General features: G+C 45.3%; 2 protein-coding genes and 1 non-coding gene across 3 annotated transcripts; 2 read left to right on the forward strand and 1 right to left on the reverse strand.

Moving 5' to 3' along the window:
- Positions 1–1,736: 1,736 nt before the first annotated feature.
- Positions 1,737–44,357, reverse strand: Il31ra (interleukin 31 receptor A). Its single transcript, XM_045139059.1, has 14 exons — positions 44,300–44,357; positions 40,241–40,358; positions 37,846–38,012; positions 34,171–34,319; positions 27,991–28,144; positions 22,574–22,653; positions 19,613–19,829; positions 13,236–13,418; positions 12,040–12,141; positions 11,203–11,349; positions 9,175–9,315; positions 5,736–5,829; positions 3,447–3,528; positions 1,737–2,186 (listed from the first exon to the last, which is right to left on the reverse strand). Exons 1-14 carry the CDS (start codon positions 44,352–44,354, stop codon positions 1,737–1,739), a joined length of 2,139 nt encoding a protein of 712 aa, XP_044994994.1. The 5' UTR covers positions 44,355–44,357.
- A 12,180-nt stretch (positions 44,358–56,537) lies between these two features.
- On the forward strand, positions 56,538–56,641 carry LOC123456332. Its single transcript, XR_006634468.1, has one exon. It is a non-coding gene; the product is annotated as a U6 spliceosomal RNA (small nuclear RNA).
- A 3,400-nt stretch (positions 56,642–60,041) lies between these two features.
- LOC101598211 (transcription initiation factor TFIID subunit 12-like) lies at positions 60,042–60,527 on the forward strand. The gene has a single exon (XM_045139104.1). The coding sequence runs from the start codon at positions 60,042–60,044 to the stop codon at positions 60,525–60,527; it is 486 nt and encodes a 161-aa protein (XP_044995039.1).
- The last annotated feature ends 10,948 nt before the right edge of the window (positions 60,528–71,475 follow it).

The raw sequence follows: 71,475 nt of genomic DNA on the forward strand, positions 1-71,475 counted from the left end.
AGGCCATCAGGCTTCCAGGGACCCTCCCCCCATGCCAGCCTGTGAGCCCGGTGCTCGCCACAGTTTCCCAGGCCTGGGCAAATGAAGCTGTGCCCAGAACTTCTGCCTAAGGCTCCCAGCTCCGTGCTCAGCTGGAGTAGCTCTCGTGATGGAGCACAAAGTTGCTAAGTCTGCATGTCTGCGGGCCCTGCTCAGCTCCAGCTGGTAAGAGGCCTTTTAAGGATCTGTTCACGAAGCTTTCCTGGGCTCCACGCCACTGTCGTGGTCGGTGTCCCTGAACATTGAAATGTTTGGTACCTTCTTTTCTGTTTTTGTATTATTTATTTATTGGAGAGAGAAAGAGGGAAAGAGGGAAGGGAAGAAAGAGGCAGATAGAATGGGCACACCAGGGTCTCCAGCCACTGCAAATAATTCCAGATGCATGAGCCACCTTGTGCATCTGGCTTATGTGGGTCCCAGGGAATCGAACCTGGGTCCTTAGGCTTCACAGGCAAGTGCCTTAACTTCTGAGCCATCTCCCCAGTCTGCCTTCTTTTTCTTAAAAAAAAAAAAGTATTTATTTGAAAGCAGTGAGAGAGATAGAAAGAAAAGAGAAAGAGAAAGGAAGGGAGGAGGGTACTTAATAGGTTGATATTGTATATATGTAAGTACAGTGATTGAGATGGGGAGGTAATATGATGGAGAATGGAATTTCAAAGGGGAAAGTGGGGGGGGGACTACCATGGGATTTTTTTATAATCATGGAAAATACTAATAAAAATTTAAAAAAATGAAAGAAATAAAAGAGACAGAGAGAATGGGCACACCAAGGCCTTCAAACACTGCAAACGAACTCCAAACACATGTGCCGCCTTTTGTAACTGGCTTTATGTGGCTTACTGGGGTTGTTGAGCTTTGCAGACAAGTAACTTTTGTGGAGCAATCTCTCCAGCCCACGTTTGGTGCCTTCTACTCCCCGGCACAGGTACAAGATAGAAGGGCAGTAAGAGCTTGCTTATAGACCTCAGGCAGGGACAGACCTGCTGCCGCCCAGCCCAGAGTCCATCCCTGCATCCTTACTGGAACCTCCTCTCAGTTCTTGAATTACTGGCAGTCAACATCAACTCAGGGTAAGGGATGAAGATGTAGCTCTGTGGCAGAACACTTGCCCAGCATGAGCAAGACCCTGGGTTCAATCCCTAGTACTGGAAAAGAAAAAGAACAATAAAAGTAAAAGGAGGGGCAAAGAGCCTTGGGCCCAATGTTGCTGCCCACTCCCAAGAGTTGGCATCCAGGACTGAGGAGTCTCGGGCCCGCCATCAGGAATTCCACTGCACTTCCCGGCCTCGGTGTTGAGAGATACTTGTGGGCAGAACCCAGGTTTCCACCAGACAGACAAGTATCCACCTGACAGCTGTTCTCCTGGGACTCTGAGGGTGACCCCAGCAAAGGCCGCATCTAGGAATCAATTCCAGAGGAAGGTCTGACATGTCCACCTCAGGGGTTCTTCAAGCTCAGAACCTGGGTCAGTGTGTCAAGTGGTCTTCCTCTGAGCTTGTTCTCCCATCAAAAGAAAATAAATTTGTTTTCCCCTATGAAGCACCCAGGCTTATCCCAGCACAGGCCAGCTCAGTGAGCAGCTCAGGAAAGGGGGCCTTCTCTAACATGGCAGAGTAGGGAAGAGAGAATCTTCTGTAGGCAAGGAGCCCACTTAGTCATGGCAGGGAGGACGGGGGAGGTCTCACACCAGGGTGGTATTAGACTTCTCTTTTGGTGTGGTCTTCATGCACAAGAAATAACCTGGTGGTCAGTGAATTTTTCAAGTATGGTTTTAGAACTCCTTCCTCACAGAGATGTTTTGGTCCTGAACCTTCACCAGAGTCTTCAGCTTCTGAGCAGGTCTGGTCTGGCATTCCAAAACACTGGTGATAGGGCTCTCCTGAGGAAATTTCAGTTAAAACCAAGGGCTCCTCAAAATTCTCTGGGTGGGGACAGCCAGGCCTGGAGGGAGACATCACGTACTCATTGGCTTCTCCTCCCAAAATGTTTCCTTGACCCTTTCTGGCTTCCTCTATGGAGACCTCTTCCAGAAAATTCTCAAAGGTCACCACTAGCTTGTCGATGAGGTCGGCAGAGACGGAACACGGTTTTAGGATGGAGTCTTCCGTGTTCCCAGAATCATCAGACTCCTTCATCCTGGACTTATCCTAGAAAAGAAAACGGACATCCCGGTGGTCTATTAAGGCCAAAATCCTTAGGCTTGGGACACCAACCCCCCCCCACACCCCTCACCACTCACTGCTGAGTACATAACACTTAACTCCAGCCACCACCATGTGAGACAGACAGTCGTGACCAGCCTTGGAATTGCCATGCCCCGCCCCCAGCATCTCTCGGGGTCTCGAGGTGAATTTGCACAGGGTTGCCTTTTAAAGGGTCTCTGAGTCCGTTGCTAAGCCTTCTCTCTCCTTGATCAGTCAGTCAGGTCAGCCTCGCGACTGTGACATCCGTCACAGGAACTGTTCCATGCTACCAGAGCCCTTCCCTTTGGCCCAGAGTACAAGGTCAGAATCTCTTGGGGGATGCTCACTCTTTGGACTTTCCTTTTTCTTGCTTGTGCCTGAGGTCCGGTGCCCTCACCTGCCCGCCCGCGGTGGCACCGCCTCTCATACTTCTGAGTCTGGCTAATCTCACGTGTCTGCTCCCCACAGGACTGGGTTATAAAGCTGTGAGGGCATGCCCGGCTGGTTATGTGGGTTCCAGGGATGTTGGGCACTGCCAGGCACAGGCTGAAGCCTTCAGGAGATGGGCCCAAGCTCCCAGGCACCTGGGCTATAGGAAGCCAAGCCCTCTCCAAGCCTGGCACACCTGAACTTAGGGCTTCGCCCAGAGCCCTGTGACCTTTGGCCAGTTGCCTAGGAAACTCCTTATCAGCCAGCTCCTTCACACAGCTCACCCCCTGCGACCCTCTTCCCGCCACTACGGAGATCCCCTGACTCTCTCCCCACGTGCTGGAATGACCGTCCCTAGGCATCAGCCAGCAACCTTTGAGCCCACCCATCCCCTTAGGACCCTCTTCCCGCTCTCAACTGCTTATAAACCCATTTCCCTATGGAATAAACAGAACTACTCTCTGAAGTCCTGTCTGAGTGTACATCCCTTGGCACAGGGCCACCCAAGACCCTGCCCTCCACGGTTGCCTGGATGCCCTAAGGGAACTGTGGCCCTGAGGACCCAGGGACTCACACAGGGATGGAAGCCAAGGGGGTCTCTCAGGCCTCCTCGGCCCTCATGCCTGCACAGGAAGGTCTCTTCCCTGCTGAGCCATTTCTCCAGCACTCCACGGGACTTTTGGACTCTCAGCTCCATGTGACCCCTGAGAAAGGCTCTGGCAATCACCACCCACAGATCCACCCTCACCACCAGCCCACCCGAGGACTCTGGCACCCAAACCCCATGGTGTGTACCTTGAAGTCCTCTCTGCGCCACGTGGCTATGCTACTTTCGGCAGGATTGGGGACAGTGGGGCAACACAGGTGAGTCAACTGGCTAATAAGAGAGAAGATTTTAAAACAGGAGGTGAATTGAGGGCATGTGTCACATGAACTATGTCGCTGAGCAAAAAAAAAAAAAAAAAAAAAAAGGGTGAGGTTTCCTCGAGGGACCTGCGTGCCTCCCCATCTGATAAGAACGAGAATGAGATCTTGGCCTCCCGACAGAGACAGGGCGAGTGAAGCAGCGATCTGTGGAATACTGTGGAAAGAGACCTCTCCCTGTAGAATTCTGTCCCACCTTCCTCCCCCCACACCCCTTCTCTTGCCTTCTTCCCTCCTTCCTTCTTTTCCTTCCCTCACCCTCTTCTCTCCTCTCTTTCTCCCTACCCCCTCTCTCTCTTGCATCTCTGCTCTTAATCCTCTTGTTGGAAACTGCACAACCACAGTCACTGCTTTGAAATTTGTTCCTGGAACGAGGGCGGTGCTGACTCACACGTCAGTGCCCTGGTGTCCAACGCGGGCTCCCGATTCTGCAACACCAGCCTCAGCCGAATCTTGGCGAAAACTCAGAGTCCTGGACTTTATTTCAGAACTCTGAGTCAGAAGCCCCAATGGGGTCGAGTCAGATCCTGACATATGCTAGAGATTAGATTACAGGGCACTGAACGGACAAGAATCTGTGCTGTGACTTGGACACAACCTACTATGGATAATTGAGGCCGACATGAGTTCACCCCCTAACCAAACACAGCTGCTTGGTAGAAAAGGCCCACGGAGTCTAGCGTGGAGAAAGAGCTCTACCCTTTTGTAAAAAGGCAGTGTGCAAGAGGCTAAAAACACTTCTTCCAACACTGCCGTACAAACAAGGAGCAGGTACGTGCTGTTGGACGCCCGGCTGTGATGACTCACAGTGACTGTCAACTTGACAGGACCTAGAATCACCTGGGAGGGATTATCTTGATGAGGCTAATGGATGGGGGAGGAGCCATTCCACGGGCCAGGGTTCTGAACTGTATGCGGAGAGAACTGTCTGGGCTCCAGCACTGTAACTCTCTCCTTCCTGCCTGCCGATGTGATGTGACACCAGCTTCTGGCTCCCGCCGTGCCCTTCTCCATCATGGACTCGACCTTCTGGAACTGCAAACTGAAATAAGCCCTCCCTCCCTTAAACTGATTCTCGTCGGGTACCTTGTCTCAGCTACAGATGACTGCACGGGCCACCAGCCTAATTCCAGTGCCGCCAGATGCCGCTTCTAAGTTACTGAAAGAAAGGGCTTCCTCTCCCCTAGAGTCACAGATGGCTGATGCAGCAGACAGAGCCTGTGGGACAGCAGGGAACCCCTGGCCTCCACGGGGCTCACACAGTGTGTGGAGTTAAGTCAAAGTCCTTTTGCTTTTCAGAATTCACATGAACCATGGGGTGCAGACTTCAATGCTCAATAAACGTGTGGACACAATTAATTACAGAACACCCCTTCCAGTACCAAGTGCCCATGATGGTTTCCATACCTTCCTGTCCCTAATTTTTTTTTTTATTTATTTTTTTTTTTTTTTATTTTTTTTGAGGCAGTATCTCGCTCTAGTCCAGGCTGAACTGGAATTCACTATGTATTCTCAGGGTGGCCTCGAACTCATGGAAATCCTCCTCTGCCTGCCTCCCAAGTACCGGGCATGTACCACCACACTCAGCCTGTCCTTGATTTTTTTTAAATTAATTTATGTACTTATTAGTAATTTGATACATATATGATGATTTCAATCACCATTCCCCGTCATTGCCTTTGTCTCACTCCCACTCAGCCAAATCCCTTCTTCCCAACTAGACCCCCTCCAACTTTTAAAAACTTTAAAAAATTTATTTTTGTGATCCACGAGTTTACTTAGGGTTGCTTACATGACCATGGGTGGGAGGGGAGTGGTATTTACCAGAGCATGGACAATTTGCAAATGGCTATTCCACTGAAGAAAATGTCTCCCTCTTTCTCAGCAACCACTAGCTGTCAATAGCTCCCAGAGTAGGAGTGAGGCCTTGTGATTCCCTCCCCCATCCATGACAGAGTATTGACAGGCAAGTCTTGTGCAGATACCACAACTGGCTGTGACCTCATGAGTACCAGGTCAGGCCATGAGCATGGGGCAGTGTCTCACAGCACTTACATTCTCTCCACACCCCCTTCCACATCGTTCCCTAAGCCTTGGAGAGGGTGAGAGACACTCTGTCCCCAATTATTAAGGCACTTATAGTATTGCCTAAAAACTCACTTTGGTTTTTTGAGACCATAGGTTACTGTCAGAATGGTAAGCAGAAACAGCCCTCCTCCAACCAGAGAAGTTATGAGGATAATCTCAAAGATACCTTTGGGGAGAAGAGAAGAGAAGTTTGTCATAAGTTGGAGTTACTCACCTTCCTGACCAAAAAAAAAAAAAAAAAAACCAATCAAAGAGTAACATTTTCTGGTGGTAGCTATAGTAGCATTTCTTATTTTCTTTATTAAATTCTTATAATTAACAGTAAACCACTGGGATTGTAGTTCTCCATCTAATTGTTTTCTCCCAGCCAAATATGATAGACACAGTAGACATTTATCTTTTTTCTTTATTTGTGCATATTAATGATACCGTATAAAGGAGTATATTATGAACTTTCCAAATTTGAACATCATGCACTGATAGATGCTGTGTTCACCAAGGCTAAATATCAACTTCACTCATTTAGTGAGTATTTTCTGAGCACTTACCAAACATCATTCTGGGAAATAAACAGGTGAGAAATATAAGATGCATGTTCGCATCTTATATTGGGTTAGAAGGATTTAGATAATAAGTAACTGTGATTGTTAAACTTAATTAGCCTGGATTGAGATATGCTCCGGGTTTTTTTGTTTTGAGAGAGAGAGAGAGCGAGGGAGGGAGAATGGGTATGTCAGGGCCTCCAGCCACTGCAAATGAACTCCAGATGCACGTGATGCGTCCCTTGTATATTTGGCTTACATGGGTCCTGGAGAATTGAACCGGGATTGTTTGGCTTTGCAGGCAAACGCCTTAACCATTAAGCAATCTCTCTAGCCCTTTATTTTATTTATTTATTTTTTTTTTTTTTTTGAGGTAAGGTCTCACTCTAGCCCAGGCTGACCTGGAATTCACTATGGAGTCTCAGGGTGGCCTTGAACTCATGGCAATCCTCCTACCTCTGCCTCCCGAGTGCTGGAATTAAAAGCGTAGTCTCAGGCTGGCCTCAAACTCATCCTGTGACCTGTGCCTCCCAAATACTGGGATGAAAGGTGTGTGCTACTACACCTGGCAAGATATGCTCAGGAGATTAGTAAAATTCACTTCTCTGTGTGTCTGTGTGTTTTCAGAGAGCACTGATATAATAGGAGGGCAACTGATAGGGAAGAACCACCGTGAATATGAACAGCACCCTCCAATAGAGACTGGATCAGAAGCGACAAGAGAGAAGGGCGGCCAGTCGCGGAAGCTCCTGTCCTCTGAGGAGCACACACAGACTGCTGTGCATCATCAGTAGATGTCAGACTCCAGCGTGGGCAGCCTTCTGACCACTCTCCAGCTTTATCTCAGACTGCATCATCCCCCCCCCCACCACATTCTAAGGACTTCAGCTTCTTAGACTGGGCAGTTACTGGGCTGGCTCCAAAGCTCTGTAGCATGGGATGACCACTGTTGGACAATGCAGCCCCCACCCACAGTAAGCCATACATAGGGTTCTCTTCTTCCAGAGAACCCTAACTAATGCAATGGCAGAAGATCACCTGAGATATAACAGAGTAAGACATTGAAGACTGGAGAGATGGGTCAGTGGTTAAGACACTAGCTTGCAAAGCCTAATGACCTCGGTTCAATTCCCAAGTGCCTATGTAAAGCCAGACGCACAAGATGACACATGTGTCTGGAGTTTGTTTGCAGTGGCTGGAGGCCCTGGTGCACCCATTCTCTTCTCTCTCTCTCTCCTTGCAAATAAATAAATAAAAATGTAAAAGAAAGAATAAGAGAGTGACTAATATGACATTGATGGAGGTTAACAATTTTGATTGACTTATTTAACTCAGTTTTTTAAGACTGAATCTCATCATGTAGCCCCACATAGATTTGAACTCATGATGTAAACCAGTCTGCCCTTAAACTTTAGGTCTTTCTGCCTCTCTCTCCTCAATACTGAGACTGACGGGTACCACCATGCACAACCGGAGCTCATCTTAATAATTAGAGAGATGGCCCTGCAGAATTATAGAGGAAAACACTTCTGGCAGAGGCAAAAGGCTCTGACAGGGGAATGAATTAGAAGTGGAATTGATAAGAAATGTGATCAGTGACACAATTAAGGACCTTGAAAGCCACAGGCTTGTGTTTTATTTAAGGAAGGAATGTAGAACTTGAATCTGTGGGTGCTGTGTGGAGAACCAGATGTAGAAATGGGGTGGTCTATAATCTAGAGACCAAGGTAGAGAAATTCTGGGTTCCAAGGCAGGTCTTCCCTTCAATTTGATTCCCCAGAACAAATTCCATGAAGTGATACAACTTGTGCCTAGTGCTGTGAAAATGCAATATGATTCTTAAAAAATAATTGAAAGCCATATTAAAGAAGCCCCAAAAGAGCATTGTTAGCTCACAGAACATAACATGTTTTCCATGTATGCTATATGCTGTTTCCACAATATAAAACTAATTTATTCTTTTGAAACATAACAATCTTTCAAGAATACTTTAAGAAGACATTGTCTTAGCTTTGTACTCATTCTTGTAAAACTTTACAATGTTCCATCATATATAACCTAAAGGATGTTTATACCTTAAAGTAGTTTTCATATGTCCTTAAAAATCAAATCTATGGGATGGAGAGAGATAGCTCAGTGATTAAGGCACTTGCCTGCAAAACCAAAGGACCCAGGTTCAATTCCCCAGGATCCATGTAAGCCAGATGCAGATGGTGGCACATGTGTCTAGAGTTTGTTTGCAGTGGCTGGAGGCCCTGGCATGCCCATTTTCTCTCTCTTTCTCTCTCTCTCTCATAAATAAAAATAAAATACTTTTTAAAAATCACATCTATGCCATTCAGGGACCCAGCAAACTTAAGCTATCCTGATTTTTCCATTCTTTTTCCTTCTCCTTTATCTCCCTCCTTACCCTGCCTCTCCTCTTCCCACTTAAGTGACCTCCTTAACCAGCCACCACTGGAAATGGTGCCATTTGATATTATTTGTTGTATTTATTAAATTCTTCTTGCTCCCCACTGAACATATGTAACTGTTGCTCAAAAATCCCACAGATGACAACATTGAAGTCTCTTATTAGACTTGGGCCAGTGGTCCTAGATCAGCCAAGGGTCTCCTGACAAGGCCCTACCATATAGTTCATTCTGACATTTGGAAACTGGTAGCTATGAACCAAGGGACAACCCAAGCTTCTGAGGTTGAAGTTGGTGTTAATTAGGTTCTTTGTCCTTAAGGGGCTGCCTACTGGCAAGAAGCACCATGACCAGTCCTTGTACCTTCAGCCATCAGTGTGCCTCTTCCTGCTCCCCCTACCCCACCCACCCATCACCATCTGTCCAGGAGTGAACCTGAGAGATAATGGTTCTTCTCACATGGGCACTGCTTTCCGTTGGCCCTCCATGCCTGTGGCAAATGGCATTTTTGAGTCACCTAATGTAAATTCCAAAGTGAAGCTTAGAGGAAGTACTCACTGATTGACAATGTCTTGAAGTTTATCTTGGTCCCATTGGTTCCCCCAGCTCTGGTACTGGCCATGACCTGAACAGTGTAAGAGGTCTGTCGTGTCAGAGACTCCAGATCACACTGCAGGATGCTGGAGTTGACTGTCTTGGCTAAAGGAAAGGACAGAAACCAAATGCCATAGTCAAGCCAGACAGAAAATGTGCTTTAGTAGGATCCCTAAAAGCACCAGAACTTACATTTCCAGCTGTGGTCTTCCATTCATACTTAAATGTGGTGGCTTGATTGAGGTATACTCCATAAACTTAGGTGTTCTGGATGCTAGGTTCCCAACTGATGGAGATTTGGGAATTAACACTTCCCAGAGGCAGCGTATTTTTGGGGGTGGGCTTATGGGTATTATAGCCAGTTCCCCCTTGCCAGTGATTGGCACACTCTCCTCTTGTTGTTGTCTACCTTATGTTAGTCAGGGGTTGATGTCCACCCTCTGCTCATGCCATCGTTTTCCCCTGTCATCATGGAGCTTCCCCTTGAGTCTGTAAGCCAAAATAAACCTTTTTGTTCCCCCAAAGCTGCTCTTCGTCAGGTGATTCTCTGCCAGCAATGTGAACCTGACTGCAACAGTAATGTTGGTGCCGAGAGTGGGGTTATTTGCTGCTAGACACCTGACTGTGTGGCTTTTGCCTTTGGAGCTGATTTGAAAGAGCAATGTGGAAGGATTTAAAACCTTGGCCTAAGAGATGCCTTACAAGGCTGTAAGTACAGCTTGATGGACTATTCTGGTCAGAGGTGAAAGACCTCAATGCAAAAAGTACTATGGACTGTGAGGCTTGGCTTATGATGACGAGAAAGAGCTTTGCCTGGACTGGGCTAGAAGCAGTTTGTGTGAGAGACTATAACACACATAAGCCCGCCCCCAACAATACACCGCCTCCTGGAGGTGTTAATTCCCAAATCTCCACCAGCTGGGAACCTAGCATTCAGAACACCTAAGTTTATGGGGGCACCTGACTCAAACCACCACAGGAATCTATAAAAACGTGGCCATGTGGCAGTGGAAAAAGGGACAAGGAAAGCAACTGATGAAGGAGCACAGAGCTTCTAATTGGGGTGGGAACTGAAAAGTTCTGAAAACAAACAGAAGTGGGGGTGGTGCAAGCTGGGGGATGCACTCAATGCCACCACTAAGAAGTTCGTCTTCAAATGCCTCCAGGGTTAACTTCTGTGTTACGTGTATTGTACCATAACCAAAAAACTTTAACCTAACTAGGGTTGAAGCGTAGCCCATCATTTAGTATTTCAGGAGACACTGTGGAAAAAAGAAAAGCATGTCTGGTGATAGGTGGCAGAACTCACGGTAAAGAGCTCTGCAGTGAGGTTAAGTGCCAACAAACAGCCCCCCCCCCCAATCCTACAACCCAGCTCTTTAGCTGGGCAAATCTCTCACACAAATAATGGCCAGAGGGCTGGAGAGATGACTTAGTACTTAAGGTGCTTGCCTGCAAAGTTGAAGGACCTAGGTTCAATTCCCCAGGACCCACGTAAGCCACATGCACAAGGTGGCACATGCGCCTGGAGTTTGTTTGCAGTGGCTGGAGGCCCTGGCGTGCCCATTCTCTATCTGCCTCTTTCTCTGTGTCTCTACTTCTTCTCTCTATCTCAAACAAACAATAAAAATAAAATATATTTTTAAAAAAGTAATGGCCAGAGAACTGAATGGGAATGGGTCAAATTATTCAGTGCCTGACTGGGAGCAATTATAACAACTCCTCCCATTCCTACAGGCCCCTTGGTAACTGCCATTTCTCTCTCAGTTAACCTCTAAACGTGGGAGGTGGCCCTCTTGACTCTTATCTCTTGTAAGGAGCACACACTCATCGATTGCAGCGCAGGAAGTTCCGGCCCTGGTTCAGAGAGGCACGAAGAAGCTCAGGGACCCCTATAAGGTCTCAAGCCACAGCCAGAAGAGCCACCCCTGTGACACGTCTCTCCATACCTGAGGGGTTAAGTTTGCCCAAGTTGGCCATGAGCACACATACCAAACTCTTTCCCGCGTTCAGCTTGGTAAAATATGGTGTAGTTACTGACGAAGCCATTCCTCAGGCTCTTGGGAATCTCCTTCCACGTGACCGTGACTGTCTTCACACCAATGCTCTCCACCTTGGACACGGGGCCTTCTGAGGGTGCTTGAGGGAGCAGGGAGACAAACATGGTCAAGGCTGTGCCTCACCCAGCATTTCCCCCTCCCGGCCCTCAATACCACCCACAGGCTGGGGGTGGGATGTGGAGGGCCACGGGGGACCTAATGAGTCAACCTGCTTGGAGAGACTGCTTTCTGCAACTGTGCATCTTAAATAGGAAAGTAAGGCGTGTTGGAGCCAGGGAAATAGTACTTTCCTATCCATCTCTCACTCCAACTGGCATGGAGCTCATCCCTATCTCAGAGTCATGATATTGTCAGTTGATGACTCACCACCATTGAGCCACGAGTGCTTTCCAGTGTTAAATCTGGAAGACATTACTGACTTCCAAACAGATCAAATAAGGTCTGAGTCATGCACCAGTCAGGTCCTTGCTTTTTGCTTCGTGATTGAGAAGGATTTGTAACATGCTCAAAAGTCACAGGCTGCTTCTTCTTGGGAGTTCTGTCCCAGCAATGAGACATCAGTTGTTACCACCACCCTTGACATTTAGTGCCTTTATAACCTGACGCCAGTTGGGTCAGACATGTATATATATATATACAGCTAGGGTGAGGGTGAAAGTGTGCACAAATGTGCCTTTTGACAACTATGAGTGAGTTGCAGGTGGGCCCAGCCTTGTCTGAGTGTTGGAAGGACCGTAACTCCCTTCCCTCCAGGCTGGTCCAGACATACCAGCTTCCTTGGCATAAGCTTGGATGGAATACGGCTCCCCCATTTTGTCTTGCACTACCGGATACACGGATATGTTATAGCACACGAAAGGCTTTAGCTTATCTGAAACAAACAAAGGAAGAAGCATTGGTGCACAGCATGAAGAGTGGGCGGAATGATGGACTGAGCAGACTAGGACTCATGGAAGATACTCGATCTTCAGTTTCCTCTTCTGGAAACAGTGGCTATGGTGGTTGGATTCAGGTGTCCCCCATGAACTTAGGTGTTCTGAATGCTAGGTTCCCAGCTGATGGAGATTTGGGAATTAATGCCTCCCGGAGGCAGTGTATTGTTGTGGGCGGGCTTATGGGTGTTATAGCCAGGTCCCCATGCACACTCTCCTGTTGCTGTGGTCCACCTTATGTTGGCCGGGGGGTGATGTCCACCCTCTGCTCATGCCATCGTTTTCCCCTGCCATCGTGGAGCTTCCCCTCAAGCCTGTAAGCCAAAATAAATCTCTTTCTCCCAGAAGCTGCTCTTGGTTAGGTGATTTCTACCAGCAATGTGAACCAGACTGCGACAGTGGGCTTGACTGGGTCTGATGACCTCAACTGTCTACTCTTCTTCTAAACTTTTCTAACTAACTCTAAGAACTAAACTGTAGATTACTAGTGAAATTATAGAGCCCATCCAGAAAAAAAAAAAAAAAAAGAAGAAGAAGAAGAAAAATTCCCTCCTCCATCACTGATTTGATCATGTGATTTGGGGATGTGCCAAGTAGACTTAAGCCTTTTGGCAATAACATGTCACTGTGGAGAACGTAAACAGGAATGCAGCATCTCGAGCCCCCTGCCTCCCTTAATGACACTTTTGTGTGTTTAGTGTTGTGTTAGAGGCAGAGCCTCACTAGATAGCCTAGACTGGCCTCAAACTCAAGATGTTCCTACCTCAGCCTCCTGAGTGCCAGGATGGTAGATAGGTGCCACCACATCTGGCTACAGATGCCCATAAGCATTGGCAAGCACCTGGAGTGGTGGGATTTAGCGGGGAAGGCATCACTGACGTATCTTTCATGGGGAAGGAGCTTGGCCCTCAAACAGGCAACCAGAGGGAAGAGGCAGGGCACATCGGACACCGTCTCCAAGATGATCAAGATATCTGGGACCGAAATGAAACCAAATCCCCTGGGCAGAGGGACCCTGCGGGTTGTGAGCTACCTTGGTGGATGGTCCAGTTCCTGACCCGAGACACAGATTCCCAGGAAATGACAGAGAGTTCTGACGCCAAGTCTGGTAGCCACTCGACCATCCAGGAGTCCACGTCTGGCGCAGAGCTTTGCCACGCCACCACGAGCAGGTCCTGGGCATGATAAGCCTGCATGGCCTCAATGCACCGGAAGGCTGAAAGGACAGAAAAGTGCTGCTTCAACGGTCCCCGGCGCGACCAAGCCAACCCAGTTAATACACTGGCACTCGGTCACTTCCAGCCTGTGAAGGGCTCAGGGTCTCCACTGCCATTGTCACCACATCCCTTTTCCTTACCCAAGGGCTGTGATGGTGAACTGCCTTTACCTCCCCAGAGCTGACCTGATCCAGAAGCCAATCTCACGAAAGGGCCACTGACTAACGGAATTTGACTTCCATAGATATCTGCACAAGTAAGAAGAACAAGAGACCCGAGACACGAGTCAGTCTTCCTGCAGATCCAGGAGTGGAGCCTCGTTAAGCCCAAGTGTGCCGGTGCTTTAGGAGTCAACCCAGTTTGTAGCCCTTCAGGCAAAGCCACGTAAGTGCCAACCTGCAAGGTAGCTCTGAGGAAGGACCGAGAAGGCTTGAAGAATGTAGGATGCTCATAGGGGCAAGAACAGGATGAGAGGGACAGAGCTGGAGGCCCTCATTTCCAGGCTCTAGCTTCCTCCTCCCTACCTTCTCCTGCTTACAGCCTGTGCTAGAACGTGGGGAACCCTCCCTTTACTCTTTATATCCTCGACGATTCCTCTCAACAATTCCTCTTACAGTTTGCATTTCACTTGGTTAGGGGAACCATGACGTTAATTTACCCTCCAGCGTTCCCCAGTAGCATCCCACAAGATCCAACTTCCCTGGGCCTTTGTTTTGTTTTGTTTTTTTTTAAATCTCAGGTTAAAGCTATTATGGATTGGGTTGTCCCCTCTACAATGACATTCTCGGTGCTGTGGAATAGGAAATCATGGGGGAAGCAGGACTGCAAAGGTAGTGTGGATGGTGGGCCTTTCACTCAATGTGGCTACTGTTCTTTTTTAAAATTTTGCTTACTTTTATTTATTTGAGAACAACAGACAGAGAGGAAGAGGAAGAGGAAGAGAGAGAGAGAGAGAGAGAGAATGGGCGCACCAGGGCCTCCAGCCACTGCAAATGAACTCCAGACGCGTGCGCCCCCTTGTGCATCTGGCTAACGTGGGGCCTGGGGAACCGAGCCTCGAACCGGGGTCCTTAGGCTTCACAGGCAAGCGCTTAACCGCTAAGCCATCTCTCCAGCCCGTGACTGGTGTTCTTATATGACAAGGGGAAGGTGGGCACGGAGAGGTTTGGGAAGCTAGCCGTGTGAACAGTGAGGCAGCTTACAGTTTACCGGAGCTGCCTCCAGCTCAGGCCACCTAGGGCCACTCGCATCAGGAGAAGGCTGAGATCGTGGAGGGAGCGGGGCCCAGCCGGCAACTTGGTTTTGTACCTCTGACGTCCAGAGCCATGGGACAATAGATTTCTTTTCTTTAATGTCACTCAGTTTATGGAACTTTGTGGAAGCAGCTACGGGACAATAAGATAGCACCTCTAGCCCAGCCTCCTCTTCCGCCTGGCCTGTGTGCTCCTCTTGCCCCTTGGTCTCCGTGGAGTCTCTCTCCATGCGCCACTTGTCCTGATCTGATCAGCAAGCAGTGGTTGCAACCTGATGTCCCTGCTCCTTCCCATCAAGCCTGGAGCTCCGAGGAGCCGGAGCACTCGCTCTGCCGTATAAGTAGGGCCACAGATGCTGAGGAGATCGTGACAGGTGTGGGAAAGGGTCCAGGAAGCCATGGGTGAGAGACGTGTCCAAACCACTAATGTGCTGAACGTAGACTCACCGCCAGCTCCAGGAGCAGAGGGTCCCTAGACGAGGGCTGTGACTACCACTGTCCTGTGACAGACATGGAGACGGCCACTCTGCACTTAGCGAATACTGCCCTCAGTGGCTCTTTCTCCTTTGCCACGTCAGGCTGGGCCCGAAATCTGCCCTGATGCGAGCGCCTTCCTCAGACCCACTCAGCACACGAGTGCCCGAGCTTTGTATGCCCCGCCTCGGGCCACTCCCAGCAGCCGCCCAGTGACTAAGGACTCATTACACCTAAGAAATTCGGGCTGGAGAGATGGCTTAGCGGTTAAGCGCTTGCCTGTGAAGCCTAAGGACCCCGGTTTGAGGCTCGACTCCCCAGGACCCACATTAACCAGATGCACAAGGGGGCGCACGCGTCTGGAGTTCGTTTGCAGTGGCTGGAGGCCCTGGCACACCCATTCTCTCTCTCCCCCTCTTCCTCTGTCTGTTGCTCTCAAATAAATAAATTAAAACCTAAGAAAATTCTAATGCCTTAATCTAAAGAGGAGAACATGGGGACCCAGAGAGGTAAATAACTGGTTCAACATCACACAGACCAGGGACCAAACTTCCAAGTCACTGTGTGTGTGGGCGTGAGTGTGTGGGCGCACGCATGTGTGTGTACATGCACCAGGGTCTTCTGCCACTGCACACTCAAGGCAGATGTGCCACTGTGTGCACCTGCCTTTATGTGGGCACTGGGGTACCAAGCATAGGCCATCACGTTTAATCACCAAGCCATCTCCCCAGCACCACCCCCTCCCATTTCTGCACAAAATCAGCCTAATATGCGAACAAAGAGAGGCAGCTACATTGCAATGTGTGAACAAATAAATGTGTCCATATTTAAAGAAGCTTCATTTTTCAAATAACGTGTCAGACCACAGTTGTCCCACCAGACAGGGACGCTTCCAACACCAAACCGGGAAGAAGAAAAGCAGTTAACATAGTCTGAAAGGGAATTTTGTAGCACTTTTTTAAAAAAAAATTTATTTATTTATTTGAGAGCAACAGAGAGAAAGAGGCAGAGAGAGAGAGAGAGAGAGAGAGGGAAGGAGGGAGCGAGAGAGAGAATGGGCATGCCAGGGCCTCCAGCCACTGCAAATGAACTCCAGACACGTGCACCCCCTTATGCATCTGGCTAATGTGGGTCCTGGGGAATTGAGCCTCGAACCGGGGTCCTTAGGCTTCACAGGCAAGCGCTTAACCGCTAAGCCATCTCTCCAGCCCTTGCAGCACTTTTTAAAAGTTGATCATCCACGTCCAGTAGGAATTCATCACAGTGGCAGTCGTTGACGGGGCTGCAGCTCAGCAGTGGAGAGCCTGTCTAGCACGGGCAGAGTTCCACCTTCACCCCTCCCAAAGCAGTGCTGGCAATTGCAACAACCAGTGCGGGACAAAAACCGCTTTCCACGCAGACTCTCATTCTCCCCACACTCCTACTGCTTTAGCAGGGGGCTGCTAGCTCATTCCACAAGGGTCTGACATTTACAGGGGTTAGCCCAAGGGCATCGATATACTTTATAAGAAGGGCGGAAACTTGAGCTCAAGGCTATTACAGGAGAGCGAAGACCACGCTTCTATCTCTGCTCCTTACAGCCTCCCATCCCGAGGCCATGGCAGGGAACTGACGTCACTATTTGGCAACGTATCTAGTTTACAAGGACTGTATTCCAGTGACACATTAGGTTTCAAGAAGCTTAGTCACTCGGCTGCTGGACAGGCAGGAACCGGGATGCAGGGACTAAGGACTATAACAAATACGACTGAAATAGTACCAAACAGAACTCACAACACAAAAACACGAACATCCATGAGTTCTAAACTGAGGACAAGGGTGGTCAGGCAGAGAAGAACAGAGCTGATTATAAAAACACCTGAACCGGGCTGGGCTAGGCAAGCAGACAGGCAGCAGCCTGGAGACCGCAGCTCCTCACAGCGGTGCCTTTAGACAAGACGTCAAGTGTCCTCTGTGTGTCACCTGCCCTGTGATAGTCCAGGGGTCAGAAATCGGATTTATTTTTTTTGAGGCAAGTCCCACAGACTGGCCTTTTTTTTTTTTTTTTTAAGAGAGAGAATTGGCACACCAGGGCCTTCAGCCACTGAAATCGAACTCCAGACACATGTGCCACCTTGCGTGCATGGTTGACCTTGCGTGCTTGCATCACTGTGTCTGGCTTACACGGGATCTGGAGAGTCGAACATCGGTCCTTAGGCTCGCAGGCAAATGCCTTAACTGCTAAGCCATCAGTGGCTGGAGGCCCTGGTGCACCCATGATGTCTGTCTCTCTCTCTCTCTCTCTCTCTCTCTCTCACTCTCTCAAATAAATATTTAAAAATCCAATATGGTATTTATTCCAAAACATGTAAAATATGAGTATGCTTGGGAGAGTAAGATGTTCAAAACTACTTAATCAGCCAGGCGTGGTAGCACACGCCTTTAATCCCAGCACCTGGGAGGCAGAGGTAGGAGGATCATAGTGAGTTCAAGGCCACCCTGAGACTACATAATGAACTCCAGGTCAGCCTGGGCTAGAGAAAAACCCTACTTCACGGAGAGATGGCTCAGCAGTTAAGGCGTTTGCCTGCAAAGCCTAAGGATCCAGGTTGAATTCCCCAGTACTTACATAAAACCAAATACACAAGGTGGCACATGTGTCTGGAGTTTGTTTGCAGTGACTACAGGCCCTGGCATATCCATTCAATCCCCTCCCCCCCCCAATAATAAAGAAAATATTTTTTAAAATACAAAGAGTCAGGCATGGTGGTGTACACCTTTAATCCCAACCCTAGGGAGGAGGGTTATCGTGAGTTCAAAGCCAGCCTGAGACTACATAGTGAATTCCAGGTCAGCCTGGGCTAGAGGCAGACCATACCTCAAAACCCTCCCCATCTCCCAGCCCCCCCCCAAAAAAAAACATTGAGTGGGGCTAGGGAAAGGGCTCAGTGAGTACGAATGTTTACTGCACACGCATGGAGACCCGAAAGAGCCTGATTCATCCAGAGTTCAATTCTCCCCAGACCCTCTGTAAAACACTGGGTATGGCCGTGCAGGCACGGATGCGTGTAAGTAACACCAGTGCTGTGGGGAGCAGAGGAGACAGCTGTGTGGGGTCTGTGGTCAGCCAGTCTGACCGCAAATGGCAGCTGCAGATTCAACAAGAGACTTCATCCATCTCCAGGAAACAAGCGACACAGTAATAAAGGAGACCCCATGTTCTCCTCTGGCCTCCACAAGAGCAGCCACATACACACACACACACACAATTCACATTCCATATGAATGAACACAGAACTGTTCCTAACTTGGCAATCAGAAGGGAGTAGGAAAGAGGAGCAAACAAGAAAGTGAGTGCCGGGCTGGAGAGATGGCTTAGTGGTTAAGCGCTTGCCTGTGAAGCCTAAGGACCCCGGTTCGAGGCTCGGTTCCCCAGGTCCCACGTTAGCCAGATGCACAAGGGGGCGCATGCGTCTGGAGTTCATTTGCAGAGGCTGGAAGCCCTGGCGCGCCCATTCTCTCTCTCTCCCTCTAGCTGTCTTTCTCTCTGTGTCTGTCGCTCTCAAATAAATAAAAAAAAAATTAAAAAAAAAAAAAAGAAAGTGAGTGCCAAGCCATGGCCTGGATGAGGCCAATGCCATCTTTGAGGAAGGGTTCAGGAGAGGATGCAATCACCAAGGTCAAAGGTATCAAATACATCCAATTTCATGTGGCTCAAGCCAGCTGTCAACCACATCCCATAGACTGGCATGCCTCTACTGCATGATTGATGGAGCCTCTAATTTTTTTTGTTGTTGTTGTTGATATTTATTTATTTATTTGAGAGCGACATGGAGATAAAGAGGCAGATGAGAGAGAGAGAGAGAGAGAGAATGGGAGCACCAGGGCCTCCAGCCACTGCAAACAAACTCCAGATGCGTGTGCCCCCTTGTGCATCTGGCTAACATGGGTCCTGGGGAATCGAGCCTCGAACTGGGGCCCATAGGCTTCACAGGCAAGCACTTAACTGCTAAGCCATCTCTCCAGCCCAGAGCCTCCAATTTTTTTTTTAAATATTTTGTGTTCATTTTTTATTTATTTGAGAGCAACAGACACAGAGAGAAAGACAGATAGAGGGAGAGAGAGAGAATGGGCGCGCCAGGGCCTCCAGCCACTGCAAACAAACTCTAGACGCGTGCGCCCCCTTGTGCATCTGGCTAACGTGGGTCCTGGGGAACCGAGCCTCGAACCAGGGTCCACAGGCTTCACAGGCGAGCGCTTAACCACTAAGCCATCTCTCCAGCCCCAGAGCCTCTAATTTTTAACATAGGCTTTCTTCCAGAGGAACTTTATTTCAAGGGGCTTGTTAGCTACCAGCAGATTCTAAAATGTCCTCACTCTCTCTGCATTTTGAATGAGGAGAAACAACTACCATTGAAAGGCCAAGGACGGTTCCCTGGCCATCCAGATGGACTGAGGACTTAAGTTAAGAGGTCTGTGTCCACTTACGCTGCTCCTGGACAGCTGGAATGCGCAGCTCGGCCTCTGGGGACTTCCCGAGGGCATTGTAAGAAGCCACGTACACCCAGTAGGTCTCGCCTCCCAGATGCAGTTCAAGATGCTGGGTGGTGGTGTTCCTTGTCTCTGTGAGGTTGGTGTTGTTTTCTGGAAAGTACCGTATGTTGTAGCCAAGTGTTTTCTCCAAGACTGGGGCTTCTCTTGCCTTCTGTGTCCAAAGGAAACACAATTTATTGGCAATGTCAAAAGGACAAAGGCACTTACTGGTAGTTGGTGGCGGTGGGATGTGCCCGTAATGTTAGTTATCAGGTGCTAAACCACAACCAGGATATTTACCCTTTAGGGACTATCACATCTGCTGTGTGGTAATATCAACCCTTTAAGCACCAGAAGAGGGAAGCAGCCTAAATGGTGCCTTGGTATAAACCCCTAACATAAGTCCAATTTTTTAATGTATATAATTTTTTTATTTTGGGAGAGGGAAAGAGGGGAGAGAGAGAGGGAGGGAGAGAGAATGGGCGTCCAGCCACTGCAAATGAACTCCAGATGCATGTACCACCACGTACATCTGGCTTACGTGGGTCCTGGGAAATCGAACTGAGGTCCTCTGGCTTTGCAGGCAAGCGCCTTAACTGCTAAGCCGTCTCTCCAGCCCGTCAGTCCAGTTTCATGAGACCAAACCAGGGCGAGCACGCCGCCACCGCCTCCTCCTAGCTGTCTTACTCCGTTACTCTCAGGCCAGGCATTCCCTCTGAACACATCCCAGGTCCAAGAGCCAACAAGGGTTGCGCAGTACCCCTGTGCTTGCCTTCTGCCGGCACACTTCCCCTGTGAGGACAGTGTCAGTTGCCCTAACCATGCGCCCAGCCAGAAGGGCAGATGCACGCGGGGCTGGCCCCCTTGGTGAGAAGCCTGAAGTGGAACCCCAGAAGCTGCAGGCCAGCCTCTTACAAAGAGGTTCAGCCTTGAAGTCTGACCTACTAGCCCATGTTTTGCCTAGGAGTCAGCATGCTCAGTACTTCTTGGGAATTGTAGAGAGTCTCAGTCTTTCAATTTTTATCACTGATCATCTAGAAGGAGCAGAATGACTAGATGTGGCCAGACATGGCTTGAGAAGCCACTCTGGTCCACTGCTAATCCCATCCAGCAATTTTCATTACACTGACCACAGCAATAAAAGGCTAGCTAAAACCTCTCCAGTGATGAGGAGACTTGTGTCCCTTAAAGTAATTTGTCTTCTCATTATTCTCCTTCCTCCCTCCCCCCACTTACTTAGTGGATAATTCATATTTTAATTTTTTTGTTTATTTTTAATTATTTATTTGAGAGTGACAGGCAGAGAGAGAGAGAGAGAGAGAGAGAGAGAATGGACGTGCCAGGGCCCCAGCCACTGCAAATGAACTCCAGATGTGTGTACCCCCTTGTGCATCTGGCTAACATGGGTCCTGGAGAATTGAGCCTCAAACCGGGGTCCTTAGGCTTCACAGGCAAGGGCTTACCCACTAAGCCATCTCTCTAGCCCTACTTCACATTTTATAAAATTTAGCTTGTTTGTTGTTTTTAGTGCTGGGGGTCTCCCACTAAGCTACATCCTCAACCTATAAAATGTACTGTTTAAATGGACATAATTCACTGACTTTTCAAGAGAGGCAGACTCATAAAACTTTTATCACTATCAGATTTTAGAGCCTTTTAGTACACTGTTTGTTAAATAACTTTGTTCTTACAAAACCCTCTCCTACTGAAGCAGAAGGAACACCAGTCCCTGCCACCCACTTCTCAGGCTGGCCTCCACGACCCCTTGCTGCGCATAGCGAAGGCCATGTGTGACATCATTTCCTTTCCCCTCCCAGAAACATGTCCACAGAGTCCTTGGTTTCAACGCCTCATAACTGACACATCAGAGGCTGTGCTTTCTCAGGCTGGGCCTTTCAAGCTGAAGGTATCCTCAGCTGCCCGGGTGTGGGGACAAGGACAAAGCAGAGGAGGTGCCAACCCTGTGAGAACTGGCCTGGGATATCACTTGGTAAGCCAGCCCGGGTGCTTTCTCCATGTTCACATGGATTTGACTTGCCTAAACCTCAGCACCCATAAGATATCAGGAGTACTTCCTGACAACTCTGGAGACATACTAAAGAGTTTTGATAGGTTACTCCTATCTACGTTTTCTTCTCGATTTTCCATCTTTGCTCTCCTATTTCCTCCTAGTTCTGTTTCCCTCTTCCTTTCCTGTTTCTCTCTGTGCCGTATTTTTCTATTCTTTCCTCTCTCTGTGTTCTTATCAACTCCTCCTCTCCGGTCTTCCCTGTATCACCTCCCTACCTTCCTCCTCCTCACCCCTCATTTCTAAGCTTCCACCCTAGATGGAATCCCTGCCTAGCACATGGGAAAATCTCCTTCCCAGCATCCACCACACTTGCCTGCAATCCCAGCATGGAGGCGGTGGAGGCAGGAGGATTAGAAGTCAAGGTCATCTTCACCTACGAAGCAAGTTTGGGGCCAGCCTAGACGGTATGAGAGCCTATCTCCACCCCGGGACAGGACCATTTGGCATCTTTTCTCCTTTGTACGCACTATCCTGAACTCAAAAGGGACCCGGGAGTCGGGTGTGTTGGCAGTGCCCCGAGGAAACCCCAGTGAAGCTGATCACACCTGGCTGCTTCTCGGTTGTGAGGATGGGGCTATAGAGTCAACTTCCTGTTCCAGGGGAGGCCAGCCAAGGGTGGCTTCTCCAGGTCACTGTGTTTTCTCTCACCCTGACCAAACTGCCCCCAACGTCAAGGTTTCAGATCAGAGAGAGGGGCCCAGGTCTGCAATGTCCACTCGGGCTGCCTGAGCTATGCAACCACGGTGAGGGAGACACAGGAGGAGAAATGGCAAGAGTCGCATGGTGCTTAGAAGGGAAGGGATCGCAGAGTGTGGACAGGAGAAAGATAAGCAAAGGGAGGCCACCTTCCACAGCAACCACACTGTTCTCCTTCCGTCCTCCTCTGCGGCACTCAAGATTCTCCACAGATCCAGGCCACATGGAACTGAAAGGAACAAAGAGGAGGGTGCTCAAGTCACACAGAAGCTGGTAACCCTGTCTAGAAAATGCTCTTGGGGGCTGGGGAGATGGATCCGTGGTTTAAGGCACTTTTCTGCAAAGCCTAACGACCTGGGCTCCATTCCCCAGTACCACATAAAGCCAGATGCGCAAAGTGATGCATGTATCTGGAGTTCGTTTGCAGTGGCTGGAAACTCTGGTGAGCCTATTCTCAGTCTCTCTTCTATCTGTTCTTACAAATAAATAAATTTAAAAAAAAATTTTAAGACAGAGGGGAGGCAAAATAGCCATGGAGGTCTTTATTTTGTGGTGGAAAGATTGCCATCAACCAAACTTAAAATTGTTCCTAAGTCTGATACTTAAGCTATGGCAAAAAGAAATAAAACAAACCCCATTGTAATACAATTAGCCACCAAACCTGGTTGGAAATGCTACCATATGTCCTGAGTTATAACATTTTGTACATTAAAACTGGGGTGGACACATTCAACTGATAATCAGACTATGCATATATAATTCCTCCATGTCTGCTTCTAAGAAGATGAAACCGCATACTTATAAAATACAAGGAAAATTATCTAGGAAAGGAACAGGGAAATAGCTTTCACTGTGTCCATCTATGAACTCCAGTCTCATTGCTGGTTTTGCCAGCAGGGTAAGTAAAAAGAATCATATAGCCCAGGAGGCTCCATGCCTCTAACTCCAGGATTCAGCAGACTGAGGCAGAAGGATCTCAGGTTTGAAGTCAGGCCCAGGCTCCACTGCAAGACTCTGACTCATAATAAATAAGGGTTAAGGCAATAGCAATGGTTCAATCTTTAGTACCTCAAAAGAACACCACACTGATGGGCTGGAGAAATGGCTTAGTGGTTAAGGCACTTGGCTGTGAAGTCCAAGGACCCAGGTTTGGTTCTTCAGTACCCACATAAGCCAGATGCACAAGGTGGCATATGCATCTAGAATTCGTTTGCAGTGGCTAAAGGCCCTGGAGTGCCCATTCTCTTTCTCCCCCCTCCCTCCCTCTTTCCCTCTCCCCTCCCTCTCTCCCTCCCTTCCTCCCTCCTTCCCCCCCCCCTCTCTCCTTCTCTCTCCCAAATAATAATAATAAAAAGACCACCACACTATTGGACATGGTGGCACACACCTTTAATCTCAGCACTTGGGAAGCAGAAATAGGAGGACTGCTATAAGTTCAAAGCCACTCCGAGACTACATAATGAATTCCAGGTCAGCCTGGGCTAGAGCAAAACCCTACATCATAAAACAAACAAACAACAACAACAACAACAAAAAAAAAACTGAGTTGTATACCTCTCATGGCCTAATAAGAAACCTAGAAACTCATATGAAGAGATAATTGTTTTCTGGCTCTCAACACTGCACTCAGAAATGGAATTTATCATGTGGATTCTCTTACCCAGGACACAGGGTAAGGTAAGACCACTGTTTGCAAGCCCAAGTGAGCAGAAACACTGACATATCACATGTGCTGTTTATATGGCTGCCTTATATAAAACTTAAGACTGAGTTCTGACTCTGCTTTTTCCAATACATACATTTTAAGACAATATGATCCAAGTACATGGGGTTCTGATGATCTGACCACAGAGGGACAAACTGTATAAGAAGGAGTCTATATCTGTCTTGTTTTCTCAAAGATGTCTCAAGCAAGTTTTGGCAAGGGGTAGGTTATCGATGATCTATATAGCTGAGTGTTCTGACATGCCTCTGGAATGTTCAAGTGTTGAAGAATGACTCACACACTTCCGTCAGGAGAGGAAGGCAGAGAACTCTGAAGGCGTGTTCAAGGAGGCCAGGAGCCTGTCATTGAACAAGGGCGAAAATGTCTGTAACTGAAGAGCTGCGGTTGTCGCTCTCAGAGTCCTTTTTCAAGGTATTTGTGTGGCTGGGGATAATACAATAAAAATAAAGTAAAATTTGTATATAAATAAAATTTGTAAGGCATGGGCCCCACCACTAAAGCCAAGATCTAAACTATTCTAGTACTGAAAAAAAAAAAAAGTGAACCAGTTGTGGTGGTGTACGCCTTTAATCCCAGCACTCGGGAGGCAGAGGTAAGAGTTTGAGGCCAGTCTGAAACTACCTAGTGAATTCTAGGTCAGCCTGGGCTACAGCAAGACCCTTCCTTGGGGAAAAAAAAAAAAATCAAGTATCTTTTTAACTTTATGGGATTTGGTATATTAGTGAAATTGTTAAACTTCAATTAAATGTAAGCTTAAAATGTAGAAAAACACACCAAAGGGCAATGAACTAAATAACTTGCTTTGGCATGGATAGAGAGTCAGTCATATTTCCACAATTCTTATTATAGAGGCCATAAAGTATGAGAAATAGAGTAGAGCTCTCAGGCTCTCCCAGTGAGATCTATTATAACTTCATTTCAGCTTATTATGAGGAGATTGGCGCTGCTTAGGTACCACATGTGACTTTATCTGAATTCCACTGAGGTGTTGTCTGCAAAGCTCTGCCAGGGCTTTTCGGATTGCCCAACAGTCTCCCTTGAACGGGGAGATGGAACAGCCTGTACTCAAGTTTGTCAGACAGGAAGCAGAAGGCTGGTTTCAGCCTGTCTAAAGGCAGTGAGACGCAAGTCAAGGAAAAGGTCTCAGAGGCGGCTGGAACAGAGGGTTGCGATATGAGCTTCAGGTAACCCACAGTGCTACAGGCACTCCACCCTGTCTCTCACTCATTATTTAACTTATTATGGTTATGCAGTAACTCAAATGCAGGGACAGTAATATTGAGTCTGAAAACAGTAATTTTAAAGGCATGGTCATACTCCCGGTCATTGTGGTCCTGTGGAAAGAATGCCCAGTTGTCCCAGTGGAGCCTTCCCAACAGATGTAGCTTTCAATGAAACACCTGCCTGATGAGTGTGTAAATCTTCTGCAAGTGTTATAAGCCAGCTTTCCACTGGCTATGAGTTGATGATGGATTTGCAGGTTAATCAAAGGAGGTAGGAGTGGTGTTTGTGATCAAAACAAAACTGAATTTTGTAAACAAAACTAAATTTTGTAAATAAGCTAAAAGATCTAAGTCTGTATGTCCATCAATTTCCAGTAACAATCTGAAAATCTATTAGGATAGGGTCCCCTCAACCACCTACCCTCAGACACATATCGGTGCCCTTACTAGAGATCAACCATGACAATAGCTAACCTTTAGTAAGCATCACTACACTAAGTATTTTACCTGTATTATTTCATTTAATCTCCATGCTCCTATAAATAAACAATATTAGTATCTCCACTTCTGAAACAGAGAAATAAGCAATTGCCCAATAACAAGCTTTTAAGTAATAAAGCCATTTCATCAAATTATGTATGCATCATAGAGTGACTAGATATTTGAATGCTTTAATGTAGGTAAATAGCCCTAATAATTAGTTACTAGATTGAAATTTTAAAACATAGTAGTATCTCACATTTGCCTTATAATTTTTCAAATAACTGTAAGGTTTGAGATGGCATACTTTAAATAACTAGCATCATATGCTGAAAAAGTGATGGTTTATGAATTGTAAAATAAGAAATTAGGAATTTCTGGAGCTTGAGGATCAATTTTCTGTAATAGCCAGAGGGAAAAAAAAGAAGAAAAACAAAAGCTAATGTTGTCTAGAGTGCTATTTTAATAAATAAGTGTTGTACGTGTGTTAGGCAGCAAATGGTGGTTTTTTGCTAATTAATCGTTTTTAAAAATTTATTTTCATTTTTGTTTCTACTAATGAATCTTAACTGAGATAGCTGAAGTAATTATCAGGTGAAAAAGTAAACTCAAGGCTGGAGAGATGGCTTAGTGGTTAAGCACTTGCCTGTGAAGCCTAAGGACCCCGGTTCAAGGCTCGATTCCCCAGGACCCACGTTAGCCAGATGCACAAGGGGGCGCATGCATCCGTAGTTCATTTGCAGCGGCTGGAAGCCCTGGCGTGCCCATTTTCTCCCTCTCTCTCTCTCTCTCTCTCTACCTCTTTCTCTGTTACTCTCAAATAAATAAAGAAAAATGAACACAAATTTTTTTAAAAAAACTAAACTCAATTGTTTATAGCAAAAAAAACTGAAGAAAATGGTATGATGGAGTAGCTGGACTGAGGGACTTGAGACCCTGAGCCATAATGGCCCCAGTTAAGAAAAGTGGCAGCCACTGCACAGGGAGGGGGCTGGACAAAACACACCTGCACCACGGTAGTGTTTAATCACTGAATTGCTTGGTGGAAGTTGAAGCAGGATACTTTGCATAACGAGTTTCATCCTCGTGTTTTAACAGGGGAGGCTCAGCTCAAATGCAGGTGACACTGACTATTTCAATGCTGGCATCATTACCAGATTTCTACTGTGAAACTTATGTGCTGTTTGATAATTTGTCAACTCTATTTGCATTGACTAAGACTATAGAATGTCAATGTATAACAACTGTATGCAAATTTTAATCTAAAGTTTACATTCAGTCCATATCTTGACTAGTGTTCTTAACATGCATTTTAAAATCATTTATTTATTATGTATTTGAGAGAGAGAGAGAGAGAGAGAAAGAGACAGACAGACAGACAGGCAGGCAGGCAGATAGGATGGGAGAACCAAGGCCTCTACCCACTGCACACGAACTTGAGACTCATGCACCACCTTGTGCATGTGGCTTTACGTGGGAACTGGGGATCAAACCTGGGTCCTTTGGCTTTGCAGATAAGCACTTTAACTACTGAGCCATATCTCCAGCCCTTAAACATACATATTCTTTTCTTCTCTTTTTTTTTTTTTTCTGAGGTAGGGTCTTGCTCTAGTCCAAGCTGACCTGAAATTCACTATGTAGTCACAGGGTGGCCTTCAACTCACAGCGATCCTCCTATCTCGTCCTCCTGAGTACTGGGATTAAAGGCATGTGCTACCACGCCCAGCCTACATACATTTTTATCTCATTAAAATTTATATCATCTTTATCCTGTGCCAAGCACATGATGCTTTTGTGTTTTCTGTGGCCTTTTCCCCACATTCTAAAGCATGGCATACAAAAACTGAATCTCTCATGAGAAGGGCCCTGGAGGCTATAGCCCAATTCCCCAGCATCCACCAAGTGGAAGTATGGATTAAACAAGAACAGTTCCAGTGGTGCATTCAACATTCAGAATGCACCAGACTGCTTCCTAAATCTAACTCAGAGGCTGGACATATACACGCAGGTACCCAAGGCCTTGGGATCCCAGAATTCCATGAATCCCAAGCCTGGTACTTGCCAAAAATTCCCAGGGCTGGGCCTAGGTAGCCCAACACCACAACAAGCAGACAAGGAATTGTAAGGAACAGCTTGCCTTCCTCCTCAGTCATTCCGGTTTTCTCTTCACTCCAGTTGCTCCAGAAGTTTGACTCAATGGTCCTACATCGCAGGGCTAGGACATACTCTGTGAAAGCCCGTAGCCCTGTGAGGTTGTAGGCGAAGCCAGCACTCTGGAAGTTGACTTCCATCTACAAGACAGAAATAACTCTGAGCTGCTTGAATATATTTAAATTATATCATTTTCATAAGTAAACCTCCAAAGGCGCCTGGGACGATCTGTACCTAAGTAGTAGTGATGGATAACCTACCCTGAACCACTACCTTCCTGCCCACTGCCTACCTGGAAGCTTATTGACCAGAGATTCCAGCGCTTGCTAGAAGGTACAAGGCAGAACTCGTGACCCAGGGCCACCTGGTTCTCAGAGGTGGCTCTGAGTCACAGAGATACAGCCTTACAGAACTTGGGGGTAGGAAGACCAATAACTTAAAGACATCGAGATCACTCCTTATGTCATATATGACCTTGAACAACCTTAGCATTTGTGATCAGCAGAACTGGGACCAGAACACAGATTTCTGCCCTCCTGACCTCTTTCCTTTTATCCAAATCTTCCCCTTCCAACTGTTGTGTGTTGGTTGGATGATCATTCAAGCTACCAAAAGATGCCACAGCCTGGCTGTGTAAATTCATTCTGGTGCTCTCTTGGGAAGAAGAAAAGCCAACAAATCTTCTCTCAGTATCAAAATGTAGTAAAATGAGGATGCTGCTTTAGAGAAACTCTAAAGTCTCTTCTGGAACTGAAGAGAAACATGAAATTCAACGATTCATTTCTGATCCCAGTCACGTTGCTACAATAACACTGGTTAGATGTTGGTTTAGGAAACATATTGAGATCATTCATGTAAATGAGCTGCTGGAGGAAGATGTCCCTCTTGTTAGCAGGCACACAAACATAGGTCCAAGGTGCTCTGCAGGAGATGGAAGTCCAGAAATTCCTCACACACGGAGAGCAGCTGTGCAAACAAGTGCTTCATTACAGACCCAGGCCTAAGGGAAGTTGGGCAAAAGGACCAAGTACGCCTGTGGCAGAGAGCTGAGCCTCCACGAGAGAGGAGGGCGCTGCTGAACACCCAGGCCAGTGAGATGGAGGCGGAAGAAGCAGGCAGAGGGCAGAGCCATGAAAGGCTCACTGTCAAAGGCAGGTAACTGAGCGTCTCCTCCAAACAGCCCAGGAAATGCTGAGACAACAGTCCAAGGTCATGGGGAGCAAAACCTGGGACAATCTATCACTACTTATAAGATCCAACTGGAGGCTAGAGAGCTTGCTTGGTGGTTAAGGCACTTGCCTGCAAAGTTGGACCCGGGTTCAATTCCCCAGTACCCAAGTAAAAGCCAGATGCAAAAGGTATGTATCTGGAGTTCATTCCTTGCAGTGGCTAGAGGCCCTGATGCACCCTTTCTTTCTCTCTCTCTCTCTCTCTCTCTCTCATAAATAAAATAAAAATGTTTAAAGAGATCTAATTGGAAGAGGAGTTAGATCATAAGGAGAGACCCAAATATATTATACCTACCACATGGAATTCAAAATGCAAAAAGGATACTAACCTATACTACAAGTAGAAGGAATCAGCTCTATTTTATCTTTTTATTTTTATTTTATTTTTTTAAGGCTAGAAAGTTTTTTGTTGATATTTTTATTTATTTATTTATTGGAGAGCAACAGACAGAGAGAGAAAGAGAGAGATAGAGAGAGAGAATGGGCGCACCAGGGCCTCCAGCCACTGCAAACGAACTCCAGACACGTGCGCCCCCTTGTGCATCTGGCTAACATGGGTCCTGGGGAACCAAGCCTTGAACCGGGGTCCTTAGGCTTCACAGACAAGCGCTTAACCACTAAGCCCTCTCTCCAGCCCTTTATTTTTATTTTTTCGAAGTCTTTTCTAACCTCAGCACATGCTTTGTGGGTCTCACATACCCATAAGCTCTACCTCGTGTGAGCTTCTTGGTCTCACCCTATCCCCAGAGGGACCAAAACAAGTGGTCCAGTGTCTAAACCAATCTGCTCTCAGCTCTTTCTGGAGCCTGGGCTTTCTGTTTAGTCAAAGCACCAGTGGTCCTCACAGGCCCAGGCCTGAGCCTTCATGTCAATCTGTCCCTCCTCGAATAGGCACTGGAATCCCACCAGAGAACTGATGGGTGCCATCAGGCTTGTGTGTGACAATCTCTGCTGTAGGCCCCATCTAACTCACACCACATGTTTGTCTTTGGCAGTGAGTCAGAAGCTTTGGTGCAAAGCCCAATGAGATTCTGAAAGCGGTCTGGAGGTCCCTTTCTGGGACATTTACAGGGTGTCCCCACACAAAGGGGCAAACCCTACAGACCAGTGCCGAAGGAAGGCGTTTGGGGTACACTGAAGTAAAACTCTCACACGAACGAACGACAGACTGGGAGAAAGCATGGGCTCAGGATTGTGACCTTTCAGGTGGGCTGTGTAAGCTTTTCACATCTCAATGCGCCGTTCTGTAAAAGGTATTTGAAGATATTTGCAATGACTAAGTAGTGTGGGGTGTACAAGTGGAAGAAAGTTTGGGGGCTGGGGAGATGGCTCGGGGGTAAAACGTTGCACAAGCATGAGGATCTGAGTTTAGACCCCAGCACCCACATAAAGGGTGAGCACTGCACTGGGGGAGTGGAGAGAGGAGAACCCCAAGGGTTCACTGTCTAGCTCATCTAGCCAAACAGCTTAGACTCTCAGTTTAGTGAGAGGTCCTATCTCAAAACAGTAAAACAAAACAGTGGTCGGGAAAGATGATGTCCATGCCCGTCTTCTACTCTCCCAGTGCGTGTGCACACGCACCCACCCCCGACACACCCACATGCACAAAGCACTCTTTGGTCCTTACGACATGATACAGATGTGGTCTGGTTATAGGCTTATGTTAAGAGTTTTAGAGCCAGGTGTGGTGGCACACGCCTTTCATCCCAGCACTCGGGAGGCAGAGGTAGGAGGATCACCGTGAGTTCGAGGCCAGCCTGAGACTACATAGTAAATTCCAGGTCAGCCTGGGATAGAGTGAGACCCTACCTCGAAAACCAAAAAAAAAAAAAAAAAAAAAAAAGGAGTTTTAGGATTAATTTTCTGTGGATTAGTGTAAACTGTTTGTTGGGCACATGCATTTAACAGGCAAAAAGAAAATAAAGTTGAAAAACCAGGTGTCCCTGCACATGAGCACTCTAACCGGGGAGACTACACCTTCCGTGGGTTAATTACGAGGCGCGCTGACGGCAGCCCCAGGAGGAGAGGGATGTCCCTCAGACTCTCAGAAGGAAAGACTCCACAGCTGCGTTCTGGAAGATGAACAGGATGGGGAAAGAGCAGAGGAACAAAAGCACAAGATGTTCCAGGTAGTGAGACAACAGGACCCACCACAAAGAGAACAAAGGCAGGGCTGGAGAGATGGCTTAGCTGTAAAGGTGCTAACCTGCAAAACGAAAGGACCCGGGTTCGATTCCCCAGGACCCACGTAAGCCAGGGGCACAAGGTGGCGCACGTGTCTGGAGTTTGTCTCCAGTGGCTGGAGGCCCTGGAGTGCCCACTCTCTATGTGCCTCTTTCTCTCAAATGTATAAACACTAAAAAGTAAATAAAAAGAAAGGCAAATCTAAAGTAGTAGAAATGGCCAGGCTTGGTGAGTGCCCCAGCACTCTGGAGGAGAACCAGGGCGGGTGTGGTGCCTTGGGCTATACAGTGGAACCCTGCCTCAGAAAGAACGAAAGAAAGGAAGGAAGGGAGGGAGAGAGGGAGGGAGGGAGGGAGGAAGGAAGGAAGGAAGGAAGGAAGGAAGGAAGGAAGGAAGGAAGGAAGGAAGGAAGGAAGGAAGGAAGGAAGGAAGGGACGGAGGAAGGGAGGGAGACAATGGAAGGGGGAATGGAAGAGAGAGAAAGAATGAAAAAGGATGCAAGGATTCCATTTCTATGAATCTCTCCACCATCCTGGGAATCAAGGAATCATGAGTATAGTCAGCCGGGCGCTGTGGCGCAGACCTTTAATCCCAGCACTCGGGAAGCAGACGTAACAGGATTGCTGAGAGTGCAAGGCCGCAGGGAATTCCAGGTCAACCTGAGCTACATGCGACCCTACCTCAAAAAAAAAAAAAAAAAAACAAAGAAAGAAAGAGGGCTGGAGAGATGGCTTAGCGGTTAAGCGCTTGCCTGTGAAGCCTAAGGACCCCAGTTCGAGGCTCGGTTCCCCAAGACCCACGTTAGCCAGATGCACAAGGGGGCGCACGCGTCTGGAGTTCGTTTGCAGAGGCTGGAAGCCCTGGCGCGCCCATTCTCTCTCTCTCTCCCTCTATCTGTCTTTCTCTCTGTGTCTGTCGCTCTCAAATAAATAATAAATAAAAAAAAATTAAAAAAAAAAGAAAAAAAAAACAGTAAAGTCTTTTTGTTTGTTTGTTTGTTTTAAGGAACTCAGGCTTGAATGATTAAACCATATTAAAAGCAGAGAAGTTATTACCATGACAACAGCTAATTTTAAGGGCAAGAGGTTGTCAGGCAAGCACAAGGAGAGAGCCTCACATGCTTGATTTACACAAATGCTGGATTAATAATAAGTTATTAAACATGGTTTTAAAGAAATTTTCAAAAATTTATAAAACTTTTTTAAAAATACGTGCTATGCTTCACAACTTTATAAAGATTGGAAAGATGAAAAAGGAAACGGCCAAATTATAGACTTCCTAATGGACAACACAGTTAGACACAAACCAAGATGGAATGCAAAAATAAATTTCTAATTCCTCAATAGCTTCATCAGTCTGCTCACGATGCAAACTACCCAGGGTGGAACGCACTTTCAATGCAGAAGACACCAACGAGAAGTTAGGTCCTCACTGGCATTACACTTCTATTTTCAGTATAGAAAGTGAAAAGGGGGGCTGGGAGGTGCTTGTGCCAGCAGGAAGCCGTCTGCCCAGACTCGCAGCACAGGTTCGAAAGCTGGGTGCGGCAGCAGGCTCCTGGAATCCTAGCATGAGGGAGCGGGACACAGGAGGATCCCTAGGGCTTGCTCGCTAGCTAGTCTACCAGGTCAGCGAGCTCTAGGTTCAACAAGACACTCAGTCTCAGGGCTTAGCACTGGCCAGGTCGTCTCTGTCACACACCCCCCCACACACACACACACACCCACCGCCTGGGATCAGGGAACACTGAGAACAGAAGTTAGTCCTGGAAGGAAGGAGCGCCACTCGCGCTGCTATGCAGTGAACCTCTGTGGAAATGATGGTTGACACCGAGGAGATGCAGAACTCGCCAGCACGGCCAGTAGGAGAGGATGCCGAGAACTCACGGCTAAAGACTTCTACCATGCCCTCCGAGACTCGAGGAGCATGGTGGAAGAGGGGTGGAAAGAATGTAAGAGCCAGAGAGTGTGTTTAGGCATACTTTGGGGTGCTGTCCTTCCTACATGAACAGACTCCTGCATCCATGACCCCAAAGTGGTTACCAATACCCCCACAAAACCAGCAGAGTTCTGAGCCTATCAACGTTTTGACATACAGGATGGAAGAGGGCAAAAATGAATAAATAAATAAATGGGGGGTGGGGCAACAAAACAGAGGAAGAACTACTTTGAAAGAGGAGGGCCTCAGGCCATGGGGAAGGGAGTATGGGGAAGAGGGGACAAAAGATGGATAAAGGGGGCTGGAGAGATGGCTTAGCAGTTAAGGCACCTGCATGTGAAGCCTACAGACCCAGGTTTGACTCCCCAAGACCCACGTAAGCCAGATGGACAAGGTGGCGCACGTGTCTGGAGTTCATTTACAGTGGCTAGAGGCCCTGATGCCCATTCTATCTCTACCTGCCCCCCACTCAAATAAATAAATAAAACATATATATATATATTTTTAAAGATGGATAAAGGGATGGGAAGACAATCAAATTACTGTATATTCATATAGTAAAGTTCTCAATTTTAAAAAGTACCTGTCTCAGATAATAAAATCAAAGTGTTTGAGGAAGATACCCGATGTTAACCTCTGGCCTCCACACACACATACACACATGTGCACACACACATTTCACGGGTATATTCACACATAAGACATACACATACACATAACGAAAGTGAAAAAGACTACTCCAGATGACCACTGAAAGTCATCAATGGGTCCTTACCTCAGTTCTCGAGAAGAAATATCGTAACAGCCTAACTTACCCAGTGGGTGCTATTGACTGTCCTGAACCGAAGTGTGTATCTGAAAGCCATAGCAAGAATGTCTTCCTGCAGGTTCCATTGTATTTGTACCATTCTTTTCACGCCCCAAACTGGTTTGACACTTGCAATTTTAGGTGGCTCGGTTTTCACTGAAAATAAAAATCACACAGTTCTCGTATGTACAGACAGACAGACAGACAGACAGACAAGGGATGCTAGCAGCTGCTCCAAAGCAGAAATACAGGGTCCTTGACCTAGAGAACAACTGGCAGGGCACATCATGCCCTGTGCTCTGAGCAGATGGCATGAGCACGGTCATGTAAAGGGAATGCCACCTCCCCAGCCTCCCGCACCTCCCCAAGGAGGTGTGCCACACGGAGGTCACAGTATCTGTCAAGCAGAAGGGAGGCAAAATAAGAGGATGTAGACAGAAACAACCACTACTGAGACAATGATCATAAACCATGGGTTACAGAATATATTATAATTACAAATCTTTTAAAAAATGTTTTTTTATTTATTTGCAAGCAGAGAAAGAGAGAGAAGAGAGACAGAGAGAATGAGCACACCAGGGCCTCCAGCCACTGCAAATGAACTCCAGATGCATGTGCCACTTTGTGTATCTGGATTTATGTGGGCCCTGGGGAATCAAACCTGGGTTGTTAGGCTTTCCAGGCAAGTGGCTTGACTGCTGAGCTATTAAATCTTTATTTGTTTTGTTTTTCGAGGTAGGGTTTCACTCTAGCCCAGGCTGACCTGGAATTCACTATGTAGTCTCAGGGTGGCCTCAAACTCATGGTGATCCTCCTACCTCTGCCTCCCGAGTGCTGAGATTAAAGGTATGTGCCACCACGCCTGGCTATTAAATCTTTTTTTTAACTTTTTGTTGTTGTTGTTGTTGTTTATTCTTATTTATTTGAGTGCGACACAGAGAGAAAGGCAGAGAGAGAGAGAAGAGAGAGAAAATGGACGCGCCAGGGCCTCCAGCCACTGCAGACGACCTCCAGACGTGTGTAACCCCTTGTGCATCTGGCTAACATGGGTCCTGGGGAATCGAGCCTTGAACCAGGCTCCTTAGGCTTCATAGGCAAGATTTTTTTTTTTTGCTTGTTTATTTTTATTTATTTATTTGAGAGTGACAGAGAGGAGACAGACAGAGAGAGAGAATGGGCGTAACAGGGCCTCCAGCCACTGCAAATGAACTCCAGACGCGTGTGCCCCCTTGAGCATCTGGCTAACGTGGGTCCTGGGGAATCGAGCCTTGAACCAGGGTCCTTAGGCTTCACAAGCAAGTGCTTAACCACTAACCCATCTCTCCAGACCCTTTTTGTTTTGTTTTGTTTTGTTTTTTTGAGGTAGGGTCTCACTCTGGCCCAGGCTGACCTGGAATTAACTATGTAGTCTCAGGATGGCCTAGAACTCACGGTGATCCTCCTACCTCTGCCTCCCGAGTGCTGGGATTAAAGGTATGCACCACCACGCCCGGCTATAGGCAAGTATTTAACCACTAAGCCATCTCTCCAGCCCAATTAAATCTTTTTAAAGCAACTACACAACCATTGACAAGGCCTCTGCTTCCTTGACCCACAAGAAAAACACCCTCTAGAAAGCACTTTTCTTTTCTTTTCTTTTTCAAGGTAGAGTCTCACTCTAGCCCAGGCTGACCTGAAATTCACTATGTTTTCTCAGGGTGGCCTTGAACTCACAGTGATCCTCCTACCTCTCCCTCCCAGTCTGAGATTAGAGGCGTGCACCACCACGCCCGGCTAGAAAGCACTTTTCATTTTCCGTGCACCCTGTAAACATCACAGACCCAAATTTTTCTCCTTGAAAGTATGTATTTTAGGCAGGCACGGTGATTCTCACCAGTAACCCCAACACTGGGGATGCTGAAATGGGAGGACTGAAGCAAGCTCAAGGCTAGCCCGGGCTGCAACTGTTACTGTTTTGATTTCTTCTTTCTGTCTTTTTATTTCGTTTGTTTTTGAGGCAGGGTTTCACTCAAGCCCATGCCGACCTGGAATTCACTACGTAGCCCAGGCTGGCCTTCAACTCATGGTATTGCTCCCACCTAAGCCTCCTGAATGCTAAGACCGTAGGCATGAGCCACTAAGCCCAGCAGAGACTCTTTTGTAAAAATAAATAAATAAATAAACAAGCATTCTTTTTTAACAAAGCCATAAAACAAAAAAAGGATATGTTTCGGTTTTCCAAGCACTTTTACTCAGCTTCTCCTTAGGCCTAAGTATTAAAAGTTTGGTCTTCAGGGCTAGAGAGACAACTTGGTGGTTAAGATATTTGCCTGCAAAGCCTGACAACCTGGGTTTGATTCCACAGTACCCACGTAAAACCAGATGCACAAAATGACACACGCATCTGAAGTTTGTTTGCAGCAGCAAGAGAACCTAGTGTACCCATTCTCTTTCTCTCTGTCTCTCTCTCTTTCTCCCCCACTTGCAAGTAAACAAATAAAAATGTTTCTTAAAAATTTGGTCCTGGGCAAGAGAGATGGCTTAGCAGTTAAGGCATTTGCCTGCAAAGCCAAAGGATCCCGATTCTACTCCCTCGGGCCCACGTCAGCCAGATGCACAAGGTGGCACATGCATCTGGAGTTCGTTGTGATGGCTGGAGACCTTAGTGTGCACATACTCTCCCTCCCTTCCTCCCTCCCTCCCTCCCTCCCTGTCCCTCTATCTCTCTCTCTCTCTCTCTCTCTCTCATAAAGAAACAAAATGTTTATATAAAAGTTTGGTCCTTACTCTGTGGCCATTGGGAGGTTGTAGTTTTCAAAAAAGAATGAACAGATCACAACTGATCAGACTTTAAAACTAAGCTTTTCACTCCCCATGAGCAATGACGAGAGGGGGTGCTTATTTCTCTGAATACAACTTACATCACATACTGCGAGAAGAGATAAACAGCTAGCATGTCTCATTCCTCACTCAATCAACTCCTTCTTTCCTTCCTTCTTTAATTTTTCCTTCTCTTGCCTTCCTTTATTCTTCTTTTCTCCCTCCTCCCATCTTCCTTCCTTCCCACTGTCCTTCATTCCCTCTCCTTTTCCTTCCTTTTTAAGTAAGAGGCAGTTTCTAAGTGTCCAGAGCATAGACCTATACTTCCCTTGAGTTTACTTTTGGGTCCACAGATACCTCTACTTAAAGGGAGAAGGAGGGCTGGAGAGATGGCTTAACAGTTAAGTGTTTGCCTGTGAAGCCTAAGGATCCCGGTTCAAGGCTTGATTCCCCAGGACCCATGTAAGCCAGATAAACAAGGTGGCCCATGTATCTGGAGTTCATTTGCAGTGGCTGGAGGCCCTGGCATACCCATTCTCTCTCTTTCTCTCCCTCTCTCTCTCTCTCTCTCTCTGCCTCTTTCTCTCTCTGTCACTCTCAAATAAATAAATAAAAATAAACAAAAAAAAATTTAAGAGAGAAGGACTGGGCATGGTAGCTCATGCCTTTAATCCCAGCACGCGGGAGGCAGAGGTAGAAGGATCACTGTGAGTTGGAGGCCACCCTGAGACTACATAATGAATTCTAGGTCAGCCTAAGCTAGAGTGAGACCCTACCTTGAAAGAACAAACAATAATAAATAAATAAATAAGTAAATAAATAAATAAATGGGAGAAGAGACACTATTCAACAGTATTCTATAAGACTCTAACAGACCACTTACCTATATCATCTAAGAACCAATATGTGATATCGGATTTAATTTTCCCATCTCTGTTTTGGACCTCCACTTCAATGCTACAGTTATCTGGGGGTAAGACATATCGGCGGGGGAAAGAGCACGAAGCACTATTGCTGGCATTACAAATCCCAGTGCTTTTTCCAAAAGAGCTTTGAAGGAAAAAGAAATTCAGTGTGAGTCTAGAAACACGGTCACAGTCATGTTAAGCCATATCTGTTCAATTTACTCTGAGTTTCTCTGGAAAATCGTGTGCTTATCTTAAATCAGATCCTCTCTCTGCCAAGGGCTCCTGCTTCCTGCCACTAGTCACACAGACATCCTGGAAACACTAACGGTCCATTAGCGACAACAACACAGTATGTGTCCTACTGTACTAACAAATTGACTCCATGACAAACTGACTCCTCAAATTCCAGATTAGAATAAGGTTAGAACTGATTCTTTTTTTTTTTTTTTTTTTTTTTTTTTTGGTTTTTGGTGGTAAGGTTTCACTCTAGCCCAGGCTGACCTGGAATTCACTATGGAGTCTCAGGGTGGCCTCGAACTCACGGCGATCCTCCTGCCTCTGCCTCCCAAGTGCTGGGGTTAAAGGCGTGCGCCACCACGCCTGGCTAGAACTGATTCTTTAAAAGAATCGGGAGCCAGGTGTGGCGGCACACTCCTTTAATCCCAGCACTCAGGGGGCAGAGGTAAGAGGATCACTGTGTGAGTTCGAGGCCACCCTGAGATAGTGAATTCCAGGTCAGCTTGAGCTAGGGTGAAACCCTACCTTGAAAACCGAAAAAAAAAAAACAAACAGAAAACAGAAACAAAACAAGATAAGAGAGACACATACATGTGGACAGAAAGACATGCGGAGACAGGCTGACCCTATCAACCTGAAATACTCATGTGTTTTTAGTATAGGTTTATACTAAATATGTTAGTGTTTTTAGTATATGTTTACTGATGTGATAAGACACACACACGTGTGGACAGGAAGACATACAGAGACAGGCTTTCTCTATCAAGCTGTAATTCTCGTGTGTATCAGCAGGAGACAGACGGATGGGTTTAGCTGTCATCCACTGTGGAGAAGATGGAGCACAGAAGAAGAGACTCAGCTGGCAAGATGCCAGCGTGTGCTGGCGTCACAGAACCTGGTGGGCAGAAAGGACACCAGGACCCTCCGCCGCTTATTTCTCAGGGCTGTGTCGAAGTTACAGGCCCAGGCTCCAGACTCAGGTCAGGTTTGATCCCTCGGTTTGCCTCTAGCCTGGCAATTTGAGTCAGTTCCTTTTCTTCTCCACACCTTATTTTCTATCTGTAAAGTGAAGGTAGCAATACTTGTACGGCCAGTGAGTGTTACCGGGATGACACAGGCTAATACATCGTAATGGGCTAAAACACTGTGTCAGGTTAACAGTACGCTGGTCAGTGTGAGACGTTACCTTTATTACAGTAAATTGATACTTTCACATTTATTCATGCCACAACTTTTTAATTTTTTTTTTACTTATTTATTTGAGAGCGACAGACAGAGAGAGAGAAAGAGACAGATATATATAGAGTGAGAATGGGCGCACCAGGGCCTCCAGCCACTGCAAACGAACTCCAGGCGCATGTGCCCCCTTGTGCATCTGGCTAACGTGGGTTCTGGGGAATCAAGCCTCAAGCTGGGGTCCTTTGGCTTCACAGGCAAGCAGTTAACCGCTTAACCACTAAGCCACCTCTCCAGCCCACACAACTTTTGAAATGCACCCTTTCTCTCTTTTTCCTAGATCTCTTTGAAATCTTGGCTTAAAAACCACCATCTCAGGCTGAAGCGATGGCTTAGTGGTTAAGGCACTTGCCTGCAAAGCCTAAAGACCCATGTTTGACTCCCCAGGTCCCACATAAGCCAGACGCACAAAGTGACATAAGCGTGCAAAGTTGCCTATGCACCCAAGGTGGTGTATGCATCTTGAGTTTGATTTCAGTGGCTGAGGCCCTGGCACCTCAATTCTCCCTCTCTCTCTCTCTCTCTCTCTCTCTCTCTCATTAAAAAAAAAAAAAGGCCAGTCTGTTGGGCTTACCTCAAAAGCAAAACAAAACAAACCCCACCATCTCTATGAAGGTATCTCCCGTTCCTCTTTCTCTTCCCCAGGGGAAGATTCATTTCTGATGTTCTAGGCATCAGTAAGCTTTCTACCTATACTGTGGAGCTATCCATCTTACATCTTATCAACATAACTCTTCAAGGAGTTGAGATGCCACCCCAGCCACTGGACAGATACCGTGGTCACCCAGAAGTTGTCCCTGAGGAACACTTTCCTTCCTAAGTGGCTTGACTCATGGAAGAGCCCAAAGCCTCGGCCTCCTCCTTACCCCTGTGGACGTGCACAGCTCTCATACTTACTAAGTCATGTAAACAGTGTAGCTGGTTTCATTGGATTCCTTCTCTGGACTCCATGTGCAAGTCATATTTTTGTCATAGTAAAAAACACAAGAAATGTTCTCAGGCTTAGCCGGTGGGGCTAAAAAGAACCATACAAACACAATTTCAATACATGATAACTACTGCTAAGCATTCAATTTTTAATGAATCTACCGAATACATTTGTTTGTATTTGTTACATAAAGTAGAATATCTTTATCAAATTCAGGAAAGGAATCTAAATCTGTCTCTTCAATTATTCTCTTTGAAAAGATAGGTTTCTACTTTTTTTGAACAAATACTTTCTATGTTCCTATTTTTAAAAATGCATTATGCATTAGAAGTAAAAAAAAAAACTACCTGAAATAAATATAAAATACTAAGTAAAGTATCAAATGAACTACTCTGAATAGACAGTTAACAAATGATGTATGCAGAAAAGGAAAATACAAAAATACTGAACTATGCCACAACCTTATTTTTATCAATAACCTTCTTCTTCCACAACACTGTACAATAAAGAAATACCTTCAGGTGTATTTACATATTTTGCTTCTGATAGTTCCCTACTGAACATGAAAAAGCAGATACTATCACCCATAACAGGAGAATAGACCCTCACTATACCCATAGGTAGAATTCAGAGAGTCATAAACACTACTGGAGAAAAAAAAAAATCAAGTCTCTATTTTTCACTAACCTATGTTGAAATTAAGAATGTCCTTCCATTGTGAATGTAGTCAACAAACGGGTGATAATATCATTGCCTATGAAGGTTACCATTAAAAAGATCACAGATACTTTTATATTTTATTTTAGTTGTAGATGACATATAAGATGGGGGCTGGAGAGATGGCTTAGCAGTTAAGGCACTTGTGTGAAAAGCCTAAGGACTCATGTTCAACTCTCCAGATCCCATGTAAGCCTGATGCACAAGGTGATGCAAGTGTGCAAGATCGCACATGCACACAAGATGGTGCACACGTCTGGAATTCGATTCCAGTGGCTGGAGGTCCTGATGCACCAATTCTTTCTATCTCATAAAAAAATAAGAGGTCACTATTTCTGAGTTAATTATTAGACAAGATTATTGTTATTTATACACTAATCATTAGCTTTTATTTAATGTATTAATACAGAATATATCACACATTTGGTTTTTTTTTTTGATAACTTCGTTTCATTTTAACATATTTGGGGGTCTTTGTAATCCTGTTTTTGTTTCTGTTTTGAGAATACAGACACTATTTTGAGAATTGGCCCATAGATTGCATCAGGTCACCATGAGGTTACACACACACACACACACAGAGAGAGAGAGAGAGAGAGAGAGAGAGAGAGAGAGAGAGAGAGAGCGCAATTTTAGACTTAGGGCAATGTTCAGCTTTGAAGCTCAGACCAACACTGTGAATAAGCTTCAGGAGAAGGCATATTGGAGAGAGAAAGGCAGTCTAAGTTATTTTTACTTTTACAGATCAAATCAAGGCACCTCCAGTGATTCCTAAAAAGGAAGTCTCTATCTGATAAGAAAAAAGCATCACTTCAACAAAGGGAAAAGTTGAACAGGAAGAAAGGAAAGGGCCATGGAGAAAGTCAGAGCCAGGGGCTCAGGAGTCGAGTAGCTGAGAGCAGAGCAACCATGAAGATGGCTCTGACGAACCGTCTGCACTGGTGTCCTGCTCCTCGGGGCAGGATGAGGAAGTAGGAAGTCTAGAAGAAGCCACCAGGCTCCAGTACTTAGCACCACCTACAGTGGGGCATGAAAGTCTCAACTGGCAGGTGCCACTTTGCACATGCACTCCCTGTGAGCGAACACAACATGTAAGGATTCAGACTTTCCCCCATGAGTGGGGGTGGGGCTGGAATAGATATGTAGGACTGACCTGGGCCTGGGGTAAGGATGAAGAAGATTCCAGGCACACAGGGATCTCAGATGGTCCACAGGCAAACAACCCATGCACGAACTTCAAGAATAAGTACCAATATGATGCCCCAACAATCAGGAAAAGCCCAGTATCCCACAGAGAATAGCAGAGGAGGGATCAGACTTCACCGGATGGTCCAGAGAAGACCAGAGCCAACACGAGGATTTGTTGCCACAGACGCTGAAGCTTCATGATTGCTGCTCATATACTGAGACACTACCCGAAGGAGGAGTGGGGCCAACAGGGACTGCAGACCAGGAGCTTTACGCTCAAAGATACTGAATTAACCAACAGGGTCTTATCTCCACTCCGTTCAATTCCGTTCTCGTCTATGACTGCAGGATGGGGGCGGGGGGTCACGTCAAAGCTCTATGGATCTGAGGAATCTTCTGGCCTGTGCATCTGGTCCTCAGAAGCATCACTGCTTTGTGTGTGCCTAAAAAGCCCCCTTTCCCTTGTGATACACGATGGGATAGTCTTTTTGTTTTGTTTTCATTGTCCATGGTTTTTAGCTCATAATCCCTCCCCAAGGTAGACCATAGAAACTAAAGAACCAGAAGAAAGATAATGTTAACAAGTTTCAGGAATGGCCAACCCTTCTACTTTCTTATTTCTGCCTGGCTTTCCAGTGGGGCGGGTCTTTTTAATATATTTATATATTTGTTTGTTTGTTTGTTTGTTTTTTTGAGAGAGATACAGAAATAGGCAGGGAGAGAGAGAGAATGGGCATGCCAGGGCCTCCAGCCACTACAGACAAACTCCAGATGCGTGCACCTCCTTTTGTATCTGGCTTACATGGATCCTGGGGAGTTCAACCTGATTGGACTTAAGGCCCGCTCCATGCGAGGGAATTCATGCCTTGTACTGAAAACCTGATGAAAAGCCGACGGCTTGGGAGGTCATAAGCCCTGGGGAGAAGCCACTACTGTTGTTTGGCTGAATGAATATATTATGTCCACCAAACTGTCCTCTGAATACTTACAGTTATGCCCATATATTTAATGTTACTCTCACTTTTGGTTAGAGAAGCTTCTCTTTTCAGCTGGTAGTGACCACTGGGATGACTCAAAGCTCACCAAAGTGCTGAGAAGTTACAAGTGACAGTGGAGTGTTCAGCGTGAAATGAGACATCTCTCTCACACCTTCCAAGGATCGGGGACCATTGCAGAAGAGGTGGTGGGAAGAATGCAAGAACCAAAGGAAGGGCTTACTATGCTGTCTTCCAGACACAAAGTGGCTTTGACATTCATGGCCTCACAGTGGCTGATGCTACCTACACAAGACCTGCGTAATAGGGAGGGGAAATGATGATATCAAAATATAAGAAAGACCAGTTAGAAAGAAGGAATTCAGTAGAAGATGGACTTGGGGAGGGGGAAAGGGAAGGTGCTGAGAGTGGATTATGCCCATGATATATTTGTTTGTATTAATGGAATTAAAAAGTCTTTTTCAAAAATATTTTTAATATTTTGTTTTTATTTACTTATTTGAGAGAGGTAGATAGAGAGAGAGAGAGAGAGAGAGAGAGAGAGAAAGAGAGGGAGGGAGGCAGGGAGAGAGAGAGAGAATGAGCACACCAGGCTTCAGCCACTGCAAACAAACTCCAGATGCATGCACCACCTGTGCATCTGGCTTACATGGGTCCTGGGGAATCGGACCTGGGTCCTTTGGTTTTGCAGGTTTTGCCTTAACCGCTAAGCTGTCTCTCCAGCCCCCAAAGTTGGTGTTTTGTTTTGTTTTGTTTTGTTTTGTTTTGTTTTGTTTTGTTTTGTTTGGTGGTTTTTCAAGGGAGGGTCTCACTGTAGCCCAGGCTGACCTGGAATTCACTCTGGAGTCTCAGGGTGGCCTCGAACTCACGGTGATCCTCCTATCTCTGCCTCCCAAGTGCTGGGATTACAGGTGTGCGCCACCACACCCGGCTTGTTTTGTTTTTTAAAAAGAAAACATGGTGAACTGAGTGAGCATGGTGGGCATGCCTATAATCCTAGCACACAATAGTCACAAATCCTGTGTTGTGTATCTGAGGATGATCAGAGTCTGCATGCCCCTTTGCTTCCAAGTGACAAGGTCTGTTCAAAGGAATAAGAACTACATGGTCCGTGAACAGCTGACCTACCTGCCAGGATGAATTTGCAGAATAAGGGGACCACCCATAGTGTCCAGGTCCACATTGCTCCCAGGAAGCTGTAGAAAGAGCTCAAAATGTTATCATGCAAGGGATAGACTGCTTCTTGTATCTTCCTCAACGGGACTCCCGTGACAAGATTCTGGGGAATTGGACAGAAATGAAGGGTCTTATCTCCACTCCGTTCAATTCCGTTCTCATCTATGCCTGCAGGATGGGGGTCGGGGGGTCACGTCAAAGCTCTATGGATCTGAGGAATCTTCTGGCCTGTGCCTCTGGTCCTCAGAAGCATCACTGCTTTGTGTGTGCCTAAAAAGCCCCCTTTCCCTTGTGATACACAATGGGGTAGTCTTTTTGTTTTGTTTTCATTATCCATGGTTTTTAGCTCATAATCCCTCCCCAAGGTAGACCATAGAAACTAAAGTTTCTCTTCCCTGAGCTAGTTCATAGAAACTCTTAACAGAAACTCTAAGTTTCCCCTTTCTTTTTTCTCTTTCCTCTATTCCTTTCTCTTTTTTTTAGCTTTCTTTCTTTCTTCTTCCTCTATCTTCTCCTCCTCTTTCTCCTCTTCCTCTTCTTCCTCCTCCTCCTCCTCTTCTTCTTCTTTCTTTTTTGAGGTAAGCCCAACAGACAGGCCTTTTTTTTTTAAATAAGACATAGAAAGAGAGAGAATTGGCACATGAGGGCCTCCAGCCACTGCAACTGAACTCCAGACGTGTGTGTCACCTTGTGCTCCAGGCTTATGTGGAATCTGAAGAGTCAAACCAAGTGCCTTCACTCTTCACTGCTAAGCCATCTCTCCAGCTCCTTTCTTCTTCTTCTGCTTCGTTTTTTTTGTTTTGTTTTTTGTTTTTTGTTTTTTTTCTTTTTTGAGGCAGAGTCTCAGATTACAGCCAAGGCCAGCTTGGAGCTCACTATATAGACAAGCCTTCAACTCACAATAGCAATCCTCCTGTCTCAACCCTCAACCTCCCAAGTGCTGGAATTCCAACCATGAGCCACCCTGCTGGCTTCCGCTGCCTTTCTATCTTGGTGCTACCCATAACGAAATCCTCTGACCTACCCTTGTCCTGTGGGGTCAGGAGAAGGATCCTGCAGTTTCTGGAAGGAGAAAGGCTACACGCACAGGCCTTGCTGGGTTTTCCTACCCAGTCTACTGTTAGAAAAAAAATTTATGTAATGAAGTCCTGATAAAAACCATGATGGTTGGGGTTCTAGGAGCTTCCAGACAGTTGAGGCTGTGAAGATTCCTAGAGGGTAAAGGGAAGCTGGGCATGGTGGCGCAGGCCTTTAATCGCAGCACTGGGAGGCAGAGGTAGGAGGGTCACCATGAGTTCAAGACCTCCCTGAGACTACATAATGAATTCCAGGTCAGCCTGAGCCAGAGTGAAACCCTACCTCAAAAAAAACAGAAAAAAATATAGAGACTAATAGAAGGTAAAGAAAACTCCCTACTCCCCCCCTCATCCCTTTCACCATGCATCCCTTCATCTGAACCTTACCTAATATCCTTTATATAAACAGGTAAGCCTGTTCCCCTGCATTCTGTGAGCTGTTCAAGTGAATTAATCAAACCCAAGGAGGCAGTCATAAGAACCACAGTTAACAGCCAACTAAGTAGTCAGAAACACAGATTAAAAACCTGGGAATTGGGACTGACATCTAAATCTGTAGGGAGGGAGGGAATCTTGGGGCCCGTGCCTCCCGACCTGTGGAATCCGAAATTTCCTACATGCAGACAGTGGATTTGCATTACAGGACACCCCGCTGGCTGAATGCCCACCCATCGAACCCCAGCAGCTCAGCGACTACTGTGGTGTAAGAAAACAAGAGATGCTATCCTTCTAGACACGTTCTTATTCCTGGGAAATTAAGTACCTTCCCAGACTCACCTCGAAGCCAGCCAGCTCTAAGACGCCCCTTCCTGAATTCCTACTGAGCCGTGGGGTCCCTCAGTGGGGACCCGCTCTCCCCCAAATGCCCCACAGCCTGCATGCTGCGGCACCGTCTCGCTGCACATATGTGCGGCCAGCTCTGCCCTCATATTGCCCTGGGGACCCTTAGTATGTAAAGCGGTGCCTGGCACGTGGTGGTCACCCCACACCGCGAGGGTGAATTAGGGGGCACCAGAACAGGAGGGGCACCGGCTCCCTGCGCTTCCCACCTAGTGGATACGCAAACAGCCAAGCCATAACTCACCTCGGGAAGAAATGATCAGCACTACACCACATTTTGAGAAGAGTTATAAACAAAATAAATCATTTTTAGCCGGGCGTGGTGGCGCGTGCCATTAATCCCGAAACTCGTAAGGAGGATGGCTGTGAGCGCAAGGTCAGCCTGGGACTATAGAGTGAATTCCAGGTCAGCTTGGGCTAGAGAGAGACCCTACCTCAAAAAAAAAAAAATCTTTTTTTAAATAATCTCTTTAAAAAAAAAAAAAAAAAGACACATGCAGGGGCTGGAGAGATGCTCCAGTGGTTAAAGCGCTTACCTGCAAAGCCAAAGGACTTCTGTTCCATTCCCCAGGACCCACGTAAGCCAGTCGCACAAGGTGGCGCATGCATCTGGAGTTCATTTGCAGTGGTTGGAAGCCCTGGCATGCCCATTCTCTCTCTGTCTCTCTCTCTCTCTCTCTGTCTCTCTCTCTCCACACACACACACACACACACACACACACACACACACACACACACACACTGTTTCTTTCCCTCTCTCAAATAAATAAATAAAAATAAAAATATTTTTAAAAATACACATGTGGTAATTTTGAAGATAGCTTCAGGGGTAAACCAACAGAAAGAGCCAGTTAATGAAAATACCTAAAGTAATAAGGCAGAAAAAGAACTTGAATCACTAAAAATAAGAATATGTCATAATTCTGGAATCCCAGAACTCTGGGATATATATTTTTTACTCTGGGAGTTTTTTTTGAGCCAAAAGGATTTAGAGTTCAAAACCAGCCTGGATTATGTAGTAAGTCTGAGGCTAGCCAACACTACATAGCAACACCCTGTTTCAGAAAACCAAGAAAAAATAAGGATAAAAATGCCATCAAAAGACAGCAAGAGCTAATGCCTAATGTTACTCTATAGAATTTCTTTTTTCAAGGTATAGCCACTTTGATTTAAATGAGTATAAAGCATCAAGGAAAAGATTTTAATTTCTCAATGAAGATTAAGTGCATCTTTAAAATTAGTCATATAGGTGCTGGGTGTGGTGACGCACACCTTTAATCCCAGCACTCAAGAGGCAGAGGTAGGAGGATCTCTGTGAGTTCGAGGCCACCCTGAGACTACATAGTGAATTCCAGATCAGCCTGGGCTAGAATGAGACCTTACTTTGAAAAATCAAAAGAAAAAATAGTCATATGATTCTTTTGTGGCTAATTATTAGGAAGTTATCTTAATATTTCTCCATCTCTTAGGAGAACATATGCCTGTCTTAGTTCCCATGATTTATACTTGTAAAAGCACATTAGAAAGGGAGAAAGTCCAAACATGGAGGCTGTATAAAAGAGAGATGCTGCCAAGCTCACTGACTGAATAATAAGTGAATAAGGGTGCCTGCTAGGCTAAAACTGTTGCTCTGACAAGATATCTTACAGCTTTAAATCTATGGTTATCAAATATGAAATTTAATGTGTGAAGATACTTAATTTACTGGCAATGGTCACTTCATCTCTGTGTCATGAAATCATTCTGCATCATGAGAAACTAGCAGAGCCGTTGAAGAAAGGGATTTTCGAGAAGGGAAGATGTGTGCATTCTAGCCCAGCTCTTACAAACAAGCTGACGAATGTCTCAGGCAGTCTTGGATTCACTCACCACTGTCCTAGCGGCAGGTTGTGGGACTGAAAAGAAGATTTCAACCTTGACCCCAAGAGCTTTTGTAATCAGCCGAAGAGGACAAAGACCATAGAGGAGGGCAGGAACTCTGTTTTTCTCCCCTAACTATACATGCCAAAGTGAACTGCTGTTACTGATGACTCTCATGTCACAATGCCTCCAGATTTGGGAGCAGAAAAGGGCAAAAAATAGAGGTCTTCTTGTAGAGACGCAGAACGGGCCATCTCCAAGTCTACATGGTGGACTGGAGAGATGGCTTAGCGGTTAAGGCACTTGCCTGCAAAGCTAAAGGACCCACGTTCACTTCCCCAAGACCCACATAAACCAAATGCACAAAGTAGCACATATCTGGAGCTCATTTGCAGTGGCCGGAGGCCTTCAGGCACCCATGCTCTATCGCTATCTGCCTCTTTCTCTTGGTATGCCTCTCAAATAAATAAAAAAAATGATTTTTTTTTAAATACCACATGGTAACTGCTGAAACTGTGTGGAAAGTCACAGAGCTCCTGAGATGAGCTATGAAGCAATGGCTACAAAGAGCTAACAAGCATCATCATTAGAGCAATGCCCTCATTCTAATCCTTGCTAGCCTCCAGGGACTCATCCGCACACCCTTCACATACTGGAGGATCACTACAGAAAGAATTGCTTTGGGTATAAATGGGAGTCCATGTGTCATGTCTCTAGGAGCTTAGAATTAACACAGTCGGTGCCTAGAGGCAATCCTCTAGTTATATGTGGTGGGCCACTGTGCACCTTATTGTTCGAGACAGTCACTCATGGAATCTAAAATCCACCAATTCAGCTACACTAGTTACCCACTGATCCCCAGGGAATGCTCTGTCTCCACCTCCCCAGTACTGGAATTACAGGTGTACATATATCCAAGTGCTCATTCTCCCTCTCTCTCCCTCTCTCTCCCTCTCTCTCCCTCCCTCTCTCTCTCTCTCTCTCTCTCTCTCTCTCTCTCTCTCTCTCTCTCTGTGTGTGTGTATGTATGTGTATGTGTGTGTGTGTGTGTGTGTATATTTTGTTTGTTTTGTTTTTTGTTTTGTTTTTCGAGGTAGGGTCTCACTCTGGTCCAGGCTGACCTGGAATTCACTATGTAGTCTCAGGGTGGCCTCGAACTCATGGTGATCCTCCTACCTTGGCCTCCCGAGGGCTGGGATTAATGGCATGTGCCACCACGCCTGGCTTCGTGCTCAGTTTTTTGTGGGTGCTGAGGATCTAACCTCAAGTCCTTGTAGCAAGCACTTTACTGACCGAGCCATCTCTCCAATCCAGATATATTTTATATTTATTTACATAGTTTACACTTTCATTTTTATTTTATTTATTGTATGTTAAGTTTTTATATGAGATTCCTATTGTTATATTAATGACAGACAAACACTTGCAGTTTCAGCCCAATAAAGCAGTGGCACCCTTACGTTTTATGTATGGCATCGAGGGCGCGCCTTGCCCACAACGAGATTAAGTGCTGTCAGATTACTACCGCCAGTTGTAAGCCACTTGAGACGCGAGCTGGCTCCACAGAAAGGATATTGTAAACGGCCAGACATCAGATTGGCAAGGGCACAGTCATGTGACAGTAAGAGCCTGTTGAGTGCCGATTCCGTTACATAAAGTTATGCCCTGTCATAAGACTCCCTGTAGAGTTGGCATTATCTCCACTTTAGATATGGAAAGTGAACATCGCAGACACCCCGGAGACATTTCAAGAACAACGGTTTGTCAGCAAACAAACGATCCCGTGGCTGTCTAACTCCAAAGCGCAGGCCCTCAACCGCTGCCCCGCAGTTGTCCTTCGTGGGGCTCTTTCGGAAACTCCAACACCAACAGATTGTCTCCTGACTCACCTGAGCCTAGTTTTCTCTAGTCCAGAGTTTCCAGAAAGATAAACGTAATTTATCCAGACCACGTTCCCAACTCCTGGCTCCCATGACTTCCCACCCCAGCATTTTAAAATACGACCCGCCAAAGGAGTAGATTCCTATAGTTGTCGACAACTACCCAAGGAGAAACGCCCTTTCACTGGAGAAGAGAGCAGCTAGCCCTTGCGGAGTAGGAGATGGTTAGGGTTATCACTAAACGCTCACCTTCGGGTACCAGATGGCATCCCCCCGATGGTCTGCTGGTTCACAGGATCCGTACTAAAGCTAGGCTCACCCACCAAGCAGAAGCCAGGAGAGAGGGCGTGGAGTGCACTGCATCTTCTCAAAGATGGGCACGAACTCTCCACTCGTCCAGGGCCTTTCCCTCAGCTTTTAAAAGCCTAGCCCAACCCGGGAGGGCACTTACCCACTTCTGCTGGGAAGTGGACTGCATTACTGTAGCCAAAAAATAAATAAATGATCGTGCTCCTGTTAGGCTGCTTGTTGTTAAATGAAGTATCATGGGAAGAGGCTGTAAACGACTAAAAGAAATTAAGCTTCCATTCAGGAAGTCCTCACAAATGTGGCAAAGGATGATGTGCTGAGAGTGTCATCAGCTCAAGGACAAATATGCACCATGTCATCTTCTTTAAGCAAGAAAGGAGCTGGCCCAGTGTGGTGGGCATGCCTCTCATCCCGGCCCTCAGGAGGGTTGCCATGAGTTCAAGGCAACCCTGAGACTACATAGTGAACTCCAGGTCAGCCTCAGTTACAGCAAGAAAGAAAGAAAGAAAGAAAGAGAGAGAGAGAGAGAGAGAGAGGGAAAGAAAGAGAAGGAAGGAAGGAAGGAAGGAAGGAAGAGAGATAGAGAAAGAAGGAAAGAAAGAAAGAAAGAAAGAAAGAAAGAAAGAAAGAAAGAAAGAAAGAAAGAAAGAAAGAAAGAAAAAGGAAGGAAGGAAGGAAGGAAGGAAGGAAGGAAGGAAGGAAGGAAGGAAGGAAGGAAGGAAGTAGGTAGGAAGGGACATGCTGATGCACGCCTTTAATCCCAGCACTCGGGAAGCAGAGGTAGGAGGATTGCCATGAGTTCAAGGCCACCCTGAAACTACATAGTAAATTCCAGATCAGCCAGGGCCAGAGTGAGACCCTATCTCGAAAAATCAAAAAAGAAAAAAGAAAGGAACTGAAGCAAAGAAATAGTGGCAGTTAACTATGAAGAGAAATGTAATTCTTATTTCTGTCTAAATTTCTGAACTAGCCGGGCATGGTGGCGCATGCCTTTCATCCCAGCACTCGGGAGGTAGAGGTGGGAGTATCACCATGAGTTTGAGGCCACCCTGAGACTCCACAGTGAATTTCAGGTCAGCCTGGGCTAGAGTGAGACCCTACCTCGAAAAATGGAGAAAAAAAAAAAAAGTGTCTTCTTTAAATTCCTGAACTAAATTTCTATCTGTATTTGAACTGAGAGGCAGGAGCCCCAGCCTTAGCAACAAGCAGTAATACTATTTTTTTATATCTTTTGTGTTTATTTTTATTTATTTATTTGAGAGCGACAGAGAGAGAGAGAAAGAGGTAAAGAGAAAGAGAAAGGATAGGCGCACCAGGGCCTCCAGCCACTGGAAACAAACTCCAGACGCGTGCGCCCCCTTGTGCATCTGGCTAACGTGGGTCCTGGGGAATCGAGCTTCAAACTGGGGTCCTTAGGCTTCACAGGCAAGCACTTAACCACTAAGCCATCTCTCCAGCCTGGTAATGCTAGTTTTTAAGATGTGAAGCTCTTGCTGTATGTTGGGGACAGTACTGAGAACTTGAGCTTTCTCATTTGATCTTCACAAAAATCCCATGGCACTGGCAGAATTCCTACTTTACAGGTGAAGATTCTGAGTCCAAAACTGCACAAAGCAGTGAAGCCAAAAACAGCCATGGCTTCCTGACACTGAGCTTCCAGAAAGTGAAAATGTTGAGGTAGATGATTTCTGGACCCCTCCAAGTGTTCTGTTTTGTGATCGTCTGTATCTACCTGACATTTTCGTGAAGAAACAGAAGAGGTGGTGATACATGGAGGGAACACAATCTAGGTTTGAAATCAAGCTGTGTCTGCGAGCCTCATGGATCTCACTTTAAACTCTGCATCTTCCTCAGGCAACATTCCACAATGTAGAGGTTAGCAGAGACAAAGACAGTCGTTTACAGTCAGTTACAAATATACGGGATGGGGAGATGGTTTAGCGGTTAAGGCGTTTGCCTGGAAAGCCTAAGGACCCTGGTTCGATTCCCCCGGACCCACATAAGCCAGATGCACAAGGAGGCACATGTGTCTGGAGTCTGTTTGCAGTGGCTGGAGGCCCTGGCATGCCCATTCTCTCTCTCTTTCTCCCCCCACCCCTCTCAAATATATAAATTAATTAATTAAAAATAAATATAACATGTAAAGTTCACTTATAATGTACTATATAAGAAAACTAAATATTACCATAAAGTCTGAATTTATTCAAACAATGTTTAGTAAACACCTACTATATGTTCAATATGTGTCTAGAAGTGTTATGTATTGAGGACAACTCTGGTTAAGACATGGCCAACAGAGCATGCACATCTGCCTCCCCTCCCTCAGGAAACTCCATGTAAAGTGTAATCAATGAATTAGGGGTAATGCACCTCCACAAAGCAAAATAAACGAGAAAAGAAACATCAGTAAGTGAGAGATGCTGACATTTTGTTTTTTGGAAAATAAGAAATGAATAACATGGATTGGTAAAGAAGAGAAAACAGAACCCTAAATGTATAGGAAAGAGACGTCAGTATGAAACAATGAAAATAAAATAAAATAAAACTTTTAAGAACAGGGCTGGAGAGAAGGCTCAGCAGTTAAGACATTTGCCTGTAAAGCCTAATGACACATGTTCAAATCCCCAGGACCCAAGTAACGCCAGATGTTCAAAGTGGTGCACATACCTGGTGTTCATTTGCAGTGGCTAGATGCCCTGGTATACCCAGTCTCTCTCTCTCTCTCTCTCTCTCTCTCTCTCTCTCTCTCTCTCTCTCTCTTTCTTTGCTCACAAATAAATAAATATTTCTATATTTATTTATTTATTTGACAGAGAAAGAGAAAGAGAGAGAGAACAGGTGCGCCAGGGCCTTCAGCCACTGCAAGCAAACTCCAGACATGTGCGCCCCCTTGTGCATCCTGGCTAACGTGGGTCCTGGGGAATTGAACCTGGGTCCTTTGGCTTTGCAGGCAAATGCCTTAACTGCTAAGCCATCCATCCAGCCCTAAATAAATATTTTCAAAAAGCAATAAAAAGCCATGGAATCTCACACATGGATCAAAAATTTTGAAACACCATTTAATAAAAGTGACCTTCATTTTCATGGATTTCCTATTTCTAGACTTGCCTACTTGAAACAATCAATCAATACTTTGATAATCCACAAACATGCAACGTCAGAAAATCACCTGATGTGCACATTCCCAGCTGAGGCTGAATAAGACAATAAACTGCCTTTTGGTGTGAGGTCAGACTATACAAGTATCCTGTTTGTGCTCCATTAGTGCTCTACCTCCTCCCCACTTTTTTTTTCTAATGTTTTTGTGTCTTTTATCAGTTTCAAATGATTGCATAGTCCTAAAGTAATAGCTATTATTCCTATTCCTAAGTACACGCACCTCATCAAAGACATTTCTGATAAAGCCTTGCGCAGGCATAAATGGTAGTGCTTGGCCATGAGTTTGGTGCTGATAAACCAGAAATACTTATCAAATAAGGTGCCTTCGGGCTGGAGAAATGGCTTAGCAGTTAAGGTGTTTGCCTGCGGAAGCCTAGGGACCCAGGTTCAATTCCCCAGGACCCACTTAAGCCAGATGCACAAGGGGGCGCATGCATCTGGAGTTTGTTTGCAGCAGCTAGAGACCCTGGCATGCCCATTCTCTTTCTCTCTATCTGTCTCTTCCTCTCTTTCTCTCTCTCAAATAACTAAATAAAATATTTTCTAAAAATTAAGGTGTCTTTAAAGGGACACACAAAACTAGCTTATGAAACTAGCTTATGTATTGTTTAGGTGATGAAATATAGCTGATGAGAGAAATAATACAGCTCCTGAGAGAAGAGCATCTGTCTCTAGCATGAAAGGTCCCGCCAAACTCGGCATAAGAAGTGAAAGTGCGTAACACAGGAACTTGACTTTCTGTTTCCCATAAAGGGAATAACTCATTGTTTGCTCGTTCAGTGTTTTCAGTGACTACCAGGAATAATCAGAATTGGTTGTTTCTTGGGGAAATGAAGAAAAAGATTGATTGAAACTACAAAAAAGAAGAAGACAGTCCAAATTCTTGTCCTACTCACCCAAACACCAATCAAAGGAAAAGAGAGGGTAAAGGCATGCTCAAACACGAACAATTGGCAGAAATGTTTCTTTCAGGCAACCTTCAAGATGTGCTTGACAAATGTGCATTATTAAACAAGTGCATAGGGCTGGAGAGATGGCTTAGCGGTTAAGGTGCTTGCCTGAAAAGCCAAAGGAGAACCGTAAACCAGATGCACAAGGTGGCACATGTGTCTGGAACTTGCTTGCAGTGAGGCCCTGGTGCAGCCATTCTCCCTCTCTCTCTCTCTCTCTCTCTCTCACTCTCTATCTATCTATCTATCTATCTATCTATCTATCTATCTATCTATCTTCCTGCCTCTTTCTCTCTCAAATAAATAAAATAAAAATTAAAAAATAAAACAAGTGCATAAACCAAAATCAAAGTGAAAATATGGGCTCTCACAAGCAAGAGCACTCCAAGAATGATGACCAGAGAAGCTCCCAGAATGGTAATAGAGCAGCAAGCTCAGAAAGCAACTTTCCCAGACAAGTGGCAGACATAGGCTCAGGCAAAAGGAAAAAACCAAACAAACAGATGTTCAAACTTGAAAAGTTTTGCCGCACTCTTGGAAAGTTGGAAGGATTTATGCAAGGTACGTGAAATCATGAAAGGCATAATTATAGAACTTGAAGAAAAATATTTTTAAAAAGTATAAGAACATATTTTACAGTGTGATATGTGGTTCAGCTATGAATAACTATATAGTCATAATAATGCAACATTGATGGATTTAACCAAAAATTGTGAGATAACTATATTGGGGGGGGAAGGTGTTAGTAAAGTATGTGTGCACACACAAGTGTGTAGGATTAACAAAGGAGTTAAGTCCTTTTCTAGAGTAAGAAGTCAATAGACAATTCTAAAATTGAAAAACCAAAACAATTCAGTATTGGGTGTGATGATGCATGCTTTTAATTCCAATATTTGGGAGACTGAGGCAGAAGGATGGTGAGTTCAAGACCAGCCTGAGCTTTCTAAGTGAGAGCTTATCTTGGGACACCAAGGGCTGGGGTAAAGGGTGGTAGATCATTTGCTTAGCATGGTTCAGTCTTCAGCACAAAACAAGAAAGTGGAAGTGGGTGTTTCTGGGAAGAATGCTTAGGAGAGATATGGCACTGGGTTACTTTGTCCCTTATAAGCCTTGAGTATTGTTTGTATTTGTAAGCTGGGTGCGCTTTGGTGTCATGTAAAATGGAATTAATAGATGAATTAATAAGTGTTCTCCTATTACAGGAAGTAAGAAACGTCACCACCAGTCTGATACTTCAGCCAGCTCAGATGGGAAAGGCATGAGGAGAGATTGCTCTACCCTCTGTGGTCAGGAGCAGATCTCATCAACGGAGAATGATCTTGGGTTCAGACAGCCCTGAGCCTGAGGCCCACGGGTGGATCAGGTTCTGGAATCACCTAACTGTCATTCGTCTGTAGATCTCGGGAACTTTGACGTTCCAGGTTGTGCACAATGTCCCCAACGCCACTCGTCCAGTAAGGTGGCTAACATTCAGGACTTGAAAGTACAAGGCAGGTCCCCACCTGTACTGACCTCAGCACTGTGGCTGCCTCTCTCCAGCTAAAACTGACAACTGCAGAGTGAAAAGCTAAGAACGACCAGCAGAGACACAAAATGGGAAAATACCCGCCGTGATGATAAATCCTATTATAATAGTGGATGATTTGATGCTCCACTCCACACTGAAAATCAATAAAGAAACCTCAAAGTTAAACTATGCCATGGATGAAATGGACTTGACAAATATCTACAGAATATTCCATTCAACAGAAAAAGGACACATTCTTTTCAGAATGTGCCCACGAAATCTTCTCTAAAATAGACCACATTCTAGACTAGAAACGAAGTCCTGTCAAATACAAATGACATAGAATAATGTCTTGTACCTTATGAGATCACTGTGCAACCAAACTAGAAATCAATAGCAAGAAAGAAAAAAAACAAATATGTGGGGACTGAATAGTAAACCCTTGAATGACCAGTGGATCAATGGAGAAATCAAGGATGCCACATAAAAAATGTTCCTAGAATCAAATGAAAATGAAAACATGACTTACCAGTACCTCTGGTATATAGCTAAGGTAATTCTAAAAGGAAAATGTATAGCTGAGTGCTTATATTAAAAGTCATATGATCTGTGCTCACTTTGGCAGCACATATACAAAAATTGGAATGATACAGAGATTAGCATGGCCACTGTGCAAGGATGATATGCAAATTCATGAAGCATTCCATATTTTAAAAAATCATATGATCTCAAATAAATAATTTAAAATGCACCTCAAGATCCTGAAAAGCACTAGGTAGCAAGAAATACTAAAGATCAGGGCAAAAAGCAATAAAATGGAGACTAAAAGTTCAGTACCTAGAATTGATCAGAGTTGGATTTTGAAAAACTAAAGATTGACAAGCCCCCTAGCCAAATGAACCACGAGAGAGAAGACCCAAATTAATAAGCCTAGAGATGGAAAATATAAACATTAGGGACTACTTTTAAAACTTATATTCCAGGGCTGGACAGATGGCTTAGCAGTTAAGGCATATGCAGGTGAAGCCTAAGGACCCAGGTTCGATTCTCCAGGTCCCACATAAGCCAGATGTACATGGTGGCACATGTGTCTGGAGTTCGTTTGCAGTGGCTGGAGGCCCTGGCACACCCATTCCTCCCTCTCTCTCTCTCTCTCTCTCTCTCTCTCTCTCTCTCTCTCTATATATATATATATATATATATATATATATATATATATATATATATATATATATAACCCTATATTTCGAAACACTGGAAAATCTGCAAAAAAATGGACAAATTTAGGAATTCTTAGACACATGACCTACAAAAATTAAATCAAGAAGACATGAACAAATAGACTCATAACAGTGAGCAAAAAGGAAACAGAAACAAAACGCCTTCCAAAAAGTCTTCGAAGTCCAGGAAAAGATGACTGGGCAGTCCTGAGTTAGCATGTGGGGAACAGCAGTGTCAAAACACACGGGGGAAAAAGTGACAAACTGCAGGGAAAGGAGCAGAAGGCACGCTAGCAACCAGAGGTGTCCCTACCCCTTGCTCAGACAGGAGGGGGGGTCAGTACATAGTGCTCCTTGGATTCACAGCCAGTTCCTACTCTCTGGAAGTCAATGGCAGTATCCAAAACCTGCCACAGAGAGCTACATGGACTCAAAGGACATGTCGGCCACCATTCCTAAGGCACTCCAGGGAAAGAAAAAAAAAAGGATACTTGTCTCTCCCAAAATTACTAGAAAACATTGCTTACTTCTGAAACCTCATTTTCTTTCCATTATTATTTTCATGACTGTACCAGGATTACAAAAGACGGAACTCCTCCCCACCCCATTTCTGAACCTCATTTAGTACTAATGATGTCATTTGGAAATCCTAACTTCACTGACTGTGACTCAGATTCCAGGCTAAGAGAAATATGGGTAAAGTAGATCCCCATGAATGGGCACATCTGTGCAACAGACCTTGTTATTAACTTCCAGACCGCGGATATTCTATCAGTGGCACAACTTGCTGCCTATTACACTGAGGTTGAGCAAGTTTACTTTCCTTGCAACCAAATGATTTCAGATTTAATAACAAGTTGTAGGACTAACTTAGTGTTAAGAAAGAGGATAAGATGTTAATAAAAATGGAAATTACAAATCAAAAAAAAAAGAATAAATTGATCAAGAAAGAAAAGGTAGCAGATGAGGAATTTTAACAACTAAGGGAATCTTGGAATAGTTTTTCTTAATAACTGCAATGGTCAATCGTTGTCAATTTGTGTGTCTGAGGGTATTTCTAGAAAAGTTTCACTGAGTTTAATTCCCACCCTGAATGCAGACGGCAACACCCGAGGGGCTGGGAGTCCTGCATCGCCTCAAACCATGCGACAGAATAAACCTCTTCTCCTTTGAGTCGGTTCTCATCAGGTATCGGGTACAGCAAGGAGAAAAGTAATCCCATAACAGAACATGCTGTTTTTGACTCCACACCCGATATCCAAGTAAGGGATGAGGAAGATAACTGAAGAGTGTTTTATTTTTTATTTTTTTAAATATTTTTATTTATTTATTTATTTGAGAACGACAGACACAGAGAGAAAGACAGATAGAGGGAGAGAGAGAGAATGGGCGCGCCAGGGCTTCCAGCCTCTGCAAACGAACTCCAGACGCGTGCGCCCCCTTGTGCATCTGGCTAACGTGGGACCTGGGGAACTGAGCCTCGAACCGGGGTCCTTAGGCTTCACAGGCAAGCGCTTAACCGCTAAGCCATCTCTCCAGCCCTGAAGAGTGTTTTAAAGGCTCAGACATGGAAATACACACAGCACTTCCTTCCACGGAGTAGACCTCATGGTTCCTCTGCCTTGGCTAAAGCCTCTACATCTGATATGCCAGATTCCTGACGTGATTCCTCCAGTCTCCGACATGTATTGGCATCTGCTGTGTGTCAAGGATAGCAGCAGGTTCCAAGATACAAGGATGAAGAGCTCAGTCATGAACAGTCAGTAGACTCATCTCTGGGTTTATGTAGAAATGAGCCACCATTACAGTAGTGGGGAAAATGTGGCCAATTTCAAACAAGCAATGTAATACTGTTGAGTTGGAGAGAATAGCATGAAAACATACACCATTGTTTAGTACTTCTACCAGAGACAATCTGACACAAATAACCTTGAGTTAGTAAACTGTAGTAAATGAACTAATGAGTAACAGGTTTGCACTATTGATTTACTTTGGTTTTTTTAAACTATTTTTTAATTAATTTATTTATTTGAGAGGGAAAGAGAGAATGAATGGACATGACAGGGCCTCCAGCCACTGCAAATGAACTCCAAATACATGTGCCCCCTTGTGCATTTTGACTTTACATGGGTACTGGGGAATTGAACCTGAGTCCTTAGGCTTCACAGGCAAGTACCTTGACCACTAAGCAATCTCTCCAGCCCAACTTTGGATTTTAATACAATTTATTTAATTACATTTAAAAAAAAAAATGCCTGGATATGGCAACTAGGTCATCAATTACTGGAAACCTCACAGCCAGCCCTCATGGGGAGGCTCACAGACAACTACTGTTCCTATGGCCCCCACCGCTGGCTCCCTCCCACCTTATATATATATATATTATCTTTAGTTATGTGCATAATGTGTATACAGCCGTGTTGGTACCATCGTTAGCCTCTTCCCTGTCCTCCCCTCTCCGTAGGGACCCTCCTCGCTGGGGACTGTGGGTCGTCAGTTATGGGGCAGAGGCAATGTCTCTGTGCATAATGTCGCCGCATGTGGCTCTAACAATCTTTCTGTCCCCTCTTCTGTGAATTTCCCTGAGCCATGCTGGGTTCGTTTTAGGTCTTTGTTTGTTGTTTATCCTTTACTTCATCTTTACTTAGACCACCTCATCTCTCTGACTTCCACTTATTTGTGTCCCAAGGATTAGACAGACGGAAGAGGATGAAGGAAGGTGGAGAGATAAAGAGATGAAAGAGCAGACCAGCTGCTGAGAGGAAAGCTTCACTGGGGCAGTCTCCGCATATCATGGGGAGATAGACACTGCTGCCTCTAATGGGCCTTGGTCCTCCTCACAGCTCCAAAAAGAAAGATAAACTCTGAGTTGAAGTCCAAAGCTTGGCAGATTATGAACCAGTTTGGCCCCTCAACTCTAATCAACCTCTCCAATTTCTCATCCATAAAACCCGAACCAGCCAGCACCCCTCCACAAGGCTCCAAGGCCAACAGCACTACTGTGGTAAAGATTCCAGACACTCCCGGGACAGCAGGTCGTCTTAGCCCTGAAAACAATCAGGTATTAACCAAGAAGAAATTACAGGACTTAGTAAGAGAAGTGGATCCTAATGAGCAGTTGGATGAAGATGTAGAGGAGATGCTGCTACAGATTGCTGATGATTTTATTCAGAGTGTGGTGACAGCTGCCTGCCAACTTGCACGACATTGCAAGTCCAGTACCTTAGAGGTGAAAGATGTCCAGTTACATCTAGAGCGCCTGTGGAACATGTGGATCCCAGGATTTGGCTCTGAAGAAATCCGACCCTATAAAAAAGCTTGCACAACAGGAGCTCATAAACAGAGAATGGCATTGATCCAGAAAACAATGAAGAAATAACACAGGGAAAGATCAGGGAATGGACAACAATGCATTTGGAGATACTTGAGCTCAGACCTCAGCCATGTCATCCTTGGAATTTTTTTTAAATGCTTGACAGAGAAGCATATACTTTTTATTAACAGTGTAGAAATATCTATAATGACTGAGAAGATCTGCCAAAAGAATAAAGCCTCCTACCCTCACCTCTGGTCCCGTTTCCCCACCATCTCAAAGAGGAGATGCATCTTCTAGAGAAGACTGTATCTGTGGTTTATTATATAAGTGATTGAATGTAGGACAAAGCATTATGCTTGTGTTGGGTGAGACGGTATTAGCAGGATTTGTAGAGGGTTTGTTTCCTCCTTCCTTCTCTTTTCCCTGTACTTTGTAATGTCAGTGTTTATATGAATATGAATTTGGTTTGCTTTTCCAGAATAAAGAAATTATTCATCGAAAAAGAAGAGATGAAAGACAAAAAAAATGGATATTTGCAAGTAACTTATTTTTATGGTTTTAAAAGTTAAAAAGTTACTCTTCTTTTTATTTTATTTTTGTTTTTATTTATTTACTTGAGAGCAACAGAGAGAGAAAGAGAGAGATAGAGAAAGAATGGGCGCACCAGGGCCTCCAGCCACTGCAAATGAACTCCAGATGCGTGCGCCCCCTTGTGCATCTGGCTAACGTGGGTCCTGGGGAATCGAGCCTCAAACTGGGGTCCTTAGGCTTCACAGGCAAGCGCTTAACCACTAAGCCATCTCTCCAGCCCAAAAAGTTACTCTTCTATGAAGTCCATCTCTTCAGTGCACTGACCTATAGAGTGGAGCTATTTAATGTGGTGATGCTAGCTACGCATGACTCCTGAGCAACTGAAGTGTAGCAACTCCACAGTGAAATGTACTGAGGTACACATATTTTACCATAATTAATAATCATTACATTGATTACATGTTGAGACAAATTTTGAGATACATTGGGTCAAATTTATTTTAGTAAAATTTACTTTATCAATTGGGATTTTTTAAAATTTTGTCTAGTTAGATGCACTACCATTGCACTTTGAGGTCCTGAGAACTCACTTTTTCATTTCTTAAAATGGAGTTCTGAGGGCTGGAGAGATCGCTCAGTGGTTAAGCACTTGCCTGAGAAGCCTAAAGACCCAGGTTCCATTCCCCAGCACCCACGTGAACCAGATGCACAAGGTGATGCATGCATCTGGAGTTTGTTTGCAGTCTCTGGAGGCCCTGATGTGCCCATTCTTTCTCCTTTTCTCCAATAAATAAATATTTAAAAATTTTTAAGTGAGGTTCTCATTGTCTTTCCATTTTAATCCAGCCTTGCTGCCAGCTTTCTTCTTCCATATGCCACCTTCAAAAATCTTCAGGTGGTAAGCCGGGCGTGGTGGCGCACGCCTTTAATCCCAGCACTCGGGAGGCAGAGGTAGGAGGATCGCCATGAGTTCAAGGCCACCCTGAGACTACAGAGTTAATTCCAGGTCAGCCTGGACCAGAGTGAGACCCTACCTTGAAAAACCCCCCCAAAAAAAAAAATCTTCAGGTGGGGGCTGGAGAGATGGCTTAGTGGTTAAGCGCTTGCCTGTGAAGCCTAAGGACCCTGGTTCGAGACTCGGTTCCCCAGGTCCCATGTTAGCCAGATGCACAAGGGGGCACACGCATCTGGAGTTCGTTTGCAGAGGCTGGAAGCCCTGGCGCGCCCATTCTCTCTCTCTCCCTCTATCTGTCTTTCTCTCTGTGTCTGTTGCTCTCAAATAAATAAATAATTTTTTTTAAAAAAGTAAAAAAAAAATAATCTTCAGGTGGGGTGGAGAGATGGCTTAGTGGTTAAGGTGCATGCATCTGAAGCCAAAGGACCCAGGTTCAATTCTCCAGGTCCCACGTAAGCCAGATGCACATGGTGGTGCATGTGTCTGGAGTTTGTTTTCAGTGGCTGGAAGCCCTGGTACACCCATTCTCTCTCTCTCACACACTCACTTATAAATAAATAAAAATAAATCTTAAAAAACTTCAGCTATGGGTTGGGGAATAGCTCAGTAGCTGAGCATTTGCCTAACATGCTTTTGTCTGGAGTGGAATCCCCATCTCTACTAAAAAATAAAAAACTTGGGCTGGAGAGATGGCTTAGTGATTAAGCGCTTGGCTGTGAAGCCTAACAACCCTGGTTCGAGTCTCGATTCCCCAGGACCCACATTAGCCAGATGCACAAGGGGGCGCACACATCTGGAGTTCATTTGCAGTGGCTGGAAGCCCTGGTGCGCTCATTCTCTATCTGCCTCTTTCTCTGTCTGTGGCTCTTAAAATAAATAAACAAAAAATTTTTTAAAAAATAAAAATAAAAAAATAAAAAACTTAACCTACATTATTATTATTTAATTATTAGTTATGTACATACTCAGTGTGTAAACAGCCTGTATTGGTACCATCCTTACCCTCATTGATTTTACATTCTCAAGGTTACTAAGTTTTATATTATGTTAATCATATTGTACCTATAGCTTGATTCTAACATTTAAACCAATACAGCATGCATCTTTTTTAAAAAAAATATTTTATTTTTATTTATTTAACAGAGAGACAGAGAGAGAGAAAGGGCACGCCAGGGCCTCCAGCCTCTGCAAATGAACTCCAGACACGTGCGCCCCTTGTGCATCTGGCTAAGGTGGGACCTGGGGAATTGAACCTGGGTCCTTTGGCTTTGCAAACAAATGCCTTAACCGCTAAGCCATCCCTCCAGCCCCAACATGCATCTTAATATAACCAATAAAATTGCAATAGGATCTAGCAGTGTTTTGTACTATACGAAATGATATTGAATCCCACATCCTTCAAACTCCCATGATATGCTGTATTTCAAGAATCAAAGTCACCCTTCCTAACTTTGGATGACTTCTCAAAATATGCTATATTGTATTCTTCCTAGTTAGGCAATCATTTTTTAATTAAATTTTTCTCAGTCTTTTTTTTTATTTTTTTGTTCATTTTTATTTATTTATTTATTTATTTGAGAGTGACAGAGACAGAAAGAGGCAGATAGAGAAAGAGAGAATGAGCACGTCGGGGCTTCCAGCCACTACAAACGAACTCCAGACGCGTGCGCCCCCTTGTCCTGGATAAGCGAGCCTCAAACCGGGGTCTTTAGGTTTCACTTAACTGCTAAGCCATCTCTCCAGCCCAAGAGCAATCATTTTCTAGTAGAGCCTTTTCTTTATCCTAAAGTTCATGTTTTCTGTTTTGTTGTCAAACGTGGGTAGCCTCGTACAGTAAGAGGCAAAGTCATGAAGCTCCTTCACTGAGCACCTTCTTAAAGTGGATCTGCTTTCTCCCTGTTAAGTCCTGTCAGGGCAGTGGCAGTGGTTTTGCAGCAGCATGGGGTGCAGTGAAAGGGGCGCGTGGGAAGTGAGACAAGAATGAAGGCTGCAAAGAGAAGGCATACTGGTGGATACATGGTCGAAAGGGGTAGGATTGGTTGCATATCTTCTCAGAATTAAGCATAGGGGGCTGGAGAGATGGCTTATCAGTTAAAGCGCTTGCCTGCAAAACCTAAAGACCCAGGTTCATTTCCCCAGGACCCACGTAAGCCAGATGCACAAGGGGGCACATGTGTCTGGATTTCGTTGGCAGTGGCTGGAGGCCCAGGCGCGTCCATTCTCTCTTTCTCTTGCTAATAAATTTTAAAAATTAAAAAGAAAATTTTTAAAAAATAAAAAGCTTAAAATGGAGATATTTGTGGGTGGGAGCCCTGTCCACATAAGAGCCCCCATTCTCCTACTGAAATAGAGGAACTAACTGTTCGACTGTTAAGAGAAAGAATTCAAGTGCAGAAGAAACATTCTGAAATACGTACTGCCAGCAATGTGCCAGGGGCTTGAAGACTAGCTTCATCAGTGAATTCACCTACTGAGAGACACCCAGATTGTGAAGACTGTGGCTTCATCAGTGAATTCACCTACTGAGAGACAGCCGGATCGTGAAGACTGTAGCTTCATCAGTGAATTCACCTACTGAGAGACAGCCAGATTGTGAATACTGTGGCTTCATCAGTGAATTCACCTACTGAGAGACAGCCGGATCGTGAAGACTGTGGCTTCATCAGTGAATTCACCTACTGAGAGACAGCCGGATCGTGAAGACTGTAGCTTCATCAGTGAATTCACCTACTAAGACAGCCAGATTGTGAATACTGTGGCTTCATCAGTGAATTCACCTGAGAGACAGCCGGATTGTGAAGACTGTAGCTTCATCAGTGAATTCACCTACTGAGAGACAGCCAGATTGTGAAGACTGTGGCTTCATCAGTGAATTCACCTACTGAGAGACAGCCGGATCATGAAGACTGTGGCTTCATCAGTGAATTCACCTTCTGAGAGACAACCAGATCATGAAGACTGTAGCTTCATCAGTGAATTAACCTACTGAGAGACAGCCGGATCATGAAGACTGTATTCATCAGTGAATTCACCTACTGAGAGGCAGCCAGATCATGAACACTGCAGCTTTATCAGTGAATTCACCTATTGATAAATTGGTACTGCATGGTCGATCAGAAAGGGGCCTAGTTGGGAGAAGTAGGTCACCATGAGGGGAAGGGTTGTCACTAGAGGTATATCTTGTCCCTTGTCCCTTTCCCTTCATCCCTTCAATGGGTTGTGGAATAAACCAACTTGCCTTCTGTGTCCTTCCATAGTGATTGGCTCATTGTGCATTGACCCATAAGCAATGGAGTAAAACTCAAAACCAGAAGCCAGAGTAAATCTTTTTCTCTTTTAAGTTGATTTTTCTCAGATATTTTGTCACAAGGACAAAACATGACCAACAGATACATTTCAGGCATAATTCTCACACAGAACATATCAGAAAAGTTGGTTAACAGGGATATCCAAAAAGGTGTTGGAAGTACTAAATGTTGAGTGATTAGAATACCCTTGAAATACATTTGTGATCTCACTACACTTTGATTGGTGGCACTACCTTAAATTAATAAATTTTCACTTATTTTCAAATCCTGTATCTTTAAGCTAATATTTACACCTTCTCTAGGTTTCCCCTCCAACTGTTCCCTTTCAAGAAGCAACAATGCCATTGCCAGGAACTGGGAGCTTAATGGGTTTATGCAGAATGTGCTTTGGTTCCACTAACCCAGAAAAGGAAAGCTACAGCAAAATACAACTCCACTTAAGAACAACAACAAAATAAGGCACTTTAAAGTGATGTTTTTGTAATTTCCTTCCCTGAAATATAATAGAATGATATCATATCTTTACAAGGAAATACAAGTGCATTCCATTACATATCATGCCAAGTACTAATAATGCATTACCACACTTTCTGTTAATCCTACAGGCTTTTCAAGTACTTGCCTCATTAATTACTCTTCAAAAAAACATTTAAGACCCATGAGTAGAAAATATTATTTCCACATAATTAAGCCTACCTCACAAGTATCAAATTGTTTTAGGATTATAATAACTAAAACAAAACAAAAAATAACCCCTGGACATAGTCAATAGTCATTCATATTTTCTTCATTTTTTTATTGGGCATTAATTGGGAGCTTTGTCTAGAAATGGTTCTTCTCAGATCAAGCTCTCCCTTTGGCCAATCCTGCTTTCTATCCCTCCCTTTCATTGGCATTGGTAAGCATGCTATGTCCAAAGCTCAAAGGTAACACAACCACAGGAAATTTCCACATGATAAAAGTCTATGATGTTTCTATATAGACTGGATTTGGCAGTATTATCAGGCACTCCATAAATATTTATTGAATGAATGAATAGACAAGTTGTGTCTTGCAAATCTCATAGCAATCTTTCACATCCAAATCTACCTAGGGTTTTTTGTTTTGTTTTTCAAGGTAGGGTCTTGCTCTAGGCGAGGCTGACCTGGAATTCACTATGGAGACTCAGGGTGGCCTCAAACTCATGGCAATCCTCCTACCTCCACCTCCTGAGGGCTGGGATTAAAGGCATGCGCCACCACGCCCAGTTCAAAATGTATTTTTATATAGCTGTTTCTCAGCTTTTAAAAATCCACTCTCGGGCTGGAGAGATGGCTTAGAGGTTAAGCGCTTGCCTGTGAAGCCTAGCCTAAGGACCCCGGTTCGAGGCTCAGTTCCCCAGGTCCCACGTTAGCCAGATGCACAAGGGGGCGCACGCGTCTGGAGTTCGTTTGCAGAGGCTGGAAGCCCTGGCGCCCCATTCTCTCTCTCCCTCTATCTGTCTCTCTCTGTGTCTGTCACTCTCAAATAAATAAATAAAAATTAAAAAAAAAATCCACTCTCACCTTTGTTAATGGAAAAATCCAGTTTACTTCCCTCTCAGAGAGAGGACAGTCTGTGACTCTTATCTTCTTGACCAAGAATAGTTACCGACCCTTTATGCATTGCATGAAGGCCAGAAGATTTGTTCTAACAGCCTTATAATTAGGGGAACGCAATAGGTCTTTTGGTTTTGGTTAAAGCAAATGAATCCTTTCTTTCAGTCAGCTGCTTTGCAACCATCCATGTGGCCAGTATAATTGTGTCATCCAAGTCACCACGTTTAGAAGGTCCTTTACGTCCAATGCCTTGCTTTTATTGCCTTGAAATTCTTAACAGCTTATCGGCAAGAGACCCTAAATCTTCCTTTTTGTAACAAGTTCCACAAATTATGTAGCCAGTCATGTTTATAGGTCTGATTCTTATTGAACAGCATTAGAATCATCTAACATCCACACCTACAGCTCGTCATTGAAGCGTGTATTATTTCATCTCTGAGTTGTAGACTGCTTTCTCTGGTTACATCCTTTCGCTCCTGACACAAAGGACGAGAGCTCCCAGAACGGCAGTGAAAGCCGGGTGTGGTGGCTCACGCCATCCCAGTACTCAGGAGCCAGAGGCAGGAGGACCACCACGAGTTAGAGGCCACCCCGAGGCTACATAGTGAATTCCAGGTCGACCTAAGCTACAGTGAGACCCAACCTCAAAAAAAAAAAAAAAAAAAAAAAGAGAGAATGTCAGTGAGTAGAATGTAACGTAAGTCCCATGTGGGTTCATTTACTGTCTACCCATATATCATGTTCACGTGCTAATGTTACCTTCTTGTGAAAGGTTCACATTCTCAGCAGAACATGACACGATTTCTAATCAAATCTAGGTGAATTATCAGGGGGCCCTCAGAGGAATGGCTGGCATAGCTGGGAGACAGTGGAGGGTGAAGAGACGTGGCCCAGTGGGAAGCCCTGGAGTGATGTGGGCCCTTGAGGGAGTTTGGAACTCTGACTCCCTCGTCCCTCTCATGCTCTGTCCATGAGGTGAACGGCTCTGCAGTGCCCCAGACTCCTGCCACCATATTCCCTCTCAATACAAGCCTAAAGGAGACATAGCCAACTGACTAGAGACTGGACCTCCAAAACTGTGAGCCCAAATAAATATGTTCTCTTTAAGAAGCTGATCGTCTCAGGCATTAGATACAGCAATGGAGTTTCAGAAATGGAAGGAAATCTTAAGGGGCATTCTGGAAAAAGGACTTATGGTCTTCCCAGAAGCCATGGGTTATTAAATGAAAATAACGGTGCCAGATGTGGGACACCTCCCTGAGGCATTGGTCAGGGAGGCCCCAGAAGCCCTGAAAACAATGCATGAGGCTTGTCATTGCTCTTGGTTGCCCACCAGAACTGAACAGGAAGACCCTGTTGCTGAAAACTCCACAGCCATAGATGGACAGAGAGAGGGAACAGTGTGACTGAACTGGGCGCCTCCTTCTTGCCAGATAACTTTCACAGTGCCAGATGGTACCATGCAAGCTGCTGGGAGAGGAAAACCATCAATGGCCCTTACCCAGCTGTGTACCCACGTGCTACAACACGGTCTTGCCAGGCAATAGGTTCCCACTGGTGGAAAAGTGGCATGACTGCTTTCCGACCAGGTTTGAAACCTGCTCTACATGGGGGAATTCATGCTTGATACTGTATACCAGGACAAAAGCCCATGGCTGGGGAGGTCATGGGCCCCAGGGAGGACATATTACTGTTATTTTTTTAATTTTGTTTATTTTTATTTATTTATTTGAAAGCAATGGACAGAGAAAGAGGCAGACAGAGAGATAATGGGCGTGCCAGGGCCTCCAGCCACTGCAAAGGAACTCCAGATGCACGCACCACCTTGTGCATCTGGCTAACATGGGTCCTGGAGAAATCAAGCCCCGAACCGGGGTCCTTAGGCTTCACAGGCAAGCACTTAAGCACTAAGCCATCTCTTCAGCCCCCAAATATGTTTTTATTTATTTGAGAGTGACAGAGAGAGAGAGAGAGAAAGAGGCAGGTGGAGAGAGGGAATGGGCATTCCAAGGCCTCCAGCCACTGTAAATGGACTCCAGACATGTATGCCCCCTTGTGCATCTGGCTTACGTGGATCCTGGGAAATGAAGTCTCAAATCAGGCTCCTTAGGCTTCACAGGCAAGTGCTTAACTGCTAAGCCATCTCTCCAGCCCTATTACTGTTATTTTACTAAAGTGCCTGCTAACTATTTATGTTTAGGCCCACAGATTAATGCTGGCCTCAACCTTGATCAGGGAACTTGTGAGTTACAATCATCTGTGATTAACGCAGCCTCATTACGAGACTAGGTGCAGAAAGTAAGTGACTGCCAAGTGCCCAGCCCGTGATATAATGGAGCTCAGGGAATATCAGGGAAGTGGGGTAGAAAGAATGCAGAGCTGGAAGATGGAGAGGAATGCTGTGGAATTCTCTCACCTGCACATAAGTAACATGGCGATTATGCTCAGGAAGTCACAACAGATGTGGTTACCTGCACAGGACCTGCACAAGATAGACTCAGCTAATATTCCACGGGTGGGCATGGGCTCATAAGGACTCAGCCCTTCCTGAGGAACTACTGACAGCTAGCAGTTGCTGAAGGAGGGTATCCATTCTCTTCAGTGCTGTATGCACTGGTATGTGAGGGGAATAGGGGCCAGCATGAGTGGGAGAGGAGAGAGTGGGTAATAAGGGTCTATAAAAAAAAAAAAAGCATTGCAAAGCTGGGTGTGGTAGCGCACACCTTTAATCCCAGCACTCAGAAGGCAGAGGTAGGAGGATCACTGTGAGTTCAAGGCCACTCTGAGACTATATAGTGAAGTCCAGGTTAGCGTGGGCTAGAATGAGGCCTTACCTCAAAAAACCCAAAACAAAACAAAACAAAATGTTGTATGGGCATATTTTAATACCTCCATTTTATTATATTTGGTTACTGACAAACAAAATGAAGATACAAAATATTAAAAATAATAAAATGAGCCAGGTGTGGTAGCACACACCTTTAATCCCAGCACTTGGGAGGTGGAGGTAGTAGGATCATCGTGAGTTCGAGGTCACCCTGAGGCTCCATAGTGAATTCCAGGTCAGCCTGGGCTAGAGTGCAATCCTGCCTCGAAAAACCAAAATAAATAAATAAATAAACAAACAAATAAGAATGCATTGCAAGGTTATGTGTCCCAGAGCACAGTAGAAGAGACACTGTTGCCAAGCCGGAGCACTGGGCCATCCTGAGCCCAAGGCCCTCCCGCAGCTCACATGCTCAAAGACAGGGTCTCACAAATCAGATCAACAATGGCAAGCCTCAAAGAAAGGAACGACAGCCTCCAAATGCCACTTCGAAAGCCTAAGACATTTGAAAAAAATCATTTTACAAGTATAGCTTATAAGTAGGAAGTCCTCGACAGTCTCTTCCATTTTTTCCTTCAAATGGTTTGTAAAATTCAATTGTGCAGCACTCGCTTAACTCAGTAGGCCTGAGCCATGCCAGAAACACTAACAACATGGTACATGAAGTCTCCCCATGACCCCGTGTAGTACCAGGCTTTGCCATGTCCGAACCTAGGAGACCATTTCCCTCAAAGGACAATAGAAAGAATAGTTGTCACCTATCTCCCAGTGGGCACGTTTGAGAAAACTCAGAACTCATCCCAAAGCTTGAGCGAGGGCCCAGGTCACACAGTAACTCAATTTTCTCTAAGTCATCCCTTAGAAACCTGCAGGATATGTGAGGGGGAAAGAGGAAGAAAAGCACTGATTGCCAAGTAAGCCCAGGGTGAGATCTGATTTTAAACCTACACACACACTGGGTTTAGTCACCAAAGGGGCAGAGAAGAACAGTCTAAGTAGTGTGGGAGTGGAGATTCCAAATGCAGCTTTAGCTATGATCTGTGTGCTAGTCTTAGCTGAGGTCAGCGAGTCCGTCTTTGCCATGTGGAGCTGAAGCTCAGCCAGTAGACTCAATTGTCATTTTACAAAGAACTTTGAAATCCTGGAAACTTTGGTGCCCGGCATAGATTGCCATTACATGTTGTTAGATAAACTAAAACTATTTTAAAAATTAGCAAAAGCTGGGCATGGTGGAGCATGCCTTTAATCCCAGCACTCAGGAGACAGAGGTAAGAGGATCACCGTGAGTTCGAGGCTACCCTGAGACTTCGTAGTGAGTTCCAGGTCGGCCTGGGCTAGAGTGGGACCCTACCTCAAAAAACAAAACAGAGCACAGAGTTTGCTCACATTGGGATGAAGGTTCTTTTCTGAGCAGAACTGTCGGCTTTGTTTTCACAGGAAGCAAAGTCCATGAGATTCTGCGCTAAATGGAGACTTTTGTATTCTGTTTTTAACTATAATCTTTACCTCTAAGATTACTTGTGCTCGTAGAAAATGTCTTTTGATTATTCAATGCCATAGAAAACTGAATTTACACTTCTGCTTTTAACGCAGAAAACTGCAAGTGAATGTCACTTCCATCTTAACAACCAAAGTTATATAAATAATACACAAACCTTTTCTCGAGTCTGTTAAAAAAAAAAAAAAGCCGGGAGGCCAAGGCAACCAATAAGAAGAATTCTAACAAGAGACAGGTGTGTGCCAGGACGAGGGCCCACACAAACTGCTCCCCCTTTAGAGAGCACAGGGAAACCATGCAAACTGAATAAGGGCG

The sequence above is a fragment of the Jaculus jaculus genome, chromosome 20 (genome assembly GCF_020740685.1).
Source record: "Jaculus jaculus isolate mJacJac1 chromosome 20, mJacJac1.mat.Y.cur, whole genome shotgun sequence".
Lineage (NCBI taxonomy): Eukaryota > Metazoa > Chordata > Mammalia > Rodentia > Dipodidae > Jaculus > Jaculus jaculus.

What these genes read in the sequence shown, in the direction of transcription:
- Il31ra (XM_045139059.1), bottom strand. Translation starts at nt 44,354, where the DNA reads ATGTGGACCTGGACACTATGGGTGGTCCCCTTATTCTGCAAATTCATC. An exon ending in TCCAGCTGTCCAGGAGCAGC is followed by an intron (nt 13,419 to 19,612) that starts GTAAGTGGACAC and finishes CTGTCCTTTCAG; the next exon opens with CCTTCCGGTGCATTGAGGCC. An exon ending in GGCGCAGAGAGGACTTCAAG is followed by an intron (nt 2,187 to 3,446) that starts GTACACACCATG and finishes TTTCTTTTCTAG; the next exon opens with GATAAGTCCAGGATGAAGGA.
- LOC101598211 (XM_045139104.1), top strand. Translation starts at nt 60,042, where the DNA reads ATGAACCAGTTTGGCCCCTCAACTCTAATCAACCTCTCCAATTTCTCA.